This window comes from Martes martes, assembly GCF_963455335.1.
Source record: "Martes martes genome assembly, chromosome: 5".
Taxonomy (NCBI): domain Eukaryota; kingdom Metazoa; phylum Chordata; class Mammalia; order Carnivora; family Mustelidae; genus Martes; species Martes martes.
This window is the reverse complement of record NC_137892.1, coordinates 22,360,977-22,432,873: the sequence shown is the minus strand read 5'-3', so window position 1 is coordinate 22,432,873 and position 71,897 is coordinate 22,360,977. Positions and strand designations below refer to the sequence as shown.

Sequence of the window (71,897 nt, the reverse complement as noted above, 5' to 3'; positions counted from 1 at the left end):
TTTTTTTTTTCCTTTAAGATTTATTTGTTTGTCGGGGAGGGAGAGAGCTCTAGCAGGGGGAATGGAAGGCAAGAGGAGAAGAAGTCTCCCCGCTGAGCAGGGAGCCCGGTGTGGGACTCGATCCCAGGATGGTGAGATCATGACCTGAGCTGAAGGTGGACACTTAACCGACTGAGCCCCCCGTGTTCCTCTTCTTCATTTTTTCATAACTTAAATTGACCAAATCTAAGCATGTGTATAATGTATAAAGCAAATAGTCAATCCATCTGACTTCTTAAGGGATTAAACAGTGCAAAGTAACAACAAGGTGAATTAGATGAGGCCCAAATCTATCATTCATTCATTGCTTTCCAGACTCATTCTATGGTTGGCATTAAAGGATTACGGACATCCTAACTGATCGTCAGGAATGCACCTTATAGCTCCACTCTCTGCCATGTTAGGATATAGTGAGAGGTCAGCAGTCTACAACTCAGAAGAGGGCTGTCCCCCAAGTTCCACTGTGCTGATACCCCAGCTCACACTTCTAGCCCCCAAAACTGTAAGAAATACATATCTGTTGTTTATGAGGGAAACAAACGCTCCTGTAGTTAGACAGGTTGGACTTTTTGCCTGCTGCAGACAGGTAGAACATACATTTTAGGGAGTGATGGAACATTTCATTCCGTGAAAGCGTATTTGAAAGAACCTGTTAGGGGCACCTGGGTGGCTCAGTCAGTCAAACGTCTGCTTTTGGCTGAGGTCATTCATGATCTCGGGGACCTGGGATCAAGCCCCACATGGGGCTCCCTGCTCAGTAGAGCCTGCTTCTCCCTCTGCGCCCCCCCCAACCCCCCATCCCCACCCACTGCCTGCTGCTCATGCTCTTTCTCACTGGCTCGCTCTCTCTCAAATAAATAAATAAAAATCTTAAAAAAAAAAGAAAGAAAAGAATCTGTTATAGGATTGGGATTTGGAGTGGGAAATTTGTAGGGGGACTCTAAAAGAAGGCAGGGCTTTGCTCTGGGTCAGATGCTCTAAGAAAGCAGGGCCAGTTTCATAATTGGGAATCAATAAATCTTATCTGTAGAGAGGGGAGGTTAAAACAAGGATAAAGCTGCCCTTGGCTAATAAGTGGTAGTCAGTCCATCTTAGCCAATGTTTGGTATTTTCTAGATGACACAGTGACTTTATTTTTATTTCTGCTTAGACAAAATTACGGAGGGAAAAAAAAATTACGAAGGGGCCTTATCATGGTCCTAGAGTGACATTGGCTGAGGTAGATGTTCTGTGAGGTGATTTATGTCTCGTAGGGGAGTAGCCCAGACTCACTGTGAGTGTAAGGCAAGCTTCTGACTGTCAGGGGCTGTCATTTCTGTGTTCCTTCTCAGTGCCAAGTGCAACAATAGAAGACATGCCATTCTCTGTGTAATGCTGTGTTTCAAAATTCAGAATGAAAGGCAGTAAGGGGATGGTGCTTTAATTTAAAGAGAGGGAGGGGCGCCTGGGTGGCTCAGTGGGTTAAGCCTCTGCCTTCGGCTCAGGTCATGGTCTCAGGGTCCTGGGATCGAGCCCCGAATCGGGTTCTCTGCTCAGCAGGGAGCCTGCTTCCTCCTCTCTCTCTCTGCCTGCCTCTCTGCCTACTTGTGATCTCTGTCTGTAAAATAAATAAATAAAATCTTAAAAAAATATATAAAGAGAGGGAAATGCTGTGGTTTCTATTTATGGTTCATGGTGGGGAAATTCTGGAATTGTCTTTGGCTGGTTTAAGGAGGTTAGCCTGGGGATACCTCACAAGAGCATGAAACACTTTCCTTGGAAGGGTATAGACTGGCCATCTCCTTCTTCCTGGTACCAAAGATAAAAAAGGAATTCCCACTATGTACGCTATTCATCCACCCTTAGTTTTTGGCAGTCAAATCTCTTTTGTCATTCCTGGTTAAAAAAAAAAAAAAAATCCAGGGTTACCTTTTGGAAAATTCTTTGACTGTCTTTGGTTTCTCTTGGTATTTATTCTTGTTTATATATTTGACAAGAGATGACAAAAAACCACGGTACTAACTTGTTAATTAACATATGGGGAATGGTATTCTATATCAAGGATGAGCCTCAGTCGCTGTGAATTCAGTTCTCAGTCCTAGAAATATTTTTTTTTTGAAGATTTTATTTATTTATTTGTCAGAGAGAGAGAGAGAGCACAAGCAGGGGGCGCAGCAGAGGGAGAGGGGGAAGCAGGCTCCCCGCTGAGCAGGGAGCCCGATGCAAACCGATCCCAGGATCCCAGGATCATGACCTGAGCCGAAGGCAGATGCTTAACCGACTGAGCCACCCAGGTGCCCGGTTCTAGAAATATTCTAGAGCCACATGTCTACTTGCAAACGAATGGTAGTAGTAATCATTACAATAAAAGCAGCACTTCAATCCTGGTTTGCAAGTTGGGAAATACATCGTGTAGGAACTATTCAAGGAGACCCTTAATAAAAGCATGTTGGTAAATGTCATTTATGGAAAAAACATTTTTTTAAGATAGTACTTGGATAATAAAGGGAATAGAGGATTGCTGAATAAATGTGTGCGAAATGGGCATCAAACTGTCTCTCACACGCATACAGCAACACTAATCTATGTGATTTTAACTTAGGCGGGATTTTCTTTCTTTTTTTTTAAAGATTTTATTATTTATTTATTTATTTGACAGAGAGAGAGAGAGACACAGTGAGAGAGGGAACGCAAGGAGGGGTAGTGGGAGAGGGAGAAGCAGGCTTCCCGCTGAGCAGGGAGCCCGATGTGGGGCTCTATCCCAGGACCCCAGGATCATCCAAGCCAAAGGCAGACACCTAACGACTGAGCCATCCAGGTGCCCCGGCAGGATTTTAATTCTTATTTCATTTTTGTTGCAAAGACCGTTTTCTTCATTCAGAGAAACTAAACAGCGCATTATAAAATCTTTTTGTTTTTCATGCGGAAGATCTCAAGGGTGAGGATTACCTTCGAGCTTTCTCATGGCTTTGCTTTTTTGTTTTGTGGCTGGCCATAGCAAGTTGCTAATTGTTCCTTTTCTCCCCCCTTGCCTTCTGGATCATAATTCCGCTTAGACGTGTTCCTGCAGTAATCATTTATGTTCCCCTATAAACCTGTCTGGAATTCATATGCATGCATTCACCTCAGTGACAGTCTGCTTTAGGATATGCTCAAGATGAAAAGAAAAATGAATAGCATCTGACTGCTGCCTTGCCCTCCCATGTGTCCCGATAGAAAGGCTTTCGTGGGAAAACAGAGGAAGCGAGGCTCACGGCTTGGCTCGGCGGACCTCAAGTTGCTTGTCAGTGGACAGTGAGGGTAAACACACCGTTGTGTGGTTCTCACACTTTACTGCACCCCGGAGTGCCCCAGTGGGTGTGTTAAAATGCGAGTTGCTGAGCCCGGCACCCAAGAGTTTCTGATTCCTTAGGTCGCAGCAAGCTCCCAAGGCCTGGTGGCACTGCGGATCCAGGGGCCACGCTTCAAAAACCTTCACTCTCTTGATAACTTTCTATCTCTTGAAACCCCCACCTCTGTGGGCTATATGTTCCTCCTTTCAGGTCTAGCCTTTCAGCATGATGAGATGACTTCGGGGGGGCACCCAGTGTGAGGTCTCCTCCTGTGGCTAGTCCCCGGGTTGGCTTCTTGGACCTCCCGGCTAGAACCTGAGTCTTGAGGCCCAGTCTTCCTAGGCTGGTTCCTGACCGGTTTCGCAGGCTCTTTGCTCATGTCCCTGGGCCTTTGTTTCTCCAATATCTCATCTGGGGCTCTGGATCCTTGAAACGTCTTCTCTTGGCCTTACCTCCAACCTGCCTCCTGCACCCACATGATTTGCGGTACCTGCCCACCCCCCTTTCTGTTGACATCAACCATTGGTGGCCCGCCATGTTCTGCTGTCACCCAAGTCCTTCAGAAAACTTCTCACCTGTAGAATGCTGACTTCGTTCAGTTCCACCGCTGGGATGATTATAACAAATTAGAATTTTCCCGGGGGATTTCAGGCACATAGGACTGTGTGCTTTGGTTGAGTTTGGAAGTGGGGATAAGTGATGATTAGCTGTTGAGTCATCATAACTTCAGGACAATGAGCAATGGATGATTTGAGTAATAAATGGCTTGAGTTCTACAAAGGCAAGCTTAGAGCAGAATCAATGTGGATTTAAGAATTGTGTTAGTTTTGTGGCGTCTGGGTGGCTCAAGCATCTGTCTTTGGCTCAGGTCATGATCCCGGAGTGCTGGGATTGAGTCCTGCGTCTGGCTCCCTGCTCAGCTGGAAGTCTGCTGCTTCCTCTCCCTCTACCCCTCCCCCGCGGCTCATTTTCTCACTCTCTCTCTCTCAAATAAATAAAATCTTTTTTAAAAAATGGTGTTAGTTTTTTCTTGCTGCATACTGAATTGTCACAGTGACTGTTGTAAAGTAACACCCACCTGTCAGCTTCCTGGTCCGTGGGTCCGAGGTCCAGAGAGCAGAGCAGGGTCCCCTGCTCAACCCCAGAGGGCTGAACTCAGAGTGTTCGCTGGCTGTGGCCCCCTCCCCTGGAGGAGGAATCTGCTCCCAAGCTCACTCAGAGTGTCAGCAGAAGTCAGTTCCCTTTGGCCAGAGGACTGTGGTCCTCATTTTCTTGCTAGCAGCTGGGTGCCACTGGCCACTCCCAGAGACCACGAGCCTTCCCTCTCACAGGCAATCTGGGAACACAGCAGCAAAGGGATCCTTCGAGGCCAGTGAGACACTCCCTCGAGTCACACCCTCTCTTGGTCTGACTCTCTCTGACTTCAACCCTCTGATTTCCACTAGCCAGAAGAAACTCTCTGCTGGGAAAGGGTTCATGTAATGAGATGAAGCCTAGTCACATCATCTCCCGGTGGATAGTTAATGTCCCTTAATCATGGGAGCAACATCTTGTAGCACTTACATGTCCCATACACACTCAGAGGTGAGATGATTGTGCAAGGTTGAGGGACACCGGCCAGGGATTGGGGTGGAGGGATTCTGTCTACCCTCCGAGCCCCAATCATTCACGTCTGTCCCACGTGCAAAATACATGCACCTCTTCCAAAGATTTCCAGGGGTTTTGTTCCTATACAGTGTTAGTTCAGAGTCCCAAATCTCGTCCAAAATTGGTCAGCTCAAAAGTCCAAAATATCACCATCTGAGTCAGATGCTGATGAACCTCCTGGATATAAGCAATCCTGAGTGTGATTCCTTTTATCTTTGGATCTTTTTATCCTTTTATCTGTGGATCTGTGAAATTAAAGAGACAAGTTTTCTGCCCCCCACATGCCCTGGTGGCAGCATGGCCCAGAGATGACAGTTATGGGCATTTCTGTTCAACAAGGGGGTAAATGAAGGCATGTAGGAAATATCTGTCTAAAGCAGTTTTGTGAGTATTTTTTTTAAGATTTTATTTATGTATTTGACAGATACAGAGCACAAGTAGGCAGAGAGACAGGCAAAGTAGAGGGAGAAGCAGGCTCCCCACTGAGCAGGGAGCCCGACAGCAGGACTCGATCCCAGGACCCTGACATCGTGACCTGAGCTGAAGGCAGACCCTTAACTGACTGAGCCACCCAAGTGCCCCAGTCTAAGGCAGTTTTGATATCCAAATGGGCCAATTTCATTGGGTTTCAAGGGTTGGAAGTAATCATCCCCGAGTCTTTGTTTCACTCTCCAGGTTCTTGGTTTTTTCCTCTTAGCCCTTGGTTCTGCCCTCCGGGGGCGGGTCACTGGAGGTCATTCTTAGAATGCAGCCTCCCATAGCAATGATATGATTTTTTGTGTAACCCACACTTCAGCTACCTTGAGGAATTTACGGAAGATACATAGGAACACATGATACAGTGATAAGCATAATACAACCCAAATGTTTGTAAAGCTGTTAAAATGGTCCCCCAGTTTTCAAGCACAGTGGTATTAACCACCACATGTCAGATTATGAGTCACTCCCCCAGCAGTGAGCTCATACTCATAAGACGATGACTACTTGAAGTAAGGAACTTCCAACAGGCACGGTCATCGGATAGGTGATTATCTCAAGAACGAACCATGAGGAAATCAAAGCACTTAAAGAGAAGTTTACAATCAATGATTTAAACAAAGTCCACTCCCATTTCCTTTAGCCGGGGGTTCTCTAGAATAGTCAAACCTCATCAATAAGAAAAAGCCAACTGAATCTCATTTGCGTCTAGGTCGTTAACTTCCTAATATGAAATAAGAAATCACCAAGACCTACTCTAGGCACAGTGTCCCCACATGGAAGGCTCTTTAGAGGGGAATTTCGGCAGTGGTGTTAGTTTAAATCCTAGAACATTGGAGAGCACTTCCATGCAGAGCATCTTGGGTGGGACCCGTGGACAAAGTCGCGAGAAGACTGATACAGGCCAAAAAGAGAGATCTTTAAGGATCTGAAGCAGACAGAGTAAAGGGAAGGACCACCTAGTAAGTGAAACCTAGAACATAATCACGATTCTGATTCAGAGGGAATCTTTGAGATTTCTGAATAGAGTAGAGGGGATAATGGTGTTGGAACAGTAGGCCAGAGATCACGTTTGCATCAGAGCAAAAAACGGACTAGTGGACAGAAGGAGGAGAGGACAGAGGGGAAATGTGACAGCGATAATGTGGACATTTTGTTCTTCATAAAACAATGGTCTGGGCCCCCGTCAGCACAGAATGTTCTCTGGGTCACTTCTCCAGTAACAGTCGTGGACTGGTGCTAATATAACCATATTTTCTGATCCAGTCTCTCCTGTGAAGGGGGGCAAGCATGACAGTGGGTCATTGTTACAGCTATGACCGTGTGTAAGGTTCTGTGAAGATTCAGCGTGTGGTTGGAGACACACACATATTTAGCCAGCACGGACAGGACAAGAACTCTGGGTTTGGCCTTCTTAGATAATTGAATGGTTACTCTTTATTGAGTCCCTCCTGGGTACAAAACACTACATTGAGTGTTTTGCAAATGTAAGCTCGTTCAGTTCTCAAAGCAATCCCTTGGCAGTAGGAACTTTCAGCCCATTGAACAGCTCAGGAAGCTGAGGCTCCAAGAGCTATCCGTTGTTTGGCCCAAGGATACAGGATTAAGTCGGGCGTGGTTGGGTCTGTAGTTCTCTGTATACTTTTCTTCATAGCTTGTCCATTAAATCCAAATGATCTGTTACATGTCTGTCACTCACACCAGACTGTCGGGCTTGAGGAGAGGGACTCTGTCTTATTTTGCACCTAGTACCCACCGTACATGGGTGTTGACCTGAACTCTCTGCCTTTGAGGCCTGTGTTCTTGTCATCCGGTAGGTGTGCTATCTCCCCAAACTTAGTAGCCTGAGGAATGTTGTAAAAATGTGGCAAGGACACAATTTTCAGGCCTGGAGGCAAGGAGAGAGCAGAGTTTTAGAACGCCTGCTAGAACTGACCTATGTTCTCTTCAGAGGAAGTCATTCTCAAAATCCTTCATTCACGCAAACTCTTTTTATTTTTTTAAAGATGTTATTTATCTGTCAGAGAGAGAGCACAAGCAGGGGAAGAAGCAGGCTCCCCGCTGAGCAAGGAGCTCGGTGCAGGACTCGATCCCAGGACCCTGGGATCATGACCTGAGCCAAAGGCAGATGCTTAACTGACTGAGCCACCCAGGTGTCCCCGTCCATGTGAATTCTTGATAATGAGGAGAAACTGGACTCCATGAACAACACTATTGTTATAGAGACACTGTTACAGAAATTCTTTGTTCTTCTTTTTTCTTTTTTTAAAGATTTTATTTATTTATTTGACAGATGGAGATCACAAGTAGGCAGAGAAACAGGCAGAGAGAGAGGAGGAAGCAGGCTCCCCGCTGAGCAGAGAGCCCGATGCGGGGCTCGATCCCAGGACTCCGGGATCATGACCAGAGGCGAAAGCAGAGGCTTTAACCCACTGAGCCACCCAGGCGCCCCTCTTTGTTCTTCTAACATCCTCTCCCCTCCACCTCCCAGAGCACACAGAATCACAAGAGAAATTGGGCAAATAGTTGTTTCATGTGTCCTGTGTTCTGGCATTCCTGCTCGTCACCACGTAACAGAAGGGGATGGGATGCAGGCCCAGGGAACGCGCAGATGAGCAGACAGTCATGAAGGCCTGACAGCAGCCAGGAGCGCTCCAAATTCGTCTTTCAATGTAGATAAAGTACAGAGGACAATTCAGAGGCCTCCAGGCAGCACGGTGCGAAGTAGGCATTCCCTCTGAAAGGGTGGCGTGTGAGGCCTGAAGCCAAGTTCAGAGCAAGAGTGTGTCAGGGAGGCAGGGTCAGGACACCAAGATGGCGGGTCGGAAGGCTTGGAGGAGGAGCATGGTAAGAACCAAGGATGACGGCAGATGGAGGCCAGATTCTGCAGGGCCTTGTCAACCACATTACTCCTTGTAGCTTTCTCCCTATGAGCAGCGAGAAGCCCCCGAGGAACAGCCTGATCTACGGACCTTCTTCTCTGGGCAGTGGAGGGAAGCATGAGCTGAAGGACGCAAGAGAGCATGTAGGGAGTTACGGGAGGAAAGCCTCCCTCTGTGAAGATTAATAGGACCGCCCTGGGAAGCCCTAGGACTGCATTCATCACCAGGTTGATTCTCTGCCTGGCAAGACCTACTTTGCATCCATCATGAGTCTGTCTGGACACTTCCTGAGGTTGGAGTGAGGTGGGTGGCGGGCTGGCTTTGCCTACTCCTGCGGCTTATCCCGTCCAGACTCTTTCCTCCACTGTGTTCCACTCACGTTGGCATTCTTTGATTTTCCTGATTGCCTTGAGCTCTTTTTCTTTCTTTCTTTTTTAAATTTAAATTCAATTAGCCAACATACAGCACATACTTAGTCTCAGACATAGTGTTCAATAATTCATCAGTTGCGTACAACACCCAGGGCTCTTCACAGCTTTTTCTTTTCGTTTTTAATTTTGCAACAAGCCCTTGATCAATGATGTTTGCTTACCCCCACCCCGACTCTTTCTCTCTGCTCTGCTCCTTCCCACCAGTTAACCCTTGTTCCTCCAGCTTTCTCCTCAGATGTCTTTTCCTCGGGGCAACCCACCCTGACACCCGAGAACACGTCAGGTCCCTGTTGTGCTCGCTCACAGACATCCCGTGTTTCTCCTTCCTAGGTGCATATCGCTGTTTGTATACATTATGTTTAATTGTTCCTGCTGTTCAAAAATCTTCGAGTAGCGAATGAATGAAATCTTATTCAAATGGGCTGAAGCCCAACATAAAAGAGGTAGCAGGAGGGAGGCACTTGTTCACAGCACAGGGAGGCTGGGACAGGGACGGCATGACTGGGAGCATCATGGTCCATGGCCCAGAGCTTGGGTTCTGCAGTGAGACTGTCTGGATACCGACTCTACCTGCCACTGGCCGACTGCCCATGCAGTCTCGTCCAAGTTACTCCACCTCTCCGTCCCTCAGTTTCCCCCTCCGTGTCCCAGGGCGTCCAGTGTTAGGAAAATCAATAAAGCAACCAGCCTCGAGCTTTTCTGCACAGCCCCTTACACAGAGAAACAAGAGATAAATGCTCACTGTTGGGGCACCTAGGTGGCTCAGTGGGTTAAGCCTCTGCCTTCGGTTCAGGTCATGATCCCAGGGTCCTGGGATCGAGCCCCACATCGGGCTCTCTGCTCGGTGGGGAGCCTGCTTCCTCCTCTCTCTCTGCCTCTCTGCCTACTTGTGATCTATGTCTGTCAAATAAATAAATAAAATCTTTAAAAAAATTCTTTAAAAAAAATTCTCACTGTTATCGTCAGTGACAGCGTGTCCTAGTACTCGTTAACAAGGAAGGAAACTGAGGAACGAACATCTGGCTCCATATTCCTGGAACGTCTTCTCCCATCTCTTCACGAGGCTACAACCTCCCGGCCTCCTTTCAGGTCTTGGCTCGCAAACCCCTTCCTCAAGGTCGGGGCTCCCCTTCTGAGGAGTAGGTGAAGGGGTGGGGATCCGCCCGCCCCCACATCGGGTTTGGTCTGGGAACTAGGGCAGAGACTGGGTCTTCTTGCCCACGGTTCTGCGTGGGGCCTGATGTAGACTCAGACTCAGCGGTGAGTTACATGATCCTAACTAGGGGACCCAGTCTCGTGGTTTTACCCCCCCAAAAAACCCACACCCTGGATATTGTTGTTTATTCTAAGGGCAGAAGAGGCAGAATTTTGATGGGGAAGGGCTCTTGTGGGAAGGAATAATATGGGATTCTAGCCCCTACTGAAGAGATCGATGTTTAGAGATAGGCTGTGGGTTTGTTTAGCGGCATGTCGTCGTTAGAGAGGAAAGTGGAATATGGACAAATCAGGCTTTTGACTCGCTGATCCGCGAAGCAGACCTTGAGACGTGGGTGAAAGACTTGTATTCGGGATGGTCCCCGGGCTGTGGGGCCAGGGACTTAGCCGGGCATTCTTAGCATCCCCTGCTGCTGGCTCTCAGTAGAAACAGAAGTCCATGGTTACTGGGCAGCCCTCAGCCAACAGAGGCTAACTGCGGCCCTGCCCAGCTTGCTCAGGAAAGCTGCATGGCTGTACCATTCAAGTTCAGCTTCTCTTGTGTGGTTTCCTAAGCTGCTTCACACCCTCACTCCTTCCGAACTCCACCTTCACGCCTCACCACTCCTCTGTCTGGGTTGTTTCCCAGCCTCACGGAACTTCTGTCTGTTCCTCAGCACCCAGCCCTCTCTTGCCTCTCAGTCATTTACTCTTCCTGGAACTTTCTTCACCTCTTCCTCTGTGACAACTTCAACCAACCCTGCCTCCGGGAAGCTCTGCCCCGAACCCATGTGAGCTGCTTCCGATGCTCCAGGAGGACACATGGGAGGTGAACTCGCTCATGCGCACTGTGTCCCAGGTCTCATTGCTGGGCATAGTGCATATCAGCAAAGAGATGCTTGTGGAGAGACGAAGAGACTGAGGGAAGCTGTGAATGAATGGATGGGCAAAATATACCTGTGCTCCATGAATGACTAATCTGCAGGTTGCTTTCAGTGGGGTGGGACCTAGAAGGTCAGGGGTGTGTGGGTGTTGATAGGCTGGGTGCTCTAGACTAAGGAACTGAAAATTGTTCAAAAGGCCTGGGAGAACCCTTAGGTCAAATAATAAAGTAAAATAAAATAGCAGACTGATTTAGCCAAAATACAACAAATCCTAGAAAAGTGACTGATTGTCACGAGTGGCCCTCAGCTTCAAGGACACATCTGCTAGCCTGCTCCCGAGGATTCGGTCCATACTTCTCGAGGGGAGAACCTTCCGTCTAGAACACAGATCTACAACCAATGTCATATTCAGACAGTTCTCCAAGGGCACTCTGCTAGAGTGCTGAGCTCACAAACTGACACTTAGGGCCTTCTCCCCTTCTGACCAGAAGCATAACCCAAAATTGGACTGTAAGTACAGTGGGCTATTTTGGCCATGCGGGGGCAGGAAGAGAGGCCGAGACTTCGCATGGCGCCTACAGACCAGCATGGGCCAGCCTTTGAAGAACTAACAACTTCACTGCAGGGAATGAGGGTGGTTCGAAGAGCCAGACGGGGCCCACTCTTACAAGGCAACACAGCAGCTTTGGTTAACGACTCAGGCAACCTGTGGCCAGAGGGTTTCTAAAGAGAAGTATGGGGAGTTTGAAGGCGTGTCCATGAGTGGCTTCAGCAAGTGTCAAAGGAACAGAATCCTCAGTGTCAGGGTTGAGTTCAGGTTTGGGGTTGGCACAAAGGTCATGGTGGATCTACCAGTTGGTGGCAGGAGAAAGAAGCAGGAAATACGTGGGAGGTGTCGGAGAAAGTGACTCTGTTGTAGCACTGGCCTCTTCAGAGAGAGGTCAGCGTTGAACCAATGCAGGCACTCACAGGAAGGACCAAAAGATGGGGTGGCTGACCCAGAATCCGTGGACAGGGTCCCTAGATGCTCAGGAAGTCACAGGAATGAGAAATGAGGTGGGGCAGAGCTTCAGGGAGAATCGTCTTACAGAATTCTACACTAGGACATAGTGGATTCCACCAGCAGGACAGAGGGTGGCCTGTGGTTTCTAGAGCCGTGAGCATCTGGAAGATGTTGCAGCCACTCTAGAAATCGGGTTGTCCCCTTGGCAGAGAGAGAATCGTTACTAATGATTCAACCTAATGCATGGGGGGAAGGGGACCTTCCAGCTGAGTGTCCAAGGAGGCAACTGGGAGCTTCTGTATCGGGGTGCATCAGGGGGTGTGAGAGAAGGCATCTTTGAAGTAGATTCTGGAACTGAGACAGGATGTGAAAACACCAAAGGGGTGAGGGTTGTGAGAGCCAAATTCATTTCCAGGGTTCTGCATGAACTAAGGCACCAGAAGATCATTCGGTGGCTGAGGGACAGGTGTGGTAGCTTTGTTCCCAGGGCTGGGGGAGCAGGGAGGAATGCCCTGGACCCAGGGCGGGGTGGGGCATGCTACCGGATTAGAAGTGTTCTGACTCCTCCCTCTCTGTAAAAGTGTGGCTCCTAAGACATTGGGTGGAGTCTCATGTGTTCGCAACTGACAAGAACCCAGCCTATGTGACAGAATTCAGTGCCAGGATTTCTAACTTAAATTGTGGCTCATCAGGGTGTAAACCAGGTTGGTAAATTGCCCAATAAGCAATTCTTATTGGCATTGGTGGGGTCATCCGTCAGTCATGTAGCCAACATCCTTGGGCCTGGGCTGAATTTCCTCTTGGCTAATGGCTATCTTGGGTTTTCTGTCCAGTGAGTCCTACTGAGTAGATGCTAAGGTAATTGGAAAGAAACAGGGCTGGGATGCACACTGGTGATGTCATATTCTCTTCACAAAGTTGGAGGACAAGAAGCCATAAGACCATGTTCTCCACCTTAGAGGATGAAAGAATCATCTCCTGGATTTGTTAAAAACGCAGCCTCTTGTGTTTTACATTGAAGCTAGTGAATCTGAATTTCCAAGAATGGATTCCAGGACCCTTAAATAACTTTCCTAGGTGGTCCATATTCTTAAGATCTTTGTCCCATTCTCTAGGAAACAATGATGTGGAGGCCCATTTTGCTACAGGAAGTAGAGATGGATTTTCATCTTACGAGGACTGTATGAAATCCGCAACCCTCCCCCCCCCCCCCCACCGGTTTGGCTCAGTCATGGTGGCCTGGATGCTGTTGTAAGGTGTCTGAGAGAGAGGTGGACTTCAGACCTGAGCCAAAATCAAGAGTTGGGGGCTCAACCAACTGTTCCCCCCAGGCGTCCCTCAGAGTTCACCAATTTTTTTTTTTTTTTTTAACATCGTCCGCCTGGGCAGTGTGTGTGTCTTGTGGCAAATGGAAGAATCCAGTGGGTCAAATTTCCTATTACTAGTCATTTATTTTGAGAACAATCTAAGTATCGTCTCTCTACCCTCATCCCTAACTCTGCGTTCTAGTGGAAGACCTCAGCAAAATCAAAGGTCCGTGTGGGTGCATCTGTAATATTTTTCTACCTGCTCCCTTATTCACAGGAGCCAAGACTCATCCTCAGAGCGAGTTTCCAAAAGGTAAACACTTTCTCTGTTCACCAGTCCTTGGTCAGCGTGCATCTGGTCTACCTGTAAATTAGCCAGCCTATCATTTGGGTCATCCCGTACTTTGTAAATCAAGATGTTCTGTATATCCTGCCTTTAAGGACTGGACTTTGGGCTGCTTCCTAAGGAAAACTAATGTAGGTAGGTGGTTATTATTTAGAGTTTAGAAGCCCGTTGTTAGCACCTTGTATTATGATGTCATTTTGCTGAAGATCGCAAGACTCTGTCTGGATCCCTAGAGGACCAGAATGCCTTAGTTTAATTCTGCTTCCTAGCTTGCAAAAAAGGACGTATTCAGATATTAAATAGGAATTAAAAGGCCAAAATCTGAAAAAGAAAAAAGAGATAAGATGGATAAATGTTCAGGGCGGATAATTGCTAGACTCGTCTGCGGAACTGGGGCTGAGGCCAGCGAATTCCTGGTGAGGCAGCAGCTATTCCTGGTTGATTAATGGCCACCCACACAGGCATGGGCAGCCAGGCAGGGGCAGGGACAGAGGTCAGGGCAGGAAGAAGGTCCGAGACTAAAGGTCATGAACACACAGGGATCATTGCCAGCTGCCCATCATGGACAGGACTGTGTTTCTGACCGTGGCTTCATATCTGGGGTGACTCTGGTCTCTTTCATCTGCCCACACCTGGGAGCCTCTTTGAAGCTCTTGGAGATCCCCAGAACAGATTTCCTGCTCTGAGTGACCAATTACATCCTCACCTCCTTGAGAAATCTGGGCTTCTGGGTCAGAACTTGTGGACAGTGTTGGGTGGGCTGGGTTGGGTTGTATCAGGGGGAGACTATCAGAGGCTGGAAGCCCATTCCGGAGAATCTGCAGGCTTTTTCTCATCTATTGCTCGTGGAGAGCTGGAGTCAGGGCCCTGACAACTTCAGGAAATGGGCCTAATAGAGGAAAGAAACAGATACTTTCACCATGGACGCAAGATTTCTAGCTTGTGATAATGGGATGAGTAAGATGATGGCACCATACCAGCGAGGGAGACTGTGCCAAGTGAAGATGATCAGAATTTGGTGATCAAGTTGCTGCCTCCTCCTCTTGCATTGTTTCAGGAAGGAAAGAGAGGCTCGGCCCGAATACACAGGGGGAATCGGGAAATCTCTGGCTGAAAGAATTCTGCTCTGTCTTACTTCTACCACCGTAAGCTTCATCGGAGCTCGAGTTTCCTTTGGAAAAGGTGAGTACCCCCTGGATGTATTCTTGCTTTAAGTAGATTGCATCCACCCAGCCGAGCTCCTCCAAAAACCTCCCAAGAGGGCCGCCAACCTAGAGAATGTGAATTCTGGTGGAGTTGCACAAATTGGAAATGGTGAGCTATGATGCACTTTGTGGGAGGGGGGCAGTGAGGGCTTTGCACATTCAGAAGGTTGCCTAGGGTCCCACCCTGTGTCTGGGGGGTGAGTGGGGAAGAAGGGAGGGACCATCAGCTCCCTGCTTTCTCCATGGGGCTCCCTCCCTTCTCGCACTGCCTTTTGGCTGGGCCTACTCCCACTCCTGCTTCAGGATCCAGTTTAACCACACCTCCTTCCCAGACCCGCCCAAGGAGTCTGGGAGCCTTGGCAGCTCCATCCCTTGGGCCCTCGTGGCTGTTTATATACATATCTCATTCACTCCGCTCTGTTTATAGCTACATTTCTCCCACAGACCATGAATTCTTTGAAAGCAGGGATCATATATTCACTCAGCCTCTAACAGAACACACAATACGATTCAATAACTATGCACATGATGAGTGGATTTATAACAATTAAAATCCTTCGCACCCTGGTCAGACACATGATCGGTGTTGATTAAATAGGTTTCTCATACGAGAAGGGCGTTTCTCAATGGTGTGGGGCGCCTCCGTGCTGTTTTCGTGTTACTTTTCTATTCATTAAAACAGGTTCCTTTCATGCTTTTCTGAATTAAACTGCTGCCCAGTTAGTCACTAGAAACAAAAGGTATCTTCTTTTGTTCACCCAAATCAGACCAAATTAATGAAGATCACCAAAACCGTGCAAGTGGACTGTTTCATGGAGGTTTCTGGTTTAAGCAGAGGCCAGCAAGAGGTAAACACTTGAAAATCCCCAGGAGAGGGGCGCCTGCCTGCCTCACACTCAGTGAAGTGTGTGACTCTCGATCTCCGGGTCATGAGTTTGAGCCCCACGTCGGGTGTAGAGATTATTAAAAAATAAGTAAAGTTAAGAAAAAAAAATCTCCAGAAGGAAAACTGTAAAAGGAATACCCTACTAATTACAGGAGATAATATGGACACCCCCCCAAATCACAAGGGTGGCCAGGCAAATTTGGGGAAATTTGATGCATCATTTTCCACATTCTAGCAAGAACTGAAGAAACGTAATCTGCAGTGGGTGCCCGGTTTGGTGAATTCAGCATACTCCTTTGCTGCTGGCCCAACTGTTTGGGAAAGCGGAATGTTAATATATATGAGAAGCCAGAAGGAAGTTCCATAATGCAGCCCCTGGAAATTTATCCCAAAGCAATACATGAAAAGAAGAAAACCTATACGCTTGAAAGTGTGTGGTGGTCTCGTAATAAGGGCGCCCTCACTCTGCTAGTCCAGTTGGTCGCCATCACCCTTTCAGGCATGGGGTCGTGCTGCCTCTGGGCTCCCAGTGTCCTGGGGGCCTCTTAGGAAGGTACCCTCCCAGGCATTTGTAAAGTGTTGGATCTCCCAACAAGGCCGATGAATCAGAACTGTGGGTGCAGGTGACACCAGCTCCCCTCAGAGCAGACCAAGGATTCACCTTGGCTCCTGGCAGTGGCTCGTCATTTTATGCCCCAGCCTTCTGGGTCCCTCCCCATTTTTCCAGTCTGCTGATACCCATCTGCACCATCTGGAGGCTCCTTAGAACTTGAATCCACCGTTCTTCTTGTTATATACCCCCCAGAGCATTCTGAGGCTTTGAGGAAGACAGTAACTGCTGATTAAACCAGAATCCAAAGCTTTAGTAACCAAACCAATCCCTGTCCAACCAACCCAGCCAAACCAAAACCTTTTCCTCTCCATTCAGAAAGGGTTGAGAGGAGGCAGGTGTTTCAAAAAAGAATGTAAGATCATTTAACCACGACAAAATAAAGTAATTTTAGTTGATGTTCTTTAAGAAAAGTAAAAACTAAAAAAAAAAAAAAAAATTAGAAGAACAAATATTGCTGAAATCTTTAGAAACGGAGATGACCTCCAATAGGGGATTGATGAGTAAAATTAGCGATCCTTAAACATTTCTGCTTACTATAGGACATACTATTTACCCTCTTGCATATTTTTAGGTTAACATTTAAAATGTTTCATCGTAAGTTTAAGTAGTTGCAAAGAATGCAATTTCCTGCATACTGTAAACATTGACATTTTAAAATGGAATAGTTACTCTCTTGAATGAATCCAATACAATCTAAACACCATAGATATGATGCCTACTACTCACCGTTTTAAAAATATAAGAAAAGCGTCCTCTTTACCTACAGTATATATTACCTAGTTTATTTTTCTCTTTACACTATAACTCCATTTCACATTCTCGCCCTTCAGGATTATATCCTAATTTCATGCATTTCTGTGTTCGAATGTATTTTTTCTATCACCCTACTATATTTTACTGCAGTGAAAAGATATATATATTTAAACTTCAGTTTTTAATTTTCCTGTGGCTAAAAGACTGTAAGTGCTGAAACATTTTCTTCTAGATTGAGATATCATATTTATTAGTAATAATCAAGTATTCAAAATAATATAAAATATATTACAAAGTTTTAAAATTAGACATAAGTTTTTTGTTTTGTTTTGTTTTACAAATACTGCATGTGTTTGTTGTTGAATACTACTTCTTACAAGAAAGAGATATAGTTTAGCATCAGGGTTTTCTGTTTTTCATTTTTGTAAATTCTAAGAATGTTTTTACCATTAATAAGTAGATGGGATTGTAAGGCGTTTTGAACTTTTCAATTCTTTGAACTCCTTCTAACTTATACAACTCATTTAGTGATCTCAAGGCCATCCTTTATTGAAAGCAACTATTTGGAAATCATATGACTTGTAGAAGAATTTGTTACACAGCCATTAGAAGTATATACTTTCTCCACACAGTCCAATCTTTTAAATTGATAGAAAACTGACACAGGTTCTCTGAAGTTTTTACACCCCGGAATAAGGCATCCTTTTAAGATTATCAGTGAATGAGAGTTATGCCTCCGTCTCCCCCACTTCCTTTTTTTGCAATTTGGAAAATGTATGCCTATGGTGATACAGTTGGGGAAGGAAACGGGCAGACAACTTGACCGCATTCTTTAAAGCAGCAAATCAGTTTCTGGAAGTAATATGGATGCAAGTTGAAGATTGAAAAACAAGCAATCTTAAGATAATCTTAAGTGTGCACTTACCCCTTGAAAATCCCCAGGGGGTACACATCTCAGTTTGCGGGTCACTTACATCATCTTACTGAATTTGTAAGAGAGACAAATCAGCTCAGGCTAGGTCTTGGTTGGGGTTTGTGACTGGCGTTTATCTGTACCTTGGGAGTATAGAACTGTGACATGCATGCTGGTTGATTTTTACAGAAGGCTGCCCTGATCCTTTATATTCTCTTCTTCTATATTTTCTTCTCAATGCTAGTAACCTGAATTTTGGGGTACCAATGTGGAGCCTGTGTACTGACTACCTAAATAAAAAATGATTATTAAGACTGTAAAAACATGAGAAATCTTTAGAGTATGGTAAGGGGAAAAAGCAAAATACGTAGTTGTATGAAAATTAGACTTCAGTTATGCACTGAACTACATCAACTACAACTACAACTACAACCCAACTGAATCAACTACAAAAGTACATAAATTTATCAACAACACTGTGAGTCAGTAAGCAAAAATGAAGCTGTGATTTTTTCTGTGTGTGTGTGTGCGTGAGAGAGAGAGAGAGAAATGTCTGACTTCAAAAATAATGATTCCTTTTGTGAGGCTGGGGTCAGATAATCTGTCTAACCCAATATTCTCTTTCCCCTAGTGGTACTCAAGGAACTGGGTTTGAGTTTACGTTCCCCAAAATAAAGTGTTCAAGAGATTGATGATCAGGTTTTTTTTCCTTTTTTTTTCTTTTTTTGATCAGTTTTTCAAACCCTATTTACTCATCACGATTCACTACGGTGTCATTCCCAACATGCTTACACTCTTCTTCAAGCTAGTTTCATACATCCCATGTCTTAACGTCATAAATGTGATGAGTTTTTTTCCTGCTGTATGATAGACTCTTCACTCATGTGCTGGTTTTACTGTTGTCAGGAGCTCGACCTTGCTGCCTTAACACTGCTCTGAAATTTTTACCACTTTTCGTAAATTTTGTACTTTTTAGAATCCTTCCTTAAAAAAAAAAAAAAGAACAAATCATGTCTGGCAGCCTCCCGAACGAATCTTTTTCTCCTATTTCTGTTTCCAGTGTTTTTCTGGTCTTTTGTTTTTCCGAAATCTGAGAGCTCCGTGTGTTTCTACCCAAAGGAGAGAAAGAGTAATCCGAGAACATTTATGGGTGTGAGAGAGTAAAAGGAACTACCACCCTTCTGGAAGTTCTGGCCGTGGGAGCCGAAGGTCCCGCCAACCAGCCTCCCGAGAAACGGGCGCGGGGAAACCCGAGCGAAGAAGCCCGCGACCCGCCCGCACCACCTCCACCGACCGGGGCAGACGCGGGGCGATGCGGCCTCCCGGCCCCGCCCCCTCCTGGAGCCACGCCCCCCGGCGTGCCTCACGCCGGAGCTTCTTCCGCCGGGCTGGCCGCCCCGCCCCGCCCCTACGCGGTTGCTCGCGGCGGCCGCCGCCCTCCCCCGGCCCAATGGCGCGGCTGCCGCGTCAGTGATGTGAAACCTCGCTCAGGCTTGCCCGGCCCCCGGCCCGCAGCCCATTACACCATCCGCCGCGGCATCCGCTGCAGCTGCTGTAGCCCGCGCGGACTGGGAGGGCGGGAGGCGGCTCGGCGTGGCGGGGCGGGGCGAACGGCGCGGCCGGATTCATTCCTGTGGGGCGCGGGGCATGGAGGAGCTGTGCGGCTGCAGGCGGAGCAGGCCGGCCCGGGCGGCGGCGCGGACAACGGTTTCCATTTAAGGGGGGCGGCCCGAGCCCCAGCGGCGGGCGGCGGCGGCGGAGAGGACCAGCCCCCGGGCAGGTAGTGGCTGCGGCCTGAGGCTCCCGCGGGGAGGCCCGGGCGGGAAGGGGAAGGAGGGCGCCCCCGGGCCACGGAAGGCGGGCGGCGGGCTGGAGGCCCCGGGCTCGGCGGCCGGCCGGCCGGGGGTCGTGGTCGCTCGGGGAGGGCGGGGAGGGGCCGCCCGGGTCTGGAGAAGGTGGCGGTGAAGGTTATGGAGTGGGGGCCACGGGGGTCTGGGGAACCTGCGATCCCCGGCGGGGGGTGGGGGGCGGATCGAAATGGGGCGGGCGAAGTTCTCTAGAAGGCGGCCGGATTTCCTGAGAGCCTCGAGTAGTTTGTAAGGAAAGAGAACCATTAGGGCGAGGGCTCTGCTCTGGCGCTGGCTGGCCGCGGTTTGTTGTGTCCGACCTTTTTGTTCCTTCGCGAAACCCATTCTGGCCACCGCGAGGCCTCGAGCCTGGCGCCCTTGGCTCGCTCTCCTCTGCAGATGTGAGAGAGAGAGACACTGCTGGACCCGCGGCTCTTCCCTCTTTCGGTTGTACTCTCCCTGGGCGTGTGCAAAGCAAAAACTAGAACAAAGCTTGGCTGCTTAGGAGGCGAGAAAACCGGTTGCCTGGAGTGTTTTCAATTTACCGCATGTAGAAGAGAAACCGCCTGCCACAGAACATTGGGGTCGGTGTGCACCTTTTTGTGTTCTTTCCCACTGTGTTTGGGTGGCTTGAGTCGTCCCTAAAGTACGCCACCCCCCGCCCCCAACCCCTGCCACCTGGGAGTAACAATTAAGAAAACCCAGTGTTTTTGCCTTCACCTCTGGAAAATTCGAAACTGCTACTTTTCCTCTTCCTTTTCCTTTTTCTAGTTTGGTGCTCTGGTGGTCAGATGTCGGAAGGCAGTAAGGCGACAGACTCTCCGTGGTTTTATATCCGTTTGGGGTGCAGCGGTTGACGTTGAACTTTGGTTCCTGTCACTCTTGCTTGTGTCGATAGAGTTAAGCCGGAGCTTTGCTTTGAGGGATAAAGAAAGCGCAGCCTTTCCACTGGACATAAATGGATCTAAAGACAGCAGTGTTTAACGCAGCTCGGGATGGCAAACTGCGGCTTCTCACCAAGTTGTTGGCCAGCAAATCCAAAGAGGAGGTTTCCTCCTTGATCTCGGAAAAAACAAACGGAGCCACGCCACTCCTGATGGCCGCCAGGTATGGGCACCTTGACATGGTGGAGTTCCTCCTCGAACAGTGCAGTGCCTCCATAGAAGTGGGGGGCTCGGTCAATTTTGATGGCGAAACCATCGAGGGGGCTCCCCCGCTGTGGGCTGCTTCTGCAGCGGGACATCTGAAGGTGGTGCAGTCCCTGTTAAACCACGGAGCGTCTGTCAACAACACAACTTTAACCAATTCCACTCCTCTTCGAGCTGCCTGTTTCGATGGCCATTTGGAAATCGTGAAGTACCTCGTGGAACACAAAGCTGACTTGGAGGTGTCCAACCGACACGGGCATACGTGCTTGATGATTTCGTGCTACAAAGGACACAAAGAGATTGCTCAGTATTTGCTTGAAAAGGGGGCAGATGTTAATAGAAAAAGTGTGAAAGGTGAGTCCAACTTCTTTGTTTCGGCTTTCTAAGTGTTTACCATTATTTTCAGGAAGTCTGGTCCCTAACTATAAACAGCGGCTGCTGAGTCAGCCGGCATTGACAGACCTGTTTTGATGAGGTGTCCCTTCCAGCAAACCTTGTTGGTCGATTCTCCCGTGTTTGAGAATTCTTTGCGCAAGTGCGGTACAAGGACTTCGGTCACGATGTTAAGGAGCATTTTCTGTCTCTGATTTGGAGGCCCTTCCAATTCCTGGGCTCCCCAGAGTTACAGGGCATATTAGTGGCGGTTGATCGGAGCCCTTAGGCTTGCACTGAATCCACTTGAGAATATACTTCAGTGTAATGTATTTTCTTAGCTTTGATTTTTTTTTTTTTCCCCTAAGAACACCAGTGGAGTAGAAACTACTATATTTAGTGAGTCATTGTCTTATGTGTCTTAGCTAGGCATTTCGTTTGTTATTCTGTCGGGGAATGCCAGGCCACACTGACCTGAAAGGATTAATACCAGTGGAAAAGGAGAAAATCCATTCCCTTATTTTCTGTTTATTGTGTGGCTAATAGAAAATCCTTTCACATTAGAACATGTATTAAATATAGCAGGAGAGAAAAGAGATTTTAAAAACTGCTACAATCCTGAGAGCCAGACAAGCGCTAGGTTAGACAGAAGTGGATTTGTTGGCTAGCAACAGTGTAAACACCTCTGTCCAAAAGAAGAGCTCAGGTTTACAGTTGTGTGTAATTTTCAGGGATTATAATAAGCCTAAAGCAGCAAAATGATAGTTGAGAGGTTTTTTTTGAAACTTTTGAAAACAGGTGTTTTGATCGCCTGTTTTGATACTTGGAAATCTTTTTTTTTTTCTTTTCCTTCAGCGTATTTATTTACAACAGCAAAGTAATTCACTGCCCCATTAAAAAAAAATCTATTAAAACTTAAAAAGTAGCCTACCTATATGGTAAAAAAAACCCCAAAACTCAATCAGTATAAATTGATTGACGGCGTTCCCAATGACAAATCTTACTACCACCTCTGAGTTCTAGACCTCCAACCCCCTGGCAGCCACTATTTATAAGCCCTGTTTATGGGGTTTTGTGTGTCCTGGAGGTGGTCTGTGCAGAGACTTGTCTTTTTCTTCCCCCTTTCCCTTCTGTTAGTTGATACATACAGTTTCGGTTGTGGGTTTTTTTGTTTTTTTTTTTTAAACCTTAGATTATCTTGGATGGCATTGAACTGCAGCACACAGAGCTGCCTCATTCTTTTTAGCGGCTGCACAGTATTTCATTGTATGAATCTACATAATTTATCTAGGCCCTGTTGATGGACAGTTAGGGCATATCCAATATAAGCCGTGCTTCTGTAAATATTCTTGAACACAAGTATGTCTTCGCACACTTGGGTGAGAAGAGCTGTAGGGTAGATACCGATAAATGGGATTGCTGACTCAAAGAGTGCGTTTGTTGTTGTGATGGTGTCTGATTGCCTTTCAGAGAGGCTAAAGTACACCATTATGGGACAGGACATAGTTATTGGACAGAATTTACTCAAATAGTAGAATCTTTTTTTTTTTTCTTTTAAAGTTTTGATATGATGCGGGCTCATTGTGATTTTCTGTAAATTTTTTTTTTTTTGGAGAAAACATAAAAAATCTCACCAAGTGCCACTTAGAGATAACTGATACATGTATGTAGTTTTATTTTATATGATCTTCTATAATTTTTTTTTAGCTTAATCAGTAATGTCTTTTTAATGGCATTAATTTTAGCCCCCAATTTCAATAGCCGCATACTCTCCCAATGGAGTTCTCTGTTGCTTCTGGCTTTTCAGTAGGAGACAACATGTTTCCGTAGACATTCTTTCTTAGACATTTTTTCATTTGTTCCTGATCATCTCTTTGAGGTGGGTTGTTGGCTTAGAGAACAGCGTGACATTTTTGTTTGTTTTAAACATTCATTCCTTTAAAGAATGCTAGTCTTAAGAGAACAGTTACTGTTTACATGACCATGTTAACTATGGGGAATGCTTTGAAATCGTAACTAGTAGAGAAAGCATTAAAAGGTACGGTCGTTTGTTGAGGCTTGTTGGATTTTTTGTTTCTTTGTTTTGGGCTTTTCATTCATTAGCCTAATAACATACAGATTGTTGAACTTACATATTTAGGTGAAGTTGTTTTAAAAAACTCTTAGGTCATTGGAGAGTTAAATAGTGGTACTGTTTCCCTAAACAGTAGTACTACTTCCCTTTCCTCCTCCTCTTTCCCCCTAATGAACTGAATGGTATCTAACTTGATTGATTACCTTTGCTTTTTTGGACGAATGTTCCTTTCGTGTCCATCCTCATACAGCCTTGTATGTGAGGATGTGGTCAAATGATCTAATTCTAGAGTCGTTCCACCTCCCCTGCCCCCGACCCCCATCAGTGTCTAGTACTTGTGCCTTTCGAAAAAATTACACATAACATGAGAAAACAGTTTTCAAAAATTTTTTTCAGATAGTCTCAATTTTATGGACATACAGATAAATGATATATATGTGTGTGTGTACATACATACATATATACATTTACACACACACACATATATGTAATTTTGTGTGCAGTGCTTTTACCTGTTATGGTCCCTTTTAATTTCAACAGTGACTCTTAATTAAATTGGAGGCAGATTAGGATGTATAATGCACCCACCCCCACTCTGATCCCGAAGCTTCCATTCTTTGATAATCACTCTCTCACTGACTCTAGATTTTTTTTTTTATGGGTTAATGTGTAATAAAAAAGCAGGAACCAGTTAAAACTGAGGCAGGAACACTGGCAAAGGATCGATCTGATAGAGCAGCAGCTCTATCCAAGAAGCAGAAAAGAGTGATGAGATGAGGGATGAAATGGAACTGTTTCTTAGGAAATGGTATATGTCAGCTGTTGGAAATGGTTGTGAAGAAGGAAAACCCCAGTAGATTTTGCTTGGTCTGCTTAAATACCAAATGCACGTGACTTCTACATTCCATTACTTTTTAACAGGCAGTTGGCATTTGAATATACTATTTAACCTCCTCCCCCTCCCAGTGACTTTTTAACAGGCTGTTGGCATTTCAAACAGGTTTTAACCAAAGGTGGAATTCATTCCCTAATTGAGGGAGCACTTCCTGAGTCCCTCAACACACCAGGCTGTTAGATTGAGGATAGACAGAGCTGAGTAAGACCACGTAACCAGTCCTTGTTTCCTCGCTCTCCAGCTCACAGTTTCCTCATAGAGACCGGTTCCTCCGCAGGTCCTTGTGCCACAGTATGCAGAGCGTGGCCCCAGTGCTTCCTTGTGTTTGATTTTTGGAATTACCGATAAGGTAATACCCAACCATCTCTGTACTTGAGGGGACCCTGCGCTCACTCTTTTCCCCTGGCATTCACAAAGAGGAGAACACCTTGGAGATGTTTACCAGTACTTCTCCAGTTGAGCACAGTGGTTGTGCTCAACTGGTTGTGCTCAACTTCACTCTTCCTGTGAAACAGGAGAGTGGGGTTGCTGTTTAAAACCGTGGACCCCAGGGGCGCCTGGGTGGCTCAGTGGGTTAAAGCCTCTGCTTTCGGCTCAGGTCATGATCCCAGGGTCCTGGGATCGAGCCCCACATTGGGCTCTCTGCTCAGCGGGGAGCCTGCTGCCCACTGCCCCCTCCCACCCCCCTGCCTACTTGTGATCTCTCTCTGTCAAATAAATAAATAAAATCTTTAGAGGAAAAAAACCAAAAAACGTAGACCCCAAATGAGAAGTGATTCAACAAGCTCATCTCAGAGCTTCCACATTGATTTCACCACATCATGGTTACCGTCATCTTCCGCTTGGTTTGTTGTTTTGTTTTGTCTTAATGTTGTTGGTGGATTCAGAATAGGATCCTTGGTAAGAGACTTTAGCCCTTCAGTTCTTTTATGCACCCAGATCCTGTTGGGAATTGAGCAGCTGAAAGTGATTTTGAGTACTAGACACCAGCAGAAGAGCTGCTCTGGCTTGGGTTGGGGAGACTGGCCCTCAGAGAACAGGCTGCCCTCCGGCATGGGTTCATCTTTTTAAATATCCAGAGGAAATTAGGGTATTGGTAATAAGACAATCACTGTGCATTTTCTGTAGGCAGGACACTGTGGTGAACATTGTGGAGGCTGTGAGAAGGTACAGGACGTCGCGTTTGTTAACTGCTGAAGGAATAGGGTGAACCTTTGCGGGATGGATTTTAGGGGTGTGGTCTTTATGGAGATGTTGAACTGGGCCTTGAAAGGATTGTCAGGGTCAGACCTGTAGAGTGCACTGGATGCAGTTTTAAAGGCTTAGGAAATGGCCTAAGGAAAGGCACATTGAGAAATATGCGTGGAGGGCCAGGAAGTGGAAAAGTAGGCATATTTGGACCCAAGGGCACTCAAGGCTAGATTATGAAGGACATGGACTTCTAGGTAAAGAAGTTTGATTCTTTATGCGGGGGTAAGCTAGTGAAGTTTTCAGCTGAGAAATAACTGGGATCTTTCTTTTCTTTCTTCCTTCCTCTCTTTCTTTCCTTTTTTATAGGGAAACACACCTAACTGCATTCTAATTCTATTACATTGTGAGCTCTTTAAGGCTAGAGACCTGGTGTTTGTATCCATGTGTTAGAGTGTCTGGCCATAGTGGGTTTTTGGTAAATGAATTTGTTGAATGATGTAGGTTGGATTTAAGAGAGGAAGGATTATAAGCTCCTTGAGGGCAAGGACTGTTTTGTTCTTTCACTACAGAAATAAAATCTGTACATGAAGACATGAAGTGAGAAGTTAAGGCCATAATTGTGAAAAATGAGCATTACTGGTCTTCAGAAATGGGAGAATTCATGTAGGCCCATAAGTAGAGCTGGCTTTAAAAGGGTTTGAGAGAGAGCTAGGTCAGGCAGTTTGTTTACCTTTTTATTACAGAAATTTTCTAATTTTTGCATAAGTGGAGAGAAGAATATGACTGGAACCACTATGAACTTACCACCTTGTTTCAGTAGTTATCTGCATTTGCCAAAGTTTTTTAAAACTTTGTTTCTAAAAATTTTAAACATATTTAAAAAATATATTTCTCTCTCCTCTCCTTTTGTTTTCTGTAGTCGTTTAAAGCAAACCGCAGGCTTGTTATATTAGTTGTCTCCCATAGTATAGGCATTTTAGGGTTATGGATGTATTTCAGTCAAGAAAATGTGAAAAAGAAATCCTATTATTATTACTTTTTAAAATACACTGTAAGTGCAGAGGAATCTCAGGTAAGAAAAGTCTCCCCTCTAAGTTAAGAACGGTTGGTGTTAAGATCAGGGGCAAAGAAAAGGACCTTTGTCCCGTTGGTAGGCTTCACTATACTTGAGGACTCTCTGCGTGTCGGAGGCAGTTGCCCATTCTTTCTTGACTTTACAGTGTTCTTCTCGGCTGCTGGTCGGCCTCCACACAGCTACTTTCAGAGAACAACTAGAGAGAAGGCCTTAAAACTTCCTTCTCTTTTGTGGCCTGTGTGTGTTTTGTTTGGATAATAATGTTTAAATGACTTACTGGTTGAATTCATTGACATTTTCATCCTGCCTCATCAGGTTGCCCCTGCAAGTTGTGCACGTTCGTCTTTTCTATATCCCGGGCCACACTTCTCCGTGTCCCCAGGGTAGAAGGTGTGTAGACTCGGTGCAGTGGGGAATTACCCTCTATGTCCCACTAGGCCTGGAGATTGGATTTGGAGCTGTGAATCCTCACAATTGAGCTGGAGTTGGAGAAAATAAGTAGTTCCTGAACCTTCCTGCCCTTTCAGCTGCACGAAGTGTGTTTCACTTACCGTTGGGGACAAGTGGTTCCCTCACCGAGTTCATCTTTATCAGATTTTCATAGATTACAGTTGTTTCTTAAAACACAGTTCAGTAAAAGGCAGTTCAGGAAGCCCTTGGCATTCCAGAGGCTAATGCTATTGAGACATTAGGAACGTATGTGATGGAAGCTGGAGGTGAGGAAAGGCCCAGGTAAAGAAGTCACGTGAGGGCAAATCTGCGAGAAACATCTGTCTTGCCTTTGTGTCCCCCACGCTTGGGGAAGAATGGCCAGAAAGGGAGTTTTAATGAAGTCTGAATTACAATGTTGATGCTTTGACATTTTGTAATTTTCACCCAATTACACTAAATATTGGTTGCTTTAGTGCTGATCCCTTAGTTCAGTTCCTCTTGGCCTTAAAATTCCACTAGATGTCAAGACCCATCTCCCAGGCGGTTTCTCATTTCCCCAAGTCATAAGAATTCAGCTTACCTCTGGATGCAGATGTTTTTAGCGTTTGACTTTGTTATGAGCGTCAAGGGCCTCTGTTGTTAAATTGCCATATGCTCCCAGCTCACTGCCTCACACAGAGAATTAATGAAGGGAAGGCACGTGGTAACCGTGGCACAGTTCGTATTTGATTCTGTTCTGATTCCTTTTTTTTTTTTTGAGCTCCTGTCCTGGAGTAACTCTGGTGTTAAAATTTGCGCGGCCGAGGGGAACATCCTAAGTGGAGGAGCCTTCTAGTGCTCCTTAGATATCCTGAAGTGTTTCTCTCTACCCCTTCTCACTTCTTCCCTTAACATGCATCATTTAGTTATTCCAGGAATAAAAAAGTGCTTGGGACCAGCATTGTTCTGCAGTTGAATCGCAGGCCCCTCCCCATCTTTAGAAGTGGGCCTCTTACAAGTCCCAGCTACAGAGTTGAAGAAGAATGGATGGCAAGCACAGTAGGCTAAAGAGGAGAGGTGAGAATTCTTTTTATGCATTTCTAGCAAGTCTGTTACAGTAAGAGACCCTTTAGTGGTTGCTTCTAGAGGTCAAAACTTGTACTTTTACCAGAAACACAGGTAGCTTGATTTTAAAACAGATTTGAGACACAATTCATGTACCCTTCACCCATTAAAGTGTTCAAATCAGTGTGTATTCACAGGGTTGTGTGGCCGTCGTCTCAGCCACCTTTTCATCACCCCCTCCCCCCAAAACCCATATCCAGTAATACGTACTCTCATTTCCCCCGCCTCCCCCACCGTGACTGAAGTAACCTCAGGCAACCACTAATCTTTCTGTCCCTCTGCATTTGCCTGTAGTGGACATTTCGTGTAAATGGAAGCATAGTGTGTGGTTTGTGGTGTGCTGCTTTCTCTTAGTGTGATGTTCTCGGAGCTCACCCATTTTGTAGCACGCATCAGTACTTGATTTCTTTTTATTGCTTTAGTCTTTTTATTGTATAAGCCCTCGTGTAGATAGACCACATTCATCGGTTAACAGGCATTTGGATTGGTTCTACTTTTTGGCTCTTGGGAATAAGACTGATACAAATATTCATGTGCAAGTTCTTGGGCGGTTTTAAGTTTTCATTTCTCTTGGGCGTACATGGAGGAGTGGAATTGCTGGGTCACATGGCAACTCCCTGTGTAACCTTCTAAGGAACAGCTCGACGGTGCCATTTCACATTCCTGTCAACAGTGTGACAGAGTCCCAGTTTCTCCACACCCTCACAGACATGGGTTATTACTCTTCTCTGGGAATAGCCGTCTTAGTGGGTGTGAAGTAGTATCATTGTGGTTTTGGTTTGTATTTCTTCAGGGTTCTGATGTTCAGCATCTCTTCATGTGTTTATTGGCCATTTGTTTATCTTCTCTGGAGAAGCGTCCGTCTTGTTGTTTGCATGCTTTAAAATTGGGTTATTGGGGCGCCTGGGTGGCTCAGTGGGTTAAAGCCTCTGCCTTCGGCTCAGGTCATGATCCCAGGGCCCTGGGATCGAGCCCCGCATCGGGCTCTCTGCTCAGCAGGGAGCCTGCCTTCCCCCTCTCTCTCTGTCTGCCTCTCTGCCTACTTGTGATCTCTGTCTGTCAAATAAATAAAAATAAAATCTTTAAAATTGGGTTATTGTTTTATTACTGAGTTGTAGGAGTAATTTATATATTCTGACTACAAGTCCTTTATCAGATACATGATTGGTAGATAGTTTCTCCCATTCTGTAGATTGTTTTTTCACTTTCTTTTTTTTTTTTTCAAGTAAACTTAATTTTTTAAAGAATACGAGGGAAGTTAAGAGTAACAGAAAGAGTGTCAGATATACCAGTAAAAAGAAGAGGAGTGAGTGAAATGAGTACTGGTCACCAACTTAATTTTTTTGGCAAAACCTGACGTAATTATGAAATGTTTCTCCCATTTCTTTTCCTTCCTTCCTTTTTATCGAAGTATAGTTGACATACAATATTGTATTAGTTTCAGGTATACAACATAGTAATTTGAGTTAAACATATGCAGTGTTCACCATAATGAGTGTAGTTACCATCTGTCACCATACCATGTTATTACAGAATTATTGGCTATATTCCCTATGCTGTACTGCTGTACTTTTCATTCTCATGACTTATTTTATAGCTGGAAGTTTTTACTTATTAATCCCCCTTGCCTATTTCACCCATCCTCCCTCACACCCTCCCTCTGGAAACCACCAATTCTCTGTATTTACAAGTTTCTGTTTTGATTTGTTTGTTCATTTTTTTTTTTTTTAGATTGCACATAAAGGCGAAACCATATATTTGTTTTTTGCTTGACTGGCTTATTTCACTTACCAGATACCTTATGGCCCATCCATTTGTCTCAAATGGCAAGATTTCATTCTTTTTATATTTGAATATTAATCCATTGTATATATATACACCACATTTTCTTTATCTCTTCATCTGTCAGCAGACAATTAGGTTGTTTCCCTATGTTGTCTGTTGTAAATAATGCTGCCATAAACATAGGGGTGCATGTATCTTTTCGAAGTAGTGTTTTTGTTTTCTTTGGGTAAATATTCAGAAGTGGAATTACTGGGTTGTGTGGTATTTCTATTTTTAACTTTCTGAGGAACCTCCGTACTGTTTTCCCCAGTGGTTGCACCAGTTTACATTGGTTTTTTTCCCTGCTCTTTTGAAGGTATTGGTTACAACAACTTGGATTTTATTTTACAAGCTGATTTTTTTGAAATATGCAACTGTAGCTCACTTAGATTGGACTTAAACAAGAAAATTGTTAAGAAAACACTGCAGGGTTTACTGCTACCCTTTACTACATAGACAGGAACGTTTCTGTGGGTCAGACTGTGGAATCTAGTTGTACAGCACACCCTTTTCATGCTCTGGCATCTGATGTTCTCATTTAGCATAAAGAGGAATGGTGAAGTTTCATTTTCTGTGTGGTGTAAAACAGGGCTGTGACCTAACCTTTCTTTTAACCTTATTATCGTATTACATGATATAGCTGTTATATATTCCTCCTCTATTTCCTTAGTGCTCCGAGTAGCAAAGACCTGCAACACAGGCGTCCCTTGGATCCACTGTAGATCAGTTGAGTCAGAATCCGCATTTTACTGTGATCCTGAGGTGATTGTGTACGTTAAAGTTTGAGAAGCACCACTGTATTTAACTAAAACACACACACACAAAATTCGAACTGTGTGAGGACTTTACGAAGTAGCTGAATCTGTTGAATTGATATTTCTAGAAAAAGCAGTTTAAATTATAATCGACGTTTTGTATTTGTAAAACATTTTATAGCCCTTGTGAGAACATTTTTGTTTCATTAAAAATAGAAATTGGGAGAGGCTTGGAAACTGACTTAATTCTGATCCTGGAGTATTTAAGTAATCTTTCCCAAACTGAGATATTTATAAATTATGTGTTGATGTTCTCATATGATTTAAGTAGTTAGTCGATTCGTAACAATGTTATGCAAACAATCATTTACTTACTGTTTAGTCAAACCCAAACATTTGGTTTGGAGCGAGGGAACTCTTAGGGGCCCCAACTAGTTATTACTCAAAATACTGGCGTGTTTTTGGATTACTTATTTTAGGAAAATCTTGATCCCTTTGTTAGACACCTACATGAATCCCTGTCTTTTATGTGGCTGCTGTCAAAAGATTACAAGTCTCTTTAGAATTAACAGCAACTGAGATTGGCGCTTTCACATGGGTCTTCTTGAGAAATACTACCGTGTTTTTTGTTGGTTTGTTGTTTTACTAAGTATTTTAATTCCAGTATAAACATGCACTATAATATTAGTTTTGGATGTGCAATACAGTGATTCAACACTTTCATCCATCACCTGGTGCTCATCACAAGTGCATGCCTCAATCCCTATCACCTGTTTCCCCATCCCCCACCCACCTCCCCTCTGGTAACCATGAGGACTTGTGTCATTTCCTTTCCTTAGTATCCCTCCCAGAAGCATCTCCCTGAATATGGCTACTTTTTATTCTTCCAGATTTTCTTAGCACTATTTCAAGGTTAAGTTATGTAGTTGAAAATTAATATATTTAGATCTTACTATTTTAACTTTCTGTGTAAGTTACTTTAACAGAATTAACACTTCATGGACCATTAGCTTGGTTTTTTAAGACATGTCCATTTAACAAAAATGTCTTTTGAGAAATCATGAGAGTTTTCCATAATGAATTCAGTGTCAGAAATTTTATTTTTTCTCCAAATGAACATGTTCTGAGTCAGATGCTGAGAATTGTATAAGATAGTGTTTATTTTCTTTCTTTTTTTCTTTAAGGGATTAATTAAATTTCAGTGCTAAGTAGCCTTAATTTCATCTAAGATGCCTGGTAGTATTTATTTTTGAACTTTATGAGTTCTGTTTTTAATTGTCTTTCTCACTCTGGGGATACAAAATTAAGACATTATGAGGTAGAGCTACTGAATCTTCCATCATATTGTGGAAACATAGAGGCACATAACTGAGGAAAAATGCTCGAGTTGAATATTCAGTAGTATTTGGCATATGATATTATGCACCAAAAGTCTAAATCACTGATGTTACCTAGCAAAAATAAATACGATTTTATTGGTCTTTGGCATGTAACTTAGCACAGACTGGTCACAAGAACATCGTAACTGGATTTTTAAATTCATCTTTTTACATTTTTTCACGAGAACTCGCTTTTCCTCCTGAAAGCATATCCCTCTTGAGTGAAATAGTTAATAGAGCAAATATAGCAGATAACTGATGAAACTCAGATTAATAACTCCAGAAACTGGAACGTAAATAGACTTGTCATTTAAAAAAAAAAAAAAAAGTTCGTGAACAGACATGGAAAAATGTCCTATATACCCAGGGACAGAAGTAATATAAATTAAAATTCAAAATTAATTCTACTGCCAGAAAGAATACTGTAAAAGTGGATTTTTTAAAAGATTGCCTGATTCCTTTGGAATGATTTGGAGATATATCTTATGCTGTCATACACTTGTGATTCTCTTCTAAATTAGGCATTAATTTTTTTGTCATTTAGTTATTGAAGTATAATTTTCTTTTTAAAGATTTTATTTATTTATTTGACAGAGATCACAAGTAGACAGAGAGAGAGGGAGAAGCAGGCTCCCTGCTGAGCAGAGAGAGCCAGATACCTCGATCCCACGACCCTGGGATCATGACCTGAGCCAAAGGCAGAGGCTTTAACCTGCTGAGCCACCCAGGCGCCCCTGAAGTATAATTTATACACAATAAAATTCATCCTTTTTAGTATATAGTTGTGTAAGTTTTGATAAACATGTGCTGTAGTTTATCCACCAGTGCAACAAAGATGGAACAGAAAGTTCCTTCATGCCTCTTTGCAGTCAGCCCCTTTTCCAGAATCCACCCCCTGGCAATCACCTGTTATCTGTCCTTAAAGGTTTTTAAGCATTCATTTTAGTAGTGAAAATTCTGAAGCAGTGCAGATGTCCGTCGGCCAGGGGAGTGTTCATGTGACCTTGGCCATGCCTCCTTACTTGAACTTCTACCATAAAGCCATTAAGAATGATGACATAGTATCTGTGAAGTTCATGGAGACTATGTACTTGTCACTTAACAGGAGAAAATGACCAAGATGTGGGAGAAAAGCAGGTGACAGTTGTCTGTGGACTGATTATAACTTTGTCAAAACATCTCTAGAGAGAGACTTGGACCTGAGACAAAAATTATAGTTGCTTTAAAATTAAACTTTTCGTTTCGTTTTCATAAACTTTTTTTCGCTTGTTTCTGAAGCTTCTCTTTTCTAAACTTTGGAGTCAAGGTCTAGGCTATAATTCAGAAGCTTTATTTATTTGACAGGCAGAGATCACAAGTAGGCAGAGAGGCAGGCAGAGAGAAAGGAAGGGAAGCAGGCTCCCTGCTGAGCAGAGAGCCCGATGCGGGGCTCAATCCCAGGACCCTGGGATCATGACCCGAGCCGAAGGCAGAGGCCTTAACCCACCGAGCCACCCAGGCGCCCCTATTTATTTATTTTTATTAACATATAATGTATTATTAGCCCCAGGGGTACAGGTCTGTGAATCATCAGGCTTACACAATTCACAGCATTCACCACAGCACATACCCTCCTCAGTGTCCATTACCCAGCCACCCTATCCCTCCTCCCCCTCCCTCCAGCAACCCTCAGTTTGTTTCCTGTGATTAAGAGTCTCTTATGGTTTGTCTCCCTCCCTGATCCCATCTTGTTGCATTTTTCCCTCGCTACCCTCATGACCCCCTGGCTTGCCTCTCAAATTCCTCATATCAGAGATCATATGATAATTGTCTTTCTCTGATTGACTTATTTTGCTAAGCATAATACCCTCTAGTTTCATCCACATCATTGCAAATGGCAAGATTTCATAGGGTTTTTTGATGGCTGCATAGTATTCCACTGTGTGTGTGTGCGTTTGTGTGTGTGTGCATATATATATATACACCACATCTTCTTTATCCATTCATCTGTTGATGGGCATCTAGTTTGGCTATTGTGGACCTTGCTGCTATAAAGATTCTGGTGCATGTGCTCTTTCAGATCACTACATTTGTATTCAGAAACTTTTTTAAGATTTAAGGGTGTGAAAGTGTGATGGTCGTATGCTTATTAGAGTAGTTACCATCTCTCTCCTAAGACTTTACTTTTTAAACTTATTTTATCCTCAGAAGCTAAGTTTGAATCACTTTTTTGTGATAATGAAGTATTAAAAATTGAAGACTCTTGCCTTAGCCTTAGTAGTGTGGTAACTGCTAGTTGGGATATAAAGGATATACTATATAGGATCTGTGGACTTTAGGACTAGAAGACCAATTTAGGTAAGAAAACTGATGTGTGTGGCAGTAACATTTTACTGTTATAAGGTATTACATAATATCATCATAGTTCAGGTAATAGGAATAACCACCAGAATGAGTGACACATTTATTTACTAGGCATCCTTAGAATGCAAGTTGGTGTGCTATAAACAATGAAGTCTCCTGAGGCCATGGAAGTTGCTGTTGAAACTTGAAGGACAAGAAGTTAAAATGGTAAGGAAGAAAATTACAGAAAAACAAGAAGAGTACAGAAAAATGAAGAGCAGAGGTGTGGAGGTGGAAGTGAGCAGGCCTGTCCCCAGTGCTGGGAGGGACACTTAGGATGGAGTGACAGGAAGTGTAAGTAGGGTCTCTGCGGTGTGATTGGCAGGTATTGATGATGTCTCCGAGAAGAAGGTGTTGGCCCACTAGGGCCCAGGGGTCAAAGCCTGCCCACCTCCTGTTCTTGTTCTGCCTGACTGCTAGATGTTTTTGTATTTTAATGGTTGGGGAAAAAATTAATGAAGATGAATACTTTATGACACATGAAGATGCCCTGGAGGCCCTATTTCAGTGTCCATAAGTCAAATTTTGTTCAAACAAGGCCATCTCCAGTAATTGGATGTATTGCCAATGGATACTCCTGGCCACGGCTGGGCTGAGTGGTTACAGCGGGGACATTACAGGCTCCTAAAATACCATCGAGCCCTTCATAGAAAAAGTTGGCCAGCTCCTGGAGAGATTCACAGTGCAGCATTCACTTGGGGCACGATGAGACATGAGGCTGGGCAGGTAGGGTAGGCAAATAAGATCTCAGTCTTCTCAAATCCATTTCTGATAGTGTACTTGTGTGTGTTTCCACTAACTGAGATTAAGCTTTACTCACATAACATTTTCTGAAGCTCTGGCTTTCTTCCTCATCACCCTCCCACCTTACAGGGATAATGCTTTGAGAAGCAGTGTCGTAGAATTTCGAAAGCCATCTTGAAGGTTTTCAGTTGTATCTTAGAGGAAGCATGGAAGGAGTTGAGTTGGAAAGGCACGTGATGGGGGAGTTCCATTATGAGGTTTGGCTTCTATTAGATAGAACTTACTCACTAGATTCTAGTATGACTAGCATTTAAAATATGACCCCAGGAATGCACAGTACACTACATTGGCGATTGGGAGACAGGGGTTTCTGTTTTATTGCCAACTTCCCTGCTTTCTATTTGTAGAAGTGTTTTCTCTGCTTTGCCTATTTACGAATATAAGATAACGAGGGGGCAACCGCTGATACGTAAGACTCAGGAAAAGAGAAAAAATGCTGTGCTAACGTATGGATACCTTTATCCTCTCCATTATGTTTGCTTTTATGATTTGCTTCAACTTTCTCTGGGTTTAATTTAATGTTTTTCTCCTTTAGTTTCTTGAGATGGAAAGCGAGCCATCTTTTTAAAGCCCTTCTTCTCTAGGGTGCACATTGAAGCACAGGTTGAGCCACGTCACACAGGATTTGTTACTTAAAGTTTTCGTTTTCATCCGGTTACAAATATTTTCTCTTTTTCCATTGGTGTTTCTTCTTTGACCCATAGGTTATTTAGCAGTATGTATTTAATTTTCAAATCTGTGGAGATTTTTCCAGTGTTTTGTTGTTGCTGCTGTTGGGGTGCATGTGTTTTCTACCTTGCATTGTGGACCTAGAAGAGAATCAGCGGTATCATTCCTTTGCCGTTTCTGTGCGTCTCACTTTGTGGCCAGAATGTGGTCCCTGTGTCTGTTCTTTCATATATCCTTGAAAGAAAATGGTATTCCACAGGTGTTGAGCCCAGTGTTCCTTTATATACCTCGGTTAAATCAAGTTTGTTCATGGTTTCAGATCTTCTCTACCAGTATTGGTTTTGTTCTTCGCTACTGAGAAAGGTGTGCTCAAGTGTCCGGTGATGGTGGGTTTGCCTGATTCTCCTCGTAGTTCTGTTGATTCTTGCTCTGCATAATTCAAACCTGTGTTTTAGGTAAAACGAATTTGAAAATACTGTATCTTTATATTGTTTCGGATTTTATTTATATCCTTGTAAAATGTTTCCCTTTATCTCTAACCATGCCTTTTGCCTTAACGTCTCCTTGTATCAGACAGCTTTCTTATTTATGGTTCGTTTCTGCATAGGGCCTAATAGGGTATAATTTTTTTCTATTTTGTTTGCTTCAGCCTTTTTCTATCCTGTATTGAAGGTTTTGTCTCCTCTAAGCAGTTGTATATGTTCCTATTTTCAGTCTGACAGTTTGTGTCTTTTAAGGGAGCATTTAGTTTGCTTGCATTTAATGTAATTACTGATCTATTTGGGTTTTAATCTCTGACTTTCTGATTTTTGTTTGTCCTACCTGGTTTGTGTTCTTTGTCTCTGATTTTTTTTTTTTGTCTGCATTTGAATTTTTTCTTATTTCATTTTTTTCTCTGTATTCTAGAGGGTATGTAGTGATGAGATGCATATCCTCTGTTACTTGAGTGGTTACTGTACTACTTTGAATTACCAAAGGAATAACATAAATTTCTGAGTTTCCCTCTGTCCAAGCAATGCAAAAATCTTTAGAATACTTTAATTCCAATTGCCCTCCTTATCCTGATGCTCTCGCTGTCAAGCATTTGACTTGTCTGTGTATTTCAAACCCTACAAGATGCTTGTTAATTTTTGAAGTCATTTCTTTTCCCAGATTTACCCCTCTTGTTGATGCTTATGCCGGTATCTCTGTGCTTCCATGTGGCTCCTCCTCCTTTTGCCAGTACTAGGTCGGCTGGTAATAAATACCTTGGGTTTTCTCTTCTGTTCTCACCTGAAACAGTACTTCATTCACATTGATTCTTGCTCTGGGTATAAAATTCTCAGTTGGCAGATTTTCCTTTAGTGCTTTCAAGTCTGTTGGCCTCCGGCTTCCTGTTCCTGGTGAGAGCTTTGCCACTGGCCAAATTGTTGCTCTTGTGTAGGTCACTTCCACCTGTTCTCTGGTTGTAAAGTTTTTCCCTTTGCCTGAGCGCTGAGCTGTTCTGCTGGAGTGAGCCTCGAGGGGATTTTCATTGTATTTCTCTTTCTTGGTGTTTGTAAAACTTATTAAATTTATACTTTAATACTTTACGAGCTTCAGAAAATGCTCAGACTTTATCTTTTATGTATTGCTCTGAGCCCATTTTCTTCCTCTAGAATTCTGGTTTCCGAGTATTAACCCTCTGACATCATTCCCTCTGTCTCTCACTGTCTCTGCTTTGCCAGCCTGTCATCTCCATGCTTCTCTCTGTATATTTTCATCTGATGGATTTTTCCAGTCACTCATTCTCTGTTCAGCTGTGTGTAATCTGCTTGTAAAGCCACCCACTGAGGTTTTCAGTTCTAGAACATCCATTTTGTTCCTTTTTGTAGTTTCCAGTGTTCTAATTCTCAGAATTGTTTTTTAATCTCTCTTACTTAGCTCAGCATAATTACTGTTTTAAAGTCTGTGTCTGATGACTGTATGATCAGGATCTTCTGTTGGGCTTTTCCTTCAGCTCTTATTTCCTTTGGTTTTGTGTTGGGGTTTCTTGATTGGATATCAAACATTAGATAGAATATGAAAAATAATTTGAACCCTAGTAAATAGGTACTGTCCAGATAATATTTTCTGTAAGTAGCATTTGTATTTGCTTTTGGCTTTTGTCTGTTTTCAACTAGCAATCCTGAATTTCTTTCTTTTTTTTTTTTTTTTAAATAAAGATTATTTATTTACTTATTTGGCAGAGAGAGAGAGATACAGTGAAAGAGAGAACACAAGCAGGGGGAGTGGAGAGAGGGAGAAACAGGCCTCCCGCCGAGCAGGGAGCCCGATGTGGGGCTCAATCCCAGGACCCCAGGATCATGACCCAAGCCAAAGGCAGACATTTAATGACTGAGCAATCCAGGTGCCCCCTGAATTTCTTTAGTTCGGTATTGACATGATCTTAAATTGGGTTTTGGTTCCTCCAAGAGCGGTTTGTAATTTGTCTTTAAGGACTCGGGTGCAGTTCTTCAGAGCTCAACTCAAAGTGTATGGGGGGTTTCAAAGTTCCCTTCTTAGTGGGGTTCTGGACTCTAGTTTTCTCCTCTGGCCCTGCCTAGCTGTCAAAAGCTCCACTCAGTGTTTTAGCTGCTGGTTCCAGAATTGGAAGAGGCCATTGGAGGAAGCTTCCCTAAGTTCTGGACTTCTCTGATTTTCTTTCTTCTTCTGGATGTTGTCCTCCTTTTAGCTCTTTACATGCTGTCAAACAGATTTTTCAAAATAAAATTTTCAGCTTTTTAAGATTACTGCTTCTGCCATTACTAGATATGAAACTATTCTGTAGGTTTTTTTATCTTAAGAGAAACCTTTTTTGGTGTATTCTAATACAGTAGTTTAAAAAAACTGGCTTACAGTAGTTTAAAAGAACTGGCTTCTCTTGCATTCTTTCTTTTGATTTTATGTGACTGTACAGAGAAGAATGCCATCTAAACCTCCTGTTTCTCTTATATTGTCTCTTGGAGCAAAAGGGATTCTTAATTTAAAAGAGCTCTAAAAACACATTCCATAATAGCCATGTGTACTTGAAATTACTTTGAACAAATGAACATTAGTGTTAGTAGGGAGAGGTTCTGGGCTCTCGCAGTGCTTGGTTACAGATGCGTGGCTAAAATATTCCGTCCAACACCATTCCATTATAGACCTTTGAAATCCTGAGTCAGAGTAAATGTGTGCAGGTAGTCCTGTACTTCTGTAGGTGCTGTGGAAGTCTCCACAGGATGACCCTGGGGAGAGTCAAGTCCCAAGGTGCAGTAACTGGCTCTTTCAAATTTCAGTCACAGATTTGTTACGGGAAGTGGTCAGGTTTCAGCTACTTTCTAGTCCCCCAAGGCCTTCCCTGTCTCTGGAGGTGAGTCAGCTGGTCATGGGAATCATGGTATGATAGGGACGTGGAACTGGATCCTAAGGGAAAAGGCACCGTGGGGCTTAGAGGAATCTGCAGGCTTTTTCTGCCCCGGGGGAGACCCATCAGGAGACTCTGAGCTCAAGGTGGGCACCCTTCCTGGAGATACCCCTGGGAGGAAAGCAGGTATTAAGCACAAACTGTTTCGTTTGTACAAACAGTGAGCCCCCGCTTATCTTGGAGGGCAAGTTTCTGGAACAGACGAGCTCTCCGATGTCCACCGAGGGCTGGCCCCAGGCACGCAGCTCTTTCTAAGGATACCAGTGCCAGCCTGCGAGAACTCTGCTGCACTCAGCCTCTGGTGACTCACTGCTGAAATTTTCTGTAAACACCGTAGGGTGATATCAAAGGTCTATGTGATAATTTTTGTTACGATAAGTAGTAAGATGTTTGGCATGAAACTTCGGCAGCTAAAATACTCGTGTGCTCAGAATGTCTTCGTATGTTGCATACTGGTGTTTCCTGATGTGCCGGGGTCTGTTGTCCATTTGAATCCACGTGTGGGAAGAGCAAGACGGCATCGGAACATTTAGTACGGCTTCAGAGAATGTTTAAAAAATTAAATTACAGTGGGAAATTATCCATTACAAAAGGACGCTTCAGATGGCTCCTTTTAAATTTCCAGTTGAACCACCCACATATTTTTTCACATTTTACTGGATTTGTTTTTCTCCTGGGAGCTTTCTGAGGAAAAGTACTCTGTCACCGAGAATTTTGACTAAGGCAGCTGAAGTTCACTTGGCAATCAGAAATATGGAAAAAACAATTTCTGACTCCTGTTAGAATCAAACTGGAGAATCTCAGATGTTACAGATTAGATTTCTCCCTTATAAACATGGACCCTTACCCAGAAAGTTACCTGACAGCCTGCAAAGCTGACTAGCTGGTTAATTGCATTTCATCACTTTTTAGTCATAGAATATGCACTTGCAAACACTACCGAAAAAACCCAAGAGGACATGGATTCATGTTGAATTTCGTTAGTGACTTTGATCATCTTTTCATGCCTAATTTGGTCATTTATTCAACAAACTTAATAAGTGTTTATTTAACCCCTGCAATGTGTCACGCTAGTCCTAGGGGCTGTGGATCATTTTTTTTTTTTCTCATTTGTTTTCCAATTGAAGTCCCATTAGGGGCCCCTGGGTGGCTCAGAGGGTTAAGCCTCTGCCTTAGGCTCAGATGATGATCTCAGGGTCCTGGGATTGAGCCCCACATCAGGCTCTCTGCTCAGCGGGTAGCGAGCTTCCCCCTTTCTCTCTGCCTGCTGCTCTACCTACTTGTGATATCTCTCTCTCTGTCAAATAAATAAATAAAATCTTAAAAAAAAAAAAAATGTCCCGCTAACGTCAGCCTGGAGCTGCCTGCTTTTCGTGAGGTTCCTAAGCTACATACATGTACTCCATTGTCTCCTGCTCCCTCAAAACCTGTTATCTCTTTCTTTCCTCTCCTTAAGGTAATACTGCATTGCATGATTGCGCAGAGTCTGGGAGTTTGGACATCATGAAGATGCTTCTTATGTATTGTGCCAAGATGGAAAAGGATGGTTATGGAATGACTCCCCTTCTCTCGGCCAGTGTCACCGGTCACACAAATATTGTGGATTTTCTGACTCACCACGCACAGACCAGCAAGACAGAACGGATCAATGCTCTAGAGCTCCTGGGAGCTACATTTGTGGACAAAAAGAGAGATCTGCTTGGGGCCTTGAAATACTGGAAAAAGGCCATGAACATGAGGTACAGTGATAGGACTAATATCATCAGCAAACCGGTACCGCAGACTCTGATAATGGCTTACGATTATGCCAAGGAGGTAAACAGCGCAGAAGAGCTAGAAGGTCTTATTGCCGACCCCGACGAGATGAGAATGCAGGCACTATTGATCAGAGAACGTATTCTTGGTCCCTCTCATCCCGATACCTCTTACTACATTAGATACAGAGGCGCTGTCTATGCGGACTCTGGAAATTTCAAACGATGCATCAACCTCTGGAAGTATGCTTTGGATATGCAGCAGAACAACTTGGACCCTTTAAGCCCTATGACCGCCAGCAGCTTGCTGTCTTTTGCGGAACTGTTCTCCTTTATGCTCCAGGACAGGGCTAAAGGCCTACTGGGCACCACCGTTACGTTTGATGATCTTATGGGCATCCTGTGCAAAAGTGTCCTTGAAATAGAGCGAGCTATCAAGCAAACTCAGTGTCCAGCTGACCCGTTGCAGTTAAATAAGGCTCTTTCCATTATTTTGCACTTGATTTGCTTGCTAGAGAAAGTTCCTTGTACTCTAGAACAGGACCACTTCAAAAAGCAGACTATCTACAGGTTTCTGAAGCTGCATCCGAGGGGGAAGAATAACTTCAGCCCCCTTCATCTGGCTGTGGACAAGAACACGACCTGTGTAGGGCGCTACCCCGTGTGTAAATTCCCGTCTCTGCAGGTCACGGCCATACTGATCGAGTGTGGCGCCGACGTGAACGTCAGAGACTCTGACGACAACAGCCCCCTGCACATCGCCGCTCTGAACAACCATCCTGACATCATGAATCTCCTTATTAAATCAGGTGCACACTTCGATGCCACAAACTTGCACAAGCAGACTGCTAGTGACTTGCTGGACGAGAAAGAGATCGCGAAAAATTTGATCCAGCCCATCAATCACACCACCCTGCAGTGTCTAGCTGCTCGTGTCATAGTGAATCATAGAATATATTACAAAGGGCATATCCCAGAAAAGCTAGAGACCTTTGTTTCACTTCACAGATGATAATCTGCCTGGCTCGTCGCACTGTTGAAAGCACGGATCGCTGACAGTTGCCTCGTAAGTGAGCACTGTTGTGAGAACACCAGCATTCACTTGGCTTGACACCTCGTGCTCTCATTGGCTAAAGCATTAGAAGCATCAGCTTTCCAGGATTGGTTTCCCAGTATTTAATATAAATACACCATATAATATATTGTTTGTGAATTATTGAGAAATGGAATGTCCTACTCGAATTTCTTAAATTGTCTGCCAAAGGCTTATGTGTTCTGGTTCTGTTTGCTGTTGGGTGTTCGGGACAGAATTCACTGTTTTTCAGTGGTGTCTTTATACTTTACTGGTTTGTGAATTTTATACAATTGAAGGTCTTTTTTTTTTTTTTTCTCCTGCTTCTTCCTTCTCTTGTCCAAGCTTCTTCACTCTTTCCACTTGATTATTTTTCCTCCCCATTTCTACTTACCATCTTTTCCCCCCCTTACGGACCCATGCTAGGTTGTACACCCTTTATGGACCTGTTACCATTTGCAATTACCATAAGTGCTTTATCTTCTCTATGCACCGGCTTAAACTTGACTGTTGTATGTTAGCACATTTTTCTATGCAGCAGTTGGTCAACTTCAACTCAAAACCTGTTACATTTGTTACAAAGTTCCTTTTTTTGAAAGTAGTACTCTTTGTAGCATGACAGTTTTTAGAGCTACAGGTCAGCTACCTGAGCTCAGGCTTTTCTGTTTATTTGTTTTGTGGTTTTTTGGGGTTTTTTTTTTTTGTTTTTTTCCTTCTTCTTCTGAGGTTTCTCTCTCTAATCCACTGAAATTATTGTGTGCTAAATTTGGGAAACAAATCTCTCCTAACTCATTAACCCAGTTGGAATTTAGGTCTGTCGTCTTAATATATCCTGCAGTAAAAGGAAGACTCTTGACAAAGTGACCCACCTTTCATGCCGCCAGCGTTGTCCTGCTCGGGCTGATGATGTGATTAAGTGTAGAGAATTCACATCAATTTAACCTCAGAGTGTATCATGCAGCTTTAACGAGTCACATTGAACTCTTCCGCAATCGGACCGCAGATCACTTTTAGTTACAAAAAAGAGCTACAGCATGTCAGTGGCATGGTGCTTGCCAAGCCCGATCTAGGCATCTAGGATAATTAAGGTATTTCCGTATGCAATTTACTGCCGTAGTATCCAAGGTCAGTACCAGTGTCCGTCCGTCCTTCCAGCTTCGGTATACCTTTCCAAATAACTTGCATGGATTACTTTGGTCTTGGTTATTCGTCACCCTAGTTAAAGACAAAAGGTTGCAGTGCTTCCTGTCCCCTTCCTGAAAGTTAGCTTGGCTCTGCTCTTCTTTCCGTATGGTTTTCTGTTTTGTCTTGTTTTTGGTTTGGTTTTGTCGGTTCTTTCCACACAGTTTCGCTAATGCCACAGAAAGGGCTCTTTCAAGAAAAGATTAAGGGAAAAGTACTAAAAAAGATTCAGGTAGTTATCCTTCAGCACTTTATTGTTATTCAGGATAAAATGTATGATGGCACATTTGCCCTGCAAATGTCTTAATGAAATTGTTCTGAATAAAAAGCTCCTTATTTGTTTGAGGAAAAAACAGACTCAAGTGTACCTGTGAGTTGAATGAGCTGGATCCACTTGGGTTTTTGCTCGCATTTTATCCTGAGGGTTGATGTCATGGTCTTTACAGAGTCGTCACTGCAAAGAATCGCCTTAGGTTTATTTCATCTGTATTCAGTAAAACAAAAAACAAGAAAAAAAAACTTGTGATGAAAAGTAGTAAATAAAAAAGCATTAGACTTACTTTCTGGTTAAGTAATTGAGGTTTAATTTTTTTTTTTTAAGGTATCCTGTTTTTACTAGGTTGTGAATTGCATTTCACTGTTGAAAAGGGTGAATGGGATGTAACTGATCATGGTTGCTCTCCAGCCTTTTGATGAAGAGCCTTGAAACCCATATTTACCGCAGGCAAATTTGGTGGAATGTTTGGACTGCCACATATATTAACTGTTTGTGATTTAGACACACATTCTAGAAATAGCAGACATCAACAATTTGAAATCATTTGCTTCTAACCCTCTGGTACGTATGCATGGGCAACCTTTTTTTTTTTTTTTTAAGGGAAACTCTGTATGTGCAGTAAATCAACACTAGTGGATCCCAGTAATTTGGGGGTAAAAGATGAGCAATGGAATTTTCCAGTGATTTGACATTTCCCCTTCCTTTCTTGGGCGGGGAGAAGAGGGCTCACGTGCTCGTTTGGTACTGCACACTTCACACTATCCAACAGGTGAACCGAAATCGTGCGACTCTAGTGGAACTCAGGATTTCTTCACGTAGCATTTTTCCACCGGCTAAAGATGGATCGCTTCAAAGTGTTCTTCAGTCTCGAGAACTGAAATGCCTTATTTCAGTTAGGATACAACTCTCCTCTGTTTGCCATCTCCCCAGATGCTGTTAGCAGCTCTTGACAAATCGAGTGGTTTGATAGCTCAGAGTTGTCCACAGTTTCATTCTGGAGGAGGTTGGTTAATAAAAGGTGACCTCAGACATTGTTAAGGCCTTTGTCAGAAAGTATTCTCACAATTGTTGTTGACTGAATTAAAAAAGATATGTCTGTAACTTTTTTTTAACCACAAGTGAGTAATACTTAATGAGCTACTTGTACTCGTGTGAGTGGAACTAAGCTACACACTGTAGCGAGTGATGTTGGCTGGAGTTTCTAAGTTCTGATTCCCTTTCTGTAAAAATGCCTCCTGAGGCCTGCTGAATTTTAGATGCTCCACTCGTGATCATTCCTGGAAAAGAAATGGTCGTTTTGCTCAGATGAGATACCAGTCTACTTTATAAAGACAAGTGGATTCTAGATTTTTTTAAAAAAGAGTCATTTTCTTATCTGTAAACCTGACAGGGGCATAAAACCCAAATCAGCAAAAAATAAACCTGGTGCCCATTCTGACTCTGAAGTTATGTGCTCACTTTTAAAGTGACTACCTTACTGTATAATATTTTAGAGACCCCCATCTACTGTGACTTGGGAAGATTCTTTAAATTATATATGAAAAGGTCGCTCTTCAAAATCCTGTCACCCAGCTAAAACCTTAGGTTGACTTTTAGAGGAAAACGATCCTTGTAGTTACCAGAATTGTGGGGGCCAGATGAGATAATAACCGTCTTCTTGGACACTGCGACAGCAGCATTATTGCTTGGAACTTTAACCATTTTAGAGTTAGATCCTAAAGAAACTAATTGGTCCTCATCCTTTTTTCATTTTTCTTTTTTCTTTTTCCTTTTCTTTTTTCCACCTTCATATATCACTAAACAACTAGTTTCTCCCTTTTGTCACTTCCCATTGTGTATTTTTCAGAAGAAGTACTGTATTCAGATGCCAGCCAATAAATTGTCACATAATGGAAAATGATACGCCACAACATTCATTGTAAGGTCTAATAAAATTAAATTTGCACCAAATACAAGCGTATTTGTATTAACTCTTTTTCTTTTAAGTTTTTATTTATTTGAAAGCAGTGCGTGGGGGGAGGAGGGGCTAGGACAGAGGGAGAGGGAGAGAACCTCAAGGAGACTGTGCTGAACGTGGAACCCGATGGGCTTGATTGCACGACCTTGAAGTCATGATCTGAGCTGAAACCAAGAGTCGGGTTTACAACTACCTGGGCACCCCTCGTACGAACTCTTCATCTTTGATTGATGACGTCTTAATGCTTTGATGGTGTGCTTCTGTTTCAAAAAATACCTACTTGGTAATTTACGGTCAGTGAGCAGTGTTAGAGATAGCATTTATTGTTCATACGTACATGTAAAAAAAGGTGGTTTTTGTACAGTTTGTTCTAATTTCTTTTCCAGTGAAGACCACAGAAACTAAGTTACAGAAAGACTTCTGTTCAGTGCATGGGAGAGCAGCTGCTTTTAACTCTTACTCTTGTATTTTAACTGGTTTGGTATTAGGTATCAGAAGTATGTCAGAAATACATACTTAAATACAAATATGTAAATATTTACATTTATAAAATATTTATAAAATATTTATAAAATAGGTAAATACAATTTACCATGAAGGTAAATTTCATCAGTTCATTTCCACTTTTCGGTGGTCAAATCTGGGTAGTCCTTGTCTTCTTGTATGTAAATTTCCTAATACAAAAAGTTTTAGTAGGTCCAGAAATGCTCCGACTAGAATATCTAACCTCTAACCATAAACTGAAATATCCCCCTGTATAGGATTTCCCTGCTTGAATCATTAAACTGTTTCACCAGTAACAAGTACAGACTTTGTCATCTTCCCAACAGAATCCTTTTAAACCTTAGTATTCCATCCCCGTGGTTCTATGGGTGTCCACCATCAGGGTTCAAAAGGAAATCTTCCAAATGTATAAGGATAAGAAAATTACATTTTTGAGAATTTGATAAAGAAAAAGTCTTCCGTCCTAAGCATATTGTTTCTTCAAGATACTTTTTGTCCCTTTTTTCCATCTCTGTACTATCAGAATGTCCCTTTTTTTTCTTTCTCCTTAATCTTTATCCATTTTGCCCATCCCCCTCTCCCCCCAGCAACCGCCAGTATGTTCTTTGCATTTAAGAATCTGTGTGTTTTGTTTAGATTTCATGTGGAAATGAAGTCATACGGTATTTGTCTTCCTCTGACTAACTCCACTTAGCACAACACCCTCCAGAATGTTCGTGCTTAAGTAATTTGGGGTTGTGGGAGTTGTAAAATCATTGGTTCCTAGATGCCACCATGTTATTGTAAACGTACTTTTAAGTAAGATTTGCTCTCCTAAATTGAACTCAGCTTAATAGAATTATCTCAGTTTTATTTTCCTAATCTAATAATTATGTCTGATTTGCAAAATGAACACAGAGCCCTGCCTTAAAAAGTTGAAAATGTAAACTTCGGGCGCCTGGGTGGCTCAGTCGTTAAGCATCTGCCTTCGGCTCAGGTCATGATCCCAGGGTCCTGAGATTGAGTCCCACATCAGGCTCCCCACTCTGGGGGAAGCCTGCTTTTCCCTTTCCCACTCCCCCTGCTTATGTTACCCCTCTCGCTGCGTCTCTCCCTGTCAAATAAATAAATAAAATCTTTTTAAAAAATTGAAAATGTAAACTTAGAAAAGGATACATTTATGACATTCATATGAGGAAGGATTTGGTGTTTAGTTCCCCTAAAACATCTTGGGTGGTTATTAACCACTGTATACTTTGGTGTGAATCAGGGAGTGGAGTGGTTTAAAGTATTTGTCATGATTGCCAGAAACTAATATGGAAAAAAAAAATGATTGCATCTGTTGCAGAAAAGTTTTATGCACAACTTCTCAGTAATCAGTCTCTTGTAATGTGAAGTCTCTCCCTGGTTGTTTTAGATCTATGTGAGCCTTTTCTATTACTTTATTCTTCTCCAAGACCAAATACAACTTTGTTAATGGCCGGTTTCCTTTGTTTGTGTAACAGATAACCAGGACTAATTGACCCTAGGAGTGATATTTTTAAAATCTTTTTTTCCTTATAATTTAATGTCTCTGTAGATACCACTTGTGATGATAATTAGTTCTAAAACTTAGCAGGCACTGTGGGGCATTCGGTGGCTCAGCTGGTTAAAGATTGTCTTGATTTGGGCTCAGGTCATGATCTCAGGATTGTGCAATGAAGCCCTGTGTCCGCCTCTGTGCTGAGCGTGGGGCCTGCTGGAGATTCTCTCTCTCTCTCTCTCTCTCTCCATGCCCCTCCCCGACACATGAGCTCTCTCTCAAACAAATCTTTTTTTTTTAAAGATTTTATTTTTTTATTTGACAGAGATCACAGGTAGGCAGAGAAGCAGGCAGAGAGAGAGGAGGAAGCAGGCTCCCTGCTGAGCAGAGAGCCTGATAGAAGGCTCGATCCCAGGACCCTGGAATCATGACCTGAGCCGAAGGCAAGAGGCTTTAACACACTGAACCACCCAGGCGCCCTGCAAATAAGTCTTTTTAAAAAACTAAAAAACATAGCAGATACCTAACACCTTGATTATCTTGTTTTTTAAAAATATATTTATTTAACATAGGGGCGCCTGGGTGGCTCAGTTGGTTAGGCGGCTGCCTTCGGCTCAGGTCATGATCCTGGAGTCCCAGGATCAAGTCCTGCATCAGGCTCCCTGCTCAACAGAGAGCCTGCTTCTCCCTATCACCCTCTCCCCTCTCATACTCTCTCATTCTCTCTCTCAAATAAATAAACAAAATCTTTTAAAAGTTACATACATATTTATTTAATATATTCATTACAAGGGCTGAACTGGAGACTGTTAAAAAACCGAAGAGAAAAAATTGCACCACACCTTGAAATAACAGAACATTTAGGGAAAAATACAAAGACAACATAAGGAGTGAGGCTGGACAGCCAGGGTCAAGGCTATTACAGGGACACCTGCTCTGAGGATGTTTCTTGCAGGTACCTCAGAGTTGTGGGTGTTTCCAGAATTTACCACCCTATGTTCACAAAGGGCTGCCAGCGTTGGGTCCTCCCAGCAGGCCTTGCTTGGAGAGTGGGATGGTTCTTAACATTACACGGGGCAGTTCCCCTGTCTTCCAGGATGTCCAGGCAGCTGTGACTGTGGTGTCCCCGTGGTGGGGAGTTGCAGGGCTTGGAGGCTCCCCCCACAGGCACGCTGTGACAGCGGACACTACGGAACCCCAGGGAAAGCTGCTCCTTCAGGGCTCCCCAGACTTCTGTGGAGGCCTTCCACCCATTTGCAGAGATGAGGCTGAAATTCCCTTGTTGGCAGACTTCGTGAGGATCATCAGCTCCCACTGGAGCCTCTGGTCCACAGAGCCTTGATGGCACCCCCACTGGGCCCCATCCTTTATGGCTGGACGCTGGGGCACGGTTCTGGGAGCCATCTCCGCCTCGATTCTTTAATAGTTCCTACCATCCAGTGCACTGTTGAGTTGATAATATCGAATTTCCGCTGTACCAGGCACTATGCCAAATGATGATTATATCCACTCACTATAGAAGACTTGGGGAGCTAAGCAAAAAGAAAACCACCCCTCTTGCCTCCTGTTATACACAGTTAATGCTAAGTTGTGTTTTTGATCTCCCGTTCCGTTTTAAATCTCAAATTCTTTCAGGACAAGCAAATTCTTAAAATAGTGGGTGGTAGCTAAAATTCAGGAGATGCTGAGAAGAGAATTAGGTCAAGAATGAATTTAAGTGAGTGTGACCTGTTTATACTGGAGTGTTAAGGGAGAATTAGGGATAGTCCTCTCAGGGTCTTAGTACATAGTCGAATTGTGACTTGTTTATTTCACAGGTGACATGTACCAATTAGTAAGGATTATAGGATATTTTTCTTTGCATACTCCAACAAAATGTTTTGGAGTAATTTTGTATTTACAGAAAAGTTGAAAAGGTGGTAGGCAGTATTCCTGTGTGTCCCCATGTGATGTAGGTTCCCCTAACACTAACATACGATGTACACCGTACCTGTTTATGGAAACCTAGATTGTCAACACTAAGAAATTAGCGTTGGTACAATACAGTTAGCCAAATCCATGGACTTAATTTGTATTTCAGTTTTTCTGCTGAAGTCCTTTTTCCGGTCCCTGGACTCAGTCTAAGATACCACCTTTTTGGGGCGCCTGGGTGGCTCAGTGGGTTAAAGCCTCTGCCTTCGGCTCAGGTCATGATCCCAGGGTCCTGGGATCGAGCCCTGCATCAGGCTCTCTGCTCAGCAGGGAGCCTGCTTCCCTTTCTCTCTCTCTCTGCCCACCTCTCTGCCTACTTGTGATCTCTGCCTGTCAAATAAATAAATAAAATCTTAAAAAAAAAAAAAAAGATACCACCTTTTCTTTGGTCATCATGTCTTTGTCTGTAACAGTTTCTCAACCTCTGATGGTTTCCCTAGACCTTGATGTGATTCAAGAGTATGGGTCAGATATCTTGTAGAAAGTGCTTCAGTGTGGATCTATCTGGTATTTTCTCTTGTTTTCCTGGGAGTGTGATTTTCTAGGGAAGACCACCACAGAGGTGCTATACCATTCTCATTATGTCTCATCCAGGGTTACGTGATGCAGACATGGTGATATTAACCTTGAACATTTGGTTATGATGGCGTCTGCCAGATTTCTTTCTCTGTTGAACACCTTCCATTTTTCCATTCCATAGGCTATTTTTTGGAAGTGAGTCGCTAAGCTCAAGTCTTGCTCAAGGAGGAAGGGAACTAAGCTCTACTTCCTAGAGGGGGGTATCTACATATATTATTTGGAAATCTCTCTCTCTCTCTCTCTTTTTTAAAAGTAGGCTCAATGCCCAGCATGGAGCCCAAAGCCGGGCTTGAACTCATGACCTTAGATCAAGATCTGAGCTGAGATCAAGAGTTGGACACTTAACCAACTGAGCCACCCAGGGTGCCCCTGTTATTTGGAATTCTTAATAGAAGGGAAATTTGTCCCTTCTCCCTCATTTAGTCATTTTTCAGCATAGTCTCATGGATATGTATTTCTGTGTGTTACAATCGCGTACTATAATTTATGTTTCATCGCTCAGATCGTTCCAGCTTTGGTCTTTGGGAGCCACATCTTTTTGAATTTCTTTTTCTTTTGAGCCTTCCTTTTTTCCTTTTTTTCTTTTTTAAAAATTTTATTTATTAGAGAGCGCACACAAGCAGGCTCCCCTCTGAGCAGGGAGCCCGATGTGGGGGCTCGATCCCAGGACCTGGGGATCATGACCTGAGCTGAAGGGAGACACTTAATGCGACTGAGCCACCCAGGCGCCCCAAGGCTTCCTTACTTTCTGTCACGACAGAATACACCGGGCTCGTCTTGCATTTGTTCACCCCAGCCCTAAAGAACCAGCCGTTTCTCCAAGGAGCCCCATTCCTTTTATCGGGGAATGGTATTCAGAACCCAAGACTTGATGGTCAGAAGTGCTTGAGTATACATCGTCCCAGGCACACACCCCGATCTACAGTTACCTCTCCGTCTGCAGTGCTGAAAATAAATCTGAGTTCATGCTTCTGTCTGCAACTCCTCATCCAGTGCCCCAGAATTCATCCCAGCTTTCTCCCTTTGCTTCTTTGCAGCTTCTTTCTCTGTCCGTGAGACAACCGACTCCTATTATCTATAATGTATTATTTTTTTTCAACCCTGGTGTACATCTAAGGCAGTTTCAGAAATGCTAATCCAGTACCCCTGCAAGAAATCGACTTCCCAGAATACAGGGCTCAAATGCATTTCTCTCTCTTTTTTAAAATTTCTCTCTATCCTCGGCCTTGCAGTATCCAATCAAACGATCATTCTCCAAGGTTACTTAAGGCAGCACGACTGGTGCACAACAGAACTTGTGTGTGATGGAAGATTCTGCCTGTAAAGCTGTGGCTCACCATCCAAAACAAGGAAACAGAGAAGAGACATGATGTACAAATGTAGAAATATGAACATTTAGCCTGTTGCCAGCCCACGCTCTTCTCCCTGTGTCAGCTGATCGGACCCTGGTATCTTCTCCCTGCTTTTGCCCATTGCCCCGCTTTTTCACATTAAATGTAGACGCTGCGATTCCTGAAATAGAATCACAAGTTCCACTTGCTGAAATTGGTCTTCCGGCACTTGAATAGGCTTACAAACGAAGTGATGTTCGAGGGTGGTTGGCCGCGGGTGGGGGGCAAGTTTAGGGAGGAGTCTTTCTTTTAATTAACTTTTCAAGGATGTTTATTCAAATAATACTATGCTCCACGATTGCATACTCCAACCCCTTAGGCAATTTGTGCTGAAAGCCCAAATAAGGGACTTGGTAATAACCCTCACAACACATGGCTTTTCTTCAGGCCCCAACTAAATGTATCGTGCACACACTACGACGCGAAGGGACACTGTTGGGTCCGACTCACAGAACTTAAACTCCTCCAGCCTGCCAATGTACCAGAAAGTTAAGAGAAAGAGCCTTTATGGCGGAAGGAAAATAAATTTGGGGGCACTTCACACATAAAGTCACACGTTCAGTAAATAAGTTGACCATCAAGCCTGATCCAGTGAGCCAGGGATATAAACAGTCTTTAGGGGAGAGGCGAACAAAGCCAATTTTCAACAGATCTGGAGAGCAGGGAGGGTTTCTGACTTTCAGGTTTAATAAAAATGGAGATTTTTCTTTTTAAGATTTTACGGATTTATTTGACAGAGAGAGACCACAGCGAGAGAGGGAACATGAGCAGGGGGAGTGGGAGAGGGAGAAGCAGGCTTCCCACTGAGCAGGAAGCCCAGTGCAGGGCTTGATCCCAGGACCCCGAGATCATGACCTGGGCTGAAGGCAGATGTCTAACGACTGAGCCACCCAGGCGCCCAAAAACTGAGAGAGATCTTGAATGAAAATTGCTTCTATATTACTTGTGCCCCTTCCCTCCCCCTAACCCCCCGCCCCCCATCAAACCATAGTTCACACGGTTAGGACTGGCTCTTTCATCTTTTGACTGAAATGAGGTTTAGAGGAAAAGTACACAGTGCAGCTGAATTTCTTCATCTTTTTGACATCATTATTGTGCTAAAATTTGTACTTAATATCTTATTTGAAATGTGTACTTTTTCTTACATAAAATCGTAGGAGCTGTCCTTTGAATGTTTGTGTGCGCGCATGCAAGTGACCTTTTTTGTATTCCGAACTCGTTAATTCTGGCCCATACTGTGCATTCAGAATGTGTGCTCACCACGATTGAAAATCAGTCAGTCTACCCGGCTCAGTAACAAGATCTGTTCTTTGTAGTCTGGAATTTCAGAGAATTTTTTTTTTTTTCTCTTAACTAAGATGTAGAATTGGAAGAAGAATAAAGATGAGTGAGGGATCAAAAAATAAATCTCACAGCTTGAACCTTTTGTTAATCTTTTAAGCCATCTAAAACTACTTTTAAACAATCCTGAAACTGATCCAGAAAAAGTGACTTCTTAGCTACCATTAGAATGGGGGAAAGCAGTATTGAAAGCAGTGTTTTTCCTTTTTTTTCTGTTCTGTAGCCTCTGTTTCTAGTCTGGTTTTTGTTTTTTTTTTTTTTTTTTTTTTTAAATGATGTGTTATTTGAGAGACAGACAGGGTGCAGGGGGAAGGGACAGAGGGAGAGGGAAGATCTCAAGCCGACCGTGCTGAGCAGAGAGCCTGACACGGGGCTTGATCTCACGACCCTGATACCACCATCTGAGCTGAAAGCAAGAGTCAGACGCTTATCCAACTATGCTTCCCAGGTGCCCTATAGTCTGTTCTTCATGTTGACCCAGGTAAAAATGCTTTCAGGACCTTAATCCAATGAGAATGTAGTACTTCTGTGAAGCTACTATGAAGATAGTAAAGAGAATATTACCCAGGTCTGTAAATATTTTCATCGGCAATGGTATACGTTGTTTTGGGTTTGTTTCATTTTTAACCAAATCTGAATCTGTCTTTCAACACTTGCGTCTCAACTTATTCACCTTTAAAGTAATTTCTCATTCATTTGGATTTCTTCCATCATCTTTTGCTAAACTTTTACTTGGTCTTTATGTCTCCTTTCCTACCTTCAGGGAGATTGTTCTCTTTATTTCTTATTCCCTCTATTTGCTCAGAATTTTTATGTTCCACTTAAAACAAAACAGAACAAAACTTCGTTAGTGACTACTTTTACATTTTTTTAAACATGTATACCGGGTTGAATTGTAGTCTGCAAACATATGTCCACTCAGAACCTCAGAATGTGACCTTGTTTGGAATAAGGGTCTTTGCAGATATATTTATAGGGCAAGGATTTCAGGATGAGATCATCCTGGATTAGAATGGACTCTAAATCCAAAGAAGAGTGTCCCTATGAGAGACAGGAAGCCATGTGAAGTCAGAGCCACACACAAAGGTCATACGAAGATGGGGGTAGAAGATCGGAGGGTGGTAGCTACAGGTTAAGGCTGCCGAGGGCTGGGGGCAGCCCCCCAGAGCTGGGACGGGGGCACGGAAACAGATTCTTCCTCGGATCTTCCAGAAGAAACTAATCCCCTTGACATTTTGCTTTTGGACTCTGCCTGCCACAACTGTGGTGGTGGGGGGGGGGGGGGAGTGGTCTATCACTGTGGTTGGAAGCCAAGCTTGTGGTTAATCACCAGCAGCCCTAGAAAACCCATATGACACGCACACCGGCTTAACAGAGCTCTGCACGCCCTGGGATGTTTGCACACCTGTCCCCTCCCTCTCGAATTTCCGGTCGTTGCCCACCTCCAAGGACAGGTCAGCTGGGATTTAACATTCCTCCCATACACATGAATCACTTTCTTGTTTCCCTTTATGTTCCAACGTGCTTATTTACCAGTCTTGCAAACAGTACTATTCATTATCTGTTCATTATCATTATCTATTCATTACCTGCAGCCCATTTTTTTCCTTTTGGGAAAAATTCTTTCTAGCTTACAGGAGACACTTTTTTTTTTTTTTTGAAGATTTTATTTATTCAATCAGATTTTTTTTTAAGATTTTATTTATTTATTTGACAGTCAGAAATCACAAGTAGGCAGAGAAGCAGGCAGAGAGAGAGAGAGGAGGAAGCAGGCTCCCTGCTGAGCAGAGAGCCCGACATGGGGCTCGATCCCAAGACCCCGGGATCATGACCCGAGCCGAAGGCAGAGGCCTTAACCCGCTGAGCCACCCAGGCGCCCCGAAGATTTTATTTATTTATAAGAGAGTATGCACGCGTGAGAGAGAGCAGGCGCAGGGGCAGAGGGAGAGAGAGAAGCAGACTCCCCAGTGAGCAGGGAGACCAGTATGGGGCTGGATCCCAGGGCCCTGGGATCATGACCTCCGCCGAAGGCAGACACCTAACTGACTGAGTCACCCAGGCGCCACATGCAGAAACACTTTAAAGATGTATATTAACAGCTTTTCCATGGACAGTGTTTCCCCTCCTCTGCATTTCTAAGACACTCTTCCATTGTCTTCTGGCCTCTAAAGTTGTGAGAAGTTCGGTCATTCTTTGTTCCACTGTGGGTGATGGATTTGGTGTCTTTTTCTCTCACGTTTACCCTGTTATTTTCTGTCTGCATTTTGCAGTTTCCTGACAATGTGACCAGGTTGCGGTTTATGTATTTATCCTGCTTGGGACTCAGTGTGATTCTTCAACCTGTGGACTCGTATCTTTCTTCAGTTCTGGAAAATTATCCCCTGATCTATCTTTGTGTGTTGACTCTTCCTCATTCTCTACCGTCTTCCCTTCTGGCACTCCTATGGGACCTGTTCGACTTTTGTGATCTCTTCTTCGTCTCTTTCTTACCTCTTCACCGACTCTGTACTAGACTCTCATTTTCCTGAACCGTTCCTCCCTTCACTACTTCCGAGGTCTCCTAGATACATCTGCTGTCCAGCCTGCCCAGTTCTTAAATTTCACTGCATCTCTTTTTGTTTCTAGAAGTTCCCTTTTGTTCAAGTATCCTTGTTCCTTTTTCAGTTTCTCCCGACCCCTGTGTTAACATTCCTACTTCACGATTCCTTTTCGTTAGACTGTCTCAAGTTCGTGGGCGAATTCTCTGATCTACGGTGCTTTCTCTTGGTAATGCCTCTTTTCCTTCTGAAGAGGGTAATGTTATTCTTACAGCTGTCCTCAGCAGGTGATAGTTCTTCAGGTGTGAGACCTCTGCATCTAGGAAATATCCCTACAGAGCTACCAGGGCCCCAGGGGTTCCAGAATTCATTTTCACATTTAGTTTCAGCTGGAGCACCCTCTAAGAAGAGGGTGAAATTAATTTGAATCCTGTGCACAGTGGGTTGGCTTCAAGTTAGTTTCACGGGAGAACCTTTTGTTATTTAACCTGATGCGGAGTAATGAACATACCACGAAGGCTCCTTGAGGCTGAGGTTTTCTTGGTCCCCTATACTTAAGGACTTGTCTTCCAGGGCTCCGGACATGATGTGCAGAATTCAGATCCAGTTCCCGGTCTGAATGGGACTCAAGGAGCTGTCTTCTGTGGGTGTGGAACCCTCAGTCCCCAGCCGTGAGAACCCCCTACCACCATCCGTCTTGGTGTTAGCTTGTGCATTTAACCTCTGGCTTTGCATCCCCTCTTCATTTCTGCAACTTAAAGAGTTTTCCTTCTTCTCTTCCTCCTCCTCCTCCTCCTCCTCTTCCTTCTTCTTCTTCTTCTTCTTCTTTTTTTTTTTTTTTGATTTTATTTATTTATTTGACAGAGAGAGTGCACAAGCAGGGGGAGTGGCAGGCAGAAGGAGAAGCAGGCTCCCGGCAAAGCAGGGAGCCCAATCCATGTAGGACTCGATCCCAGGACACTGGGATCATGACCTGAGCCATAGGCAGACACTTAACTGACTGAGCCACCCAGACACCCTGAGAGTTTTTCTTTCCTTCCAGCTTGGCTATATATTAAAAAACAAAAAATTTTTTTTGAGGTGGGGAGGGGTGGTGGATTTATCTGCCATCTATCTCCAGGTGCTTGTAATTAGAGAACACCTGCAGTAAGCCAGACCACCAGCCTCATTTTCAGCCTAATGGGTGGCAAGTCCGAGGGTGATCAGCGGGGGTCCCGTTTTGTAAGTTGGAGGTGAGTCAAGGTCATTCTTATATTGATATTCTCCCTGGAAGTCAGTTACACTTGGTCAATGGATCAGAAAAGCACGGAATTATAATTGTGCTGAGAATCCTAGATGACCTTGGGCATGCCCACGGGACTCACTTCTGAATGGGAACATCATTTTTCCTCTTCCACCATAGAAAACAAAGCTGCTTAGGGCAACCTGCAATGAGGCCAAGATCTGGGGCTGAGAATCTGTGGACCCACAGAGAGGCACTAGGTCTTCATATCGTCGTCACAGACCGTAGACTTCATTCCTGTGAGCCTGCCTGCAACGTCCAGGGCAAAAGAGGGGGTGAAAGTTTCCCATAGCGTGTTTTCTCTCCTTTACTAGAAAAATTCACTCGTGGGCTGTTTTGGTGTTCAAAGTACAAGTTCTGTTTTTATTCTGATTTACATGTCTGTGAAACACTGAGCATTTCATGACCCTTTAAGAGAGTGTCATACACTTCTAACAGTGGGCTGATATCTCAGGGTAGCTAAAAGAAGAAGAAATGTGTATTTAATGGATCTTGCATCATTCCACTGTGTCGGAATACTGGAATTCTGGGATTCCAGTCTATAAAATATATATATAATATAATGTATATGTATAATTATATATAATTATAATCACATATAATATATAAATATATAATATTTATATAAATATATAAAATAAATATATAATGTATATTGTATATGATATAATATAAATACATATATAAATGTATAAATTATATATTATGTTAAATATATACACAAATATATTAATATAATAAGTATATAAATATAGATTTATATATATGATATGTACTATATACACACATGTTTTATATATTAGAGATCTACAGATATATGTATACACACACACACATATAAATAGAGAGAGCCCTCTCAAGACACTATTGAACGCAGAGCGAAATGGTAACGTGCTTGTTGCCCTGGGTCAAGAGCGACCAGAGAATGTATCTGCTGGCGTATTTGTGCTGAAGTTAAGGATGGCTTATTAAATGATAATCACAAGGCTGTTTTTAGTCATAGAATATGATAGCCATTCAAACGTCAGGTGTCTAAGAGAAAATTAGACCCATCAGATGGGAACACACTTTAAATAATCGTGACCACATTTGTTTTGCCGGTCTCCTAGCTACCCAGGGGACATGACAGAATCGCAGACACAGAGAAGACATAGTAAATTACCCTGTTCATCAAACAGTTGAAAAAACGCCTTGGCGCTGGTGGCCGAGAAGCTGGTCGGTTCAGAAAATAAGGCAGAGCTCATTGGAATTTCTTATTCGGTTGGTTGGTTGTTTCCTGGGTAGGATTCATTCAGTATATCCTCTTGGTTGCGTCCAAGTGCAGCGTCAAAGGGTTGAGTGGTAATTACAGATGTGTTCACGTGCCCTTAGTGTGCACAACTGAACACTGCCTTTTTTAGAAATGTAAAAATCACACGTGGGTTTATTTATTCCCTCGATTTGATGCCGCAGACTAGGTCAAAGGCAGCGATGAACAGAACACAAAATCACAGAGGGAACTAATGAGTAAAATACAGCAGAGTAAAGATTAACGTTATCACTTAAGTGAATGAGTCTCCTACTTGCTGGGTGACCTTGAGCCAGTACTTAACTTTTGGAAGCCTCAGTTCTACAGGTAATGAGAATTGATAATACCGATCTCACACTGATCTTACGAGGAGGAAATAAAGCCCTTAAAGAGCTAAATAGAGAACGCCTAGGACATAATAATTTGCTCATATGTAGAAGCTAATATCACCAGCTGGTGGAGAAGTAGGTGAGAAGATAAATACTAGATTTGCTTGAATTTTAACCTTCAGGCGAACTGGACGTGTGCGACGAGCTTATCCTATACTTGATTGCAAGTGTAAAATTTTTATTTTCTGAAATCCAGACTATAAAACTGAAGAGGGCTGCCGATATTGGCCGCTAAGAAAGCTGTTATACTTTCCTGGAAGATGGACTTGGAGGTAGTAACAGGAAAGAGCTCAGCACCAGAAAAGCTTCATTCTTAATTTTGAATCAGGGAGAACAAGGCTCAAACTCATACACTAAAATTCTGTAATCCTTCTAAAAATCAGCCCCCTAACAACAGGGACGAGGATGAGAAATGTGCTAAGCTCTTCAAAAGCTTTCCTTTGAAGGGTCTCCGCTGTATTGTCTTTCAAAGGTGGCCGACTGATTTCTGATTCTGCCTCCAAGGGGAGATTGGCCACATTTTCCCTATTCCGAGCAGACTCCCAGTGCCCAGAGGGAATTATGTTCTGTCTTCCCTGGCCTGTGGGAGGGGTGTTGCTAAGAAACAGAATTCCTGATACATTCTGAGGCAAGCAGCTTGCACTGAGAATAAAATGCAGCAGAGGCAATGTGTTTGCACAATCGAAAGCTGTTACTATCCGGAGAAGACCACATCTCTGGCTGATTAGGCATAACTCATCTGATTATGTGAGGCTAAGAAAACAAACCTGAAAAGCCTAGATATCAGTGAGAAAGCATAGAGGGCATGCTGCCAGATCCTTCTTTCTCGAGTGTCTGAGGGACAGAGGGAAAAGAGCTACGGGGTCTGAAGGATGGCAAGGCACTGCCATGCGCTGAGCTCTTGGGCTCCGGCCGTGGGCTGCGCTCCCCCGCGGCCAGATCCTGCAGGCGCCCCCGCAGAACCCGCAACATGGGTGGCATCATCTCCCCTGTACGGTGAAGGGAATAAGCTCATCGGACGTTTGGCCAAAGTCACCAGGCTGGGGAGTGTCAGTGCTCATGACTTCAAACCTAGATTTTCGGACCCGTGATACAACATTTCTGCCGTGATCCTTCCCCCATGATGGGGGAGTTTGTAGAGTTTGTAGGGTCAGGATGAGGCCCCAGCAGCCGGGGAGAGTGGGCAGAGTCTGTGATGTCAGAACTTGGGCCTGGAGTTCTGGTTTCCCTTGCCGAAGAGCAGGTGCTCCCAGTGTGTTGTGTTCGCCAGTGAGTGTGCATTCTTGCCAAAGACCGTTAGGGCACAGGCAGTTGGGAACTGCTGGAATGGTCACCGTCTCAGTGACCGTGCAAGTCTGGTATGACAGAGGAGCCTAGGTGGCATGGTTGGGACCTCCAGGGTCCCTTCCCATTAGACACCCCTCCTCACCTTCCAGCCTTCAAGAGAGAGTCTCCCCGGGGAGGACGCCTGGACTCCTAAGTAGCTCACGGGAGAAACCCTTGTCCTCAGAAGTTGGAGAACCCGTTCCTCCCACAAGTCTTGACCGAGAGCATACCGTGTGACCGGCCGCCACAGCGATGTCCCCAAAGCTCCCGATCTCGGGGCGCTTGTCTTCCAGGGGGAGACTGACATCCATACAGTAATTTCAGCTAGATTACATGCTCTGCAGGAAAAATTAAGAGTGACGTAGAGGGATGGAGAGTGAGTAGGAACGGGACCGTGGTGGCAGCTCAGGATGGGCGATCACTACAACCAGAGACCAAAGAGAGGGAGAGGGCGAGACCGAGAGAGACAACGGGGAGAGCTGTCCAGCCTTCAGGAGCCAGCATAGCAAGGCCCTGAGGGGGGCTCTGGCTTGTTTATTTAAGGAATGGCAAAGATCCAGCCCATGAGTGGGAGAGGGGGTCCGGTGTTCTGTATCCAGACTTGGTGGCCATTTTGGTGGGGTGGGGGGAGGAAGGAGTAAGTTTGGATTTTAATCTGGTGTGATGGGACACCCTTAGAGGGGGCTACCCTCCAGTTGACAGGCTGTGTGTGATTGAAAGAGAACTCAGCTGCTGCCGGGAGCAGTGGTGGTTGAGAGCGGCGCTGGAGAACTTAGAAGGCTCTTGCCACAGTCCAGGTGGGAGACGGTGGCAGCTGCGCAGCAGGATGCGGGTCACGGGGTGCGGGTCACAGTGGCGGCTGTGCGCAGGGTGCTGGTCGGTCACAGTGGCGGCTGTGCGCAGGGTGCTGGTCGGTCACGGTGGTGGCTGAGCGCAGGGTGCCGGTCACGGTGGCAGATGGGCCCAGGGTGCCAGTCACGGTGGTGGGTGCCTGCAGGGTGCGGGTCAGATGCGTCCAGGAGGCCGGTCACTGTGGCAGATGCGCCCAGGGTGCGGGGCAGGGCGGTGGCTGCGCGCAGGGTGCTGGTCCCGGAGAGGGAAGTAGGAGGGTGCAGGCGGGCGTTCACACGGAGCCCCTAAAGGGTTGCTGATGGGTTGGATGATGAGTAGGCGGGGAAGAGGACTCGCGCGGGGACTCTAAACATAGTGCTTGGCGACTTGTCACTTCCTTAGCAGTTACGAAACCAAACCCACCCTCGCGGATGATTCCTCCCCATTTCTGCTCCTCGCGCACCGCTGAAGCACAGCCCCAGCGACTGGCGGGGCGCACAAGGGCGCACAGGGCGGCTGTGCGTGACGATGGGATTTTAAACAGCCGAGCTTGACACTGTTTTCTCTTAAAATTACCACTGTAGTCTTGTCTCAAAAAGGGAAGAGCAACTATTCCCTCAGCTGTCAGAATCTTTAAAAAGAAAGAAAGAAAGGAAGGAATCCAAAGGCACAAATAATTGGGCCCTACAAATGCCCTTGGTTAACACGGAGAATGAAAATAAAACCCACAAGGAAAAAGCCAATTTAAAGAATTGTTGGCCCCGGGCACCTGGGTGGTTTAGTCAGTTGAGTATCCCTACTCTTGATCTCAGCTCAGGTCCTGACCTCAGGGTTGTGGGTTCAAGCCCCGCATGGGGCTCCTTGCTGGGTGTGGAGCCTGTTTAATAAGTAAATAAGTAAGCAAACAAACAAATAAAAAAATTGGCCTACTGAGAGACTCACGGGAAACCAACGATCCACATGTGGAGTACATCTTTCTCCCTAAAATAACAATAGTGCAAAGGGGGGAGGGGAGTAACTATAGTCAACTTATGGGTCTCTAAGGAGTGCGTGTGTTAGATACACCTGAATCATAAAACAGAAAAAGAGAAGCACAAGGGAAGTATACGGTATGCATAGCATGAGAAGTCAATGAAGAGAATTTTCCAGGTAATGAGAGGGGGTGGGGGAGGGCAGTATCTTCAGCGGCACCCAGCTTGTTCTGTCCGGTACAAATTCAGGACAGTCCCCGAGCTGAACAGCTGTTCCTGACTGCTAAGCCAAGGCATCGAGCAAGAGGCTTTTCTTAATGTATTAAATGAGTCACGGTCCTGAAATTAATACCTAAAAACTACCTGATTAAGTTGAAAACATCTTCCATCCGTAAAGTCCCTTGGGGCTCTGGAGTGGACCTTTAGGCACCTCTCCCCCATCCACACCTCCCACGGCTTGTCTTTTGGCGGCAGCCTCCTGATGACGTTGGGTAGACCCCCCGTCACTCCTAGTGGGACTGTCGTGCTGACCGTTCCCTAAAGGAGGGCGATCAGACGCTCTGAATACAGAGGAGAGGTGACTAGAACGCGCTGCACTCAGTCACATCGATCCCCAGAATAGCCTCATTCCTGTGCCCATTGCCGAGATCTATCGTTTCCTTCCTGAGTATCCGCTCCCTTAGCCTTTCAATAAATCCCTCTTCCTGGCTAAGCTGGCTGGTGCTCGTTTCTATGGCTTAGGATAGAGGAATCCTAGCTGAAACGCAGTGAAATTGTTATCTTTTTAGTAACAAGTCCTGGTTTGAGTCAAACTGGGGCTTGACCACCGAGTAGAAGAAAGATAGAAAAACTCTCAGGCTCCTCAGCCACTCCGCTAGAGATGAGGCTCCGGACGGGGATGGTGTTAAGAATCCCTGTGTTTAGAAATGGTTTGAGATGGCACGTTGGTTCCCAGGATGTTTTCAGGCAGACGTATCCTCACTCCACATAATGCTGCTTTCTTTCCTACACGTTTTCGTCACATGTGCTTTAAAGCAGAAACTCCCTGCCTTGTGCAGTTTTTGGATGACCCATCTTCAGTTTATGTTGCTCTTTCTGTCTTCGAACGTGTTCACAGTTCGTTAAAATGCCCCCTCTGACCTGTGATTTGCTGTCGGGAGACAGGTGGAGATCCGGAGCGAACACAGGGCACCGATCAGGCAAGGGTGACCCCGGCCCTGCAGAGCCACTGAGCGGGGCCCAGCGTCGCGTTCAGCACGGGGAGGAGGATGAAGGTGCATTGGGGACGATGAAAGAAGGAGAAGGTGTTTCGTTTTCTTCTTTTTCCTTTTTTTTTTTTTTTTTTTAATTTTTTATAAGCACCTCCAACATGGTACCATTCAGCCCGGTAAGTTGTTGCTTCCATCTTGCTTCCTTGGTCGCGGTCACAACCTACGGTTTCAGCGAGGTATTCACAGAGGTGCGGAAGGGTAATAAAGCCACGGAAGAGAAAAGCAAGTTAATTTGTGAGTGACATGAAAGACAGGAGAAGTAGGAAGATCATTAACTTATGTAACCAAATTCCTGCAAAAGAGGTGTTGGGGGTGAGGGGAGGGCATGGTGAGCTCTCACCCGCCGTGGGTAAGGCCCCGATGAGCTGTGAGCAATGCTCCGCAGGGGCGCACGCCGCCACCCAGCCTGCATGTCTTCCAGCACGGAGTTGTGATAGAAGAATAGAAGAACGCTGTTCTGGAGATAAACTAGTCAACTTAGTCAATTTACTTGCTTTTCAGCCTGTTACCTCAAACAGGTTTTGTTTTTTTTTTTTTTAGTACCTTTAATTGAGGGCTCCCTCCTTCCCCGGCCTCAGGTTTCCGTGAGGATCTGTCACTAGCAGACATCCCTTACTCCCAGCAAAAAATAGTCTCTGATTATAGAGTTGGTTAGGCTTGCCCCCTCCACCTTGGCCAGCCTGCCCTTAAGATGGGGGCGCTTTGCTTTCACTCCTGTCCCCCGTGCAGCAAGCACGCCCTGGGTCAGGCCTTCTTGGAGACCCGTGTCCCCTTGCCCTTCCTGTCGAGGTGCGGGAGGGTTATGAGGCGGCCATTTCCCATGGCGCTCTCTGGATGAGTTTGGGGTGGTCTGGAAACCCCGTCTCTTCTACAGGTGGGTCCCCAGATCCAGACGTCAACCTGGCTCAGGCCAAGTGTAGGTGCTGTGGAGAAATGAAAGCAGTGTTTCAGGTTGGAAGGTGGGGAAGAAATGGGGACGGACCCTGGGTTAGGGAAGACCTCTAAGGAGACAACAGTGAAGCTAAGGCATGAATGCTGGGAAGGAGAAAACCATCATGAAGATCTGGGGACAGAGTGTTTCAGGCAGAGGACATGGCACAGGTAAAGGCCTCACGGTGGGAATAAGCTTGAGTGTTCCAGGAACAGCAGGAAGGTCAGGGTGGGAGAGCCAGAGGACATAACGTCAGGGAGAGGAGCAAAGGCACCCTTTGAGGCCCTGGGAAGGAGTTGGGATTCTATTTTGAGAGAAACAGGAAACCATGGGAGGGTCTTGCGCACAGAGGTCATGTGATCATTTTCATGTTTTAAAAATGGTGCCCCAGCCCCAAGGAGAAGAAAGGGAGGGAACAAAGAGTAGAAGCAGAGCTTGATAGTAAGGATGATGGGAAGTGGCTAGAGGTGGTGACTATTTTAGAATAGCTCGTAGGTCCTGCTAAAGTTTGGAGGTTGTGTATGAAGGAGAAAGAAGGCCTCAAGTATGCCTTCTAGGTTTTCCGCCTTGGCAGCTGAGTGCATGGTGGTGCTGTTAATTAAGATGGGGGAGTGAAGGAAGAGAGGGGTGGTGGAGGGTCGAGTTCTGTTTTGGATATGCTAAATTCGAGATCTTTCTGGACATCCAAGGAGAAACACAAAGTGTAGTCTGGTCTGCAACTCCAGGGGGAGGTTGGGGCTGACTATAAAACCAATGGCTTGTAGAGGATGATACTTAAATCCATGGCCTGGCTGGTCTCACCTCTGGAGAAATGTCCCTAGGGAAGATTACCGAGGACTAACCTTTGGAATGCTTCAAGGTTTAGAGATTGGAAAGCAGAGACTGAGTCAGCACAGGAGACTGATAAGGCAGGTTATATTCATAAGGGTTTTCCAGAGAGACAGAACTCTGTATACAGTAGGAGGTTTATAAGGAATTGGTTTTCACAATTATGGAAGCTGACAAGTCCAGTTGAAGATCCAGGAGAGTAAATAGCGCAGATGAGGTCCAAAGGTAGTCTGCTGGAGAGTTCTCTTTCACTTGGAGGAGGGTCAGTCTCTCTGTGCTAGTCAGGCCTTCAACTGATTGGATGAGGCCCACCCACGTTATGGAGAGCAATCTGCTTTGATCTACAGATGAAAATTTTAGTTTAATCAGTTGTTAAAAGTCTACAGATAGAAATGCTAATTTCATCCCCAACAACCTCACAGAAACACCTAGAACCACATTTGACCAACTATCTGGGCATCCTGTGGCCTAGTCAAGTTGACACAGAATTAACCGTCCCCGCAATGCAGTGAGGTGGGAAGGTTGATTTCTTGGCATGCTTTCAACACTTTCTCACACACAGGGCTGAACAGACTTAGCAAATAAAAATGGCACATTCTAGCCCACTTTTCAGCTAGAGCCATAGGCACCCAGAATGGACCTTGGAGGTGGGCCTGGCTGCTCTCCACCCAGTGCTGGTCTTCCAGTCTCTACTCAAATGCTTCCAGTGCCAGGGAGCTTGCCTCTTGGCAAGATTAAACAGTTCTGTGGATGTTACTCTCTATCTACTAAACAAAAAAGCAAACGAAGTCTTAATATATTGAACCAAAGTCTTTCCCATAAATCCTATCTAACTCTCAGCCTCCCCCAGCATGTAATAAGAAAGCCAACTCGGGTACACCATCCCCCCTACCCCTCGGAGAGTTCTGGTTCATTGTAGGGTCTGGGTGCGGGGGGAGAGCTTTGTCAGTCCTGATACACAAGGATTTTCCTCCCTGGAGCACAGATATGCCTCCCAAGTAGCTGGATGCAGAGGGATTCAAGTGTTGTCTCTCTGCAACCACTTACCCCTTGATGCTCAGGCCTTATTCCAGAGTCTGCAGAGCTGCTGCTAAATTGTGAATCTGCTCTCAGAGGCTTCTCTGACCCTGAAAGCTAGCTCCTCTCAGAGCCTGGGGTCCGTCAGCCTTATCTGTGTATGTCTGAACCCAACTGTAAACATGCTTCCTATTTTTTTTTTATTTTTGGTCAACCTACATTTAGATCAGTAGATATAAACTCCATGTAGTTAGTATTAAGTAAGTAATTTAACATGATTAAGTTGCAACCTAGCCGTAGGTGATCGGGACTCTTTCCTTGTGAATGCATCTCCTGAATGTGAGCCCCATTCCAGAGGCTGCCACGGACAAATGTTCCCAGCACTGGTGGAGAGATGGGTTTCAGGGTGCTGTGTAGACAAGTGCGCTGCCCAGCATCTTTGGTTGGAAATGGACCACAGGCCTGGGAGGGAATATTTGCGTTCATCTAAAGGAAGAGGGATGAGTACATGGCTTCTCCCCACCTCTAAACGGTGCAACGCTTAATAGATGAAGTAGTTCTGGAGGGTGATGGTGTTCACACATGGCTGGACAAGCCGCATCTCTTTGGCCTGCTGCTCACCGATCCTAGGACATAACACTTTATAGAGACTGGATGTTTGTGTCCCCCTAAAATTCATATGCTGCAACCCAATCCACCTCATTCCTAAGGCGGTATCTGGAGGTGGGGCCTTTGGGAAGTGGTTCAGTCTTGAGGAGCGGAATATAGCACCTTTGTAAAAACAGCCTCAGACAGCTCCCTCATCCCTTCCCCCCATAAGGATGCAGGGAAAAGGCGGCCATCCGTCTCTCACTGGGAAATGGGTTTTCCCCAGACACTGAATCTGCCAGCACCTTGATCTTGGACTTCCAGCCGCCAGAGCCATGAGTAGTAAATGTCCCTTGTGCCTAAGCTACCCAGCCTGGTGGTGATGTGTTCGAGTAGCCCAAATAACATCTTTCGTCCCAATTCCTTTCATTAGGGGATTCAGTGACCATGGCGTTTCTGATGTGTTTCAAGTCCAGAGAGGACTTGGTTACACAAGCATGCACAAATGGTATTTTTGGTCACGGGATTCTATTAAGAAATCAGGGACACCGCTGAACTGCGATTCTCAGCAAACATTACTTGCTCTGTGTGCACGGCTTTGCTTTTGTGTTTTGTTTCCCTATGATGCAATGTTCTTCTGTCGCCTCTTCCCCAAACCCTCAGCCCCTCTCTGGGTAACAAAGTCCATGCATCCAAGGATCACATGTGTGAATCAGCATTCACATGGCTTTCCTCACCAAATGAATAGCTTCTGTTACCATAAATATCTCTAAGAACACTTGATGCTTTCTGCAGTACTTGCAATGATGTCATTTGTTACTAAACTGTGTTCATCCCATTGTGAGCTTCTTGAGAAAAGGATCATATGTCAAACATCTTTGGGGGCCTCTATGTCTTAGATATCATCCTGGGCTTAATGAGCTACAAATATTTACCAAAGGGGTAGAAATTTAAAATTAAAAAGAATTATCTATGTACTGACATATTGTTTGAGAGTAAGTTGTTCTGGTTTTTTAAAAGGATTGAGTACAGGGGCGCCTGGGTGGCTCAGTCAGTTAAGCGTCTGGCTCTTGGTTTCAGCTCAGGTCATGATCTCATGGGTCATGAAATCAAGCCCTGTATGGGGCTCTGCCCTCCACAGGGAGTCTGGTTGAAGATTCTCTCCCTCCACCCCTCTCCCCAATTTCTTTCTCTCTCTCAAATAAATAAATAAATCTTTAAAAAAGGTTAAATACATAGTATATGCATAATTTTGAAAATTTGGAAAGAGCAAATGCCTTTTCCATTCTACTATCCAGATGTAACAACTACCAACATTTTGGTGCATTTACTTGGGTCTCTGATTACTGGAACTAGCCCATCAAGTAACTTTTATTTAAGTCAAACTTTCCTCATATAAGTGTGCTCTCTCCAGCTCTTACCTCAAAGCAATGATCATGATTTTTTTTTTTTTTTTTTAGAGAGAGAGGGAGAGGAGAGGAAGGCTAGAGGGAGAGGAACAATCTTTTTTTTTTTTTTAATAACTTATGAAGCTTTTCTTTTTTTTTTTTTTTAAGATTTTATTTATTTATTTGACAGAGATCACAAGTGGGCAGAGAGGCAGGCAGAGAGAGAGGAGGAAGCAGGCTCCCTGCTGAGCAGAGAGCCCGATGTGGGGCTCGATCCCAGAACCCTGGGATCATGACCTGAGCCGAAGGCAGAGGCTTTAACCCACTGAGCCACCCAGGCGCCCCAGGAGAGGGACAATCTTAAGCAGATTCCACACCCAGCATGCAGCCAGCACAAGGCTCGATCTCACCACCCTCAGCTCATGACCTGAGCTGAAATCAAGAGTCAGACGCTTAACTGACAGAGTGCCTCTGAGAGCAGCGTGGAGAAGCCAACATGTGCCTAGAAGAAGCAACTCCTAGCCCACCCTCCCCAAGTCCAGGGCTTAAAGATATGTCTGCATGTGCCAAGAATGACTGAAGCCATTATTTGCACTGTGAGGGTCTTTGTTTGTTTCTCCCCTTTTGCCTTAGTGATCAGGTGAAGTTGTTTTGAGATCTGAGTTACGTGGATAATTATTTCCCAGTTCTCCACTTTTCTATGTGTGTGGCTTTCACCCACCTGGCGAGGGGCTACCCTTCTTCCAGACATGTGGTTATGCTAGAGATCCTCAGTTCAGAGCCCCCCGTCCTCTGCAGTAGCCTGGACTGGCATGGAGATAACCGTGAAGAGCTCTGGAGCTCAGGATTCCCGTGGAAGGTGCCATTCCCTGGCTCACTCAGCCCCCCTTCTGTCTTGACTTGCTGTTCAGCGTGCCTGGAGGGCTAAACACTCATTTCTCCACCTGCCTCGCAGGGAGGGTCCCGCAAGTGACCTCGTTTCAGCCAACCCTGGGATTCCATGCAAGGCTCCAAGGAGCTCGGAGTAAAGTAAGGCGATCCCTGGGCACTGGAGGGGGAGGGGAACAGTTCTTGGGACAGGCACGGTGCTAGAGGACTGTTCTCTGGGGGCAAGGCGAGGCAGTTCCTGGCTTTTCACCCCTGCTAACATAGGTGGGGTGCAGCAGACCAGAGGGCTGCCCGTGAGCTGCCCAGACAGTCCCGTGGGGTATGGTGGCTTTTTCCTGGTGCTTAGTTCCTCCGACCTCCCTGATTCTGTCAACTTCGAACGTCCCCTGCTTTCCCAAGATAGAAAGGGCTCTCTCGACTGGAAATGAGAACCTGGCTGTCGAATGAGGTGGGTGTGTGGGATAGCACCGTAGTCTTTTCTCAGCTGTCTGGATTTCTTGGAGAGGAAAAATGTCCAAAATATATCTTGGCACTTGATTAATGGTGCCCACTTTTGTTGTTCTAAGAAAGCATTTAACACTACAAAATCAATTTATCATCACTAGCATTTATCTGAAGAAATGTTTTGATGATCAAAAAACTAGGAAGGACAGATACTCAGAAAAAAAAAAAAGGCAGGTGGGGGTGCCTGGGTGGCTCAGTTGATTAAGCATTTGACTCTTGATCTCTGCTCAGATCTCGATCTCAGGGTCGTGAGTTCAGGCCCCGTGTTGGGGTCCACCCTGGGTGTAGAGCCTATTTTAAAAAATACATATGTATATGTATATATAATTTACGTATAAGTTAAAAATAAAAAAGTTTTTAAAATTTTTAAAAAGACGGTTTTTAAGTTGAAAAAAATTCAGCTTTATAAAGAGCCTCAGAGTAACATCCTTATATGTCCTTCGATTGTCCTTCATACGACGTATTCTTGGAAAGCCATTCGGACACCGTGGGTTTGTAAGGGGTCAGCAGACTTCAGCCTGTCACGGACTGTTATTTTTTATTTTTCTTTTTCCTGGTTCTCAACTTCCTTATTTTTTTTTTTTTTACTTACTAACTTATTTATTTATTATTGGAGTATAGTGGACCAATAGTCATATGAGCTTCAAGCTTACAAAATACTGACTCAGCAGCTCTGTACATTCCTCAGTGCTCACCGTAGTAAGTGGTCACCACAGTACATTATTGCCGTCTTAACGACTGTATTCCCCGGGCTGCGCTTTTCATCTCCGTGGCTTATTTACTTTATCACTGCAAGTTTGTACCTCTTCCTCCCCTTCCATCTCCCGCTGCATCCCCTCCCCCGCCTCCCCTCTGGCAATCACCAGTTTGTTCTCTGTATTAGGAGTCTGTTTTTTAATTTGTTTTATTCTTTAGATTTCACATGTAAGTGTCTTTCTCAGGTTGAACTTATTGCACGGAACACTATACCTTCTAGACTCATCCTTGTCGCCAATGACAAGATTTCATTCTTGTTTATGGCTGAGTAATATTCTGCTGTGCAATATATATGTGTGTATATATATTATTTATACATATATCTATATACGTATAATATGCAAATGCATGTAATGCATATATATCACACATATATGATAACATATTTACATATATATACATATATCACATCTTCTTTATCTGTTCATCTATCAGCGGGCACTTGGGTTGCTTCCGATCTTGGCTACCATACATAATGCTGAATAAACGTAGGGGTACAGATGTCTTCGAACTGTGCTGCCGACCACTTTTGTCCACATGGCTTTGTTGGAACCCCGCATGCCCATTCATGTACATAGTGTCTCTGGGGCTTTCCTGCTATCATGGCAGACTTGAGTAATCATGGCACAGACGTGTGACCCATGAAGCCTAAAATATTTACTCTCTGGTCCTTCTACACAAATTTGCCAACTCTGAATGGCCTAGGAGATTCCTTCTGTCTACAAGACTCTAAAGTTCATGCGTGCCGTCTTGAGGAATTCAGTCCTAGACCCACTGTTTGTACTTTCCAAAGTCATTAGGGCCTTCCTCCCTTCGGCAAACATTTATCGAATCTCCATTATGTGCCAGGCTCTCTTGTAGGTGGTTAGGGGCACAGGAATGAATTAGAAATACATGTTTCCTGATGTCATGGAAACCCCATCATAGTAAAAAGAGACAGGCAATGAACAAGGAAGCAAATCAATGAGTGAGATCGTTTCCTCTAGTAATGAAAGTTTCCATGAAAACAAAATAAAACAGAACACGTTCTGTGATGAAGACTGACCCGTGGAGGGAGGGTATCTGCGTACTCATTTAGGATGGGTGGTCTGGGATAATTACCAGCTCTGCATTTCTCCTTGTACTTGAATGGGTTTGACCAGACAGGGACTAGGTGGAAGTCATGTGTAACTACGCACGCCTGGGCTGTCGTGTCATAGTGAGCAGGGGCAGAGAAGAAAACGAAGAGGGTCCCCCGGCCGGCTCAGTCAGTGAGGCGTACAACTCTTGGTTTTGGCTCAAGTCAGGATTTCAGGGTCGGGAGATCAAGCCCCACGTTGGACTCTGTGCTGGGCATGGCGCCTGCTTGGAATTCTCCCTCTCCCTCTCTCTCTGCCCCTCCCCACCTGCTAGCTCTCTCTCTCTCAAAAGAAAAAAAAAAAAAGGTACAGAAACACATAACTCCAAGTGTGTAGTCCCAGATTACCAATCCGTCCTCAATCTGGGGGGAGTAGATCATGTAATGGAAAGTACAAATACATGTACAAATACATCCTACATCCCAGCTTGAGGGTTTAGACTTTTTTCTACATCAGGACATTAAAAACAAGTTAAAAAAATGTCTTACCCCACATAGAACATTGCGATACAGTTTTGGCGTTGGAAGGGACTCATGCTTGTGTGTATTTTTATGCTTTGTACCTTTCTGTGAAACGGCAGTGGTGGAGGTGAGGACATTCTCTCGAAAGACTCTTAAACAGGAAATCGAAGGCGGAGAGGAAGATTACAGAAACCTCGTTCTCAGGAGGACGGTTGGGAGTATAGCCTAGTGTGAGCAATTTTGTTTATTTTTGTTTGATTTCTCATTAGGTAAATAATACAGCATGACTCTCTCTGCTTTAGCGTTTGGGAACCATTCTTTTTTTTTTTTTTTTTAAGATTTTATTTACTGATTTGACACAGAGAGAGAGAGAGAGAGAGAGCACAAGCAGAGGGAGCAGCAGAGGGAGAGGGAGAAGCAGGATCCCCGCTGAGGAGGGAGCCCCATGTAGGACTCGATCCCAGAACCCCAAGATCGTGACCTGAGCCAAAGGCAGACACTTAACTGACTGAGCCAACCAAAGTTGAAAGTGGACTAGAAATGTCAGATCGTTTTGCTTGTTTTGCGACAGGGAGCCCCATACTGTAAAAATGGCAGAGCGCTTACAGTCCCTGGTTGAGCAGAGCGAATTCCTGATCCGTGGGAGCATGTTTGTATTGCAATGATCCTAATTTACCCATAAATAAATTATTCTCCTCTGAAGCCCATCATAAATACAGTTTTAATTGCCTGCCAACTGTTAGACC

General features: G+C 44.4%; 1 protein-coding gene across 1 annotated transcript; it reads left to right on the top strand.

Annotated features, from left to right (window-relative positions):
• The first annotated feature begins 19,334 nt into the window (after positions 1–19,334).
• FEM1C (fem-1 homolog C) lies at positions 19,335–45,480 on the top strand. Its single transcript, XM_080804211.1, has 3 exons — positions 19,335–19,671; positions 20,510–21,240; positions 40,705–45,480. The coding sequence occupies exons 2-3, from the start codon at positions 20,697–20,699 to the stop codon at positions 42,012–42,014; spliced, it is 1,854 nt and encodes a 617-aa protein (XP_080660337.1). The 5' UTR covers positions 19,335–19,671; positions 20,510–20,696; the 3' UTR covers positions 42,015–45,480.
• The last annotated feature ends 26,417 nt before the right edge of the window (positions 45,481–71,897 follow it).

Coding starts and splice junctions, on each gene's coding strand:
- FEM1C (XM_080804211.1), top strand. CDS start 20,697: ATGGATCTAAAGACAGCAGTGTTTAACGCAGCTCGGGATGGCAAACTG. Junction 21,241..40,704: donor TAATAGAAAAAGTGTGAAAG/GTGAGTCCAACT, acceptor CCTCTCCTTAAG/GTAATACTGCATTGCATGAT.